This window comes from Heterodontus francisci, chromosome 3 (assembly GCF_036365525.1).
Source record: "Heterodontus francisci isolate sHetFra1 chromosome 3, sHetFra1.hap1, whole genome shotgun sequence".
Taxonomy (NCBI): domain Eukaryota; kingdom Metazoa; phylum Chordata; class Chondrichthyes; order Heterodontiformes; family Heterodontidae; genus Heterodontus; species Heterodontus francisci.
Window position 1 is genome coordinate 119,701,260 of NC_090373.1, and position 72,089 is coordinate 119,773,348.

At 44.6% G+C, this 72,089-nt stretch overlaps 2 protein-coding genes across 2 annotated transcripts in view; both read left to right on the forward strand.

Moving 5' to 3' along the window:
* The first annotated feature begins 15,504 nt into the window (after positions 1-15,504).
* On the forward strand, positions 15,505-45,849 carry LOC137367136 (calcium and integrin-binding family member 4-like). Its single transcript, XM_068028575.1, has 5 exons — positions 15,505-15,518; positions 22,081-22,177; positions 24,584-24,731; positions 43,728-43,834; positions 45,799-45,849. The coding sequence occupies exons 1-5, from the start codon at positions 15,505-15,507 to the stop codon at positions 45,847-45,849; spliced, it is 417 nt and encodes a 138-aa protein (XP_067884676.1).
* A 23,284-nt stretch (positions 45,850-69,133) lies between these two features.
* gja10b (gap junction protein alpha 10 b) overlaps positions 69,134-72,089 on the forward strand; it is a 6,248-nt gene continuing 3,292 nt past the window's right edge. Inside the window, exon 1 of the mRNA XM_068018624.1 lies at positions 69,134-70,055. Within this exon, the coding sequence (XP_067874725.1) occupies positions 69,134-70,055 (922 nt within the window). The remainder of the gene's footprint in view (positions 70,056-72,089) is intronic.

The following is a 72,089-nucleotide window of genomic DNA, read 5'->3' on the forward strand; positions in this document are numbered from 1 at the left end:
GGAGATGGGTGGGCTGGGGAGGAGAATGGAGGGATGGAGATGGGTGGGCTGGGGAGGGGAGGGGAGGGATGGAGATGGGTGGGCTGGGGAGGAGAATGGAGGGATGGAGATGGGTGGGCTGGGGAGGAGAGGGGAGGGGAGGGATGGAGATGTGTGGGCTGTGGAGCAGAGGGGAGGGGAGGGATGGAGATGGGTGAGCTGGGGAGGGGAGGGGAGGGATGGAGATGGGTGGGCTGGGTAGGAGAGGGGAGGGATGGAGATGGGTGGGCTGGGGAGGGGAGGGATGGAGATGGGTGGGCTGGGTAGGAGAGGGGAGGGATGGAGATGGGTGGGCTGGGGAGGGGGGGGATGGAGATGGGTGGGCTGGGGAGGAGAGGGAAGGGCTGGGGAGCGGACAGATGGAGATGGGTGGGCTGGGGACGAGAGGGGTGGGATTGAGATGGGAGGGCTGGGGAGGAGAGGGGAGGTCTGGGGAGGACGGGAGGGATTGAGATGGGAGGGCTGGGGGAGAGGGGAGGGATTGAGTTGGGTGGTCTGGGGAGGAGAGGGGAGGGATTGAGATGGGTGGGCTGGGGAGGAGAAGGGTGGGCTGGGGAGGGGAGAGATGGAGATGGGTGAGCTGGGGAAGGGAGGGATGGAGATGGGTGGGCTGGGGAGGGGAGGGATGGAGATGGGTGGGCTAGGGAGGAGAGAGGTGGGCTGGTGAGGGCTGGAGATGGGTGGGCTGGGGAGGAGAGGGGAAGGATGGAGATGGGTGGGCTGAGGAGGAGAGGGGTGGGCTGGGGAGGGGAGGGATGGAGATGGGTGGGCTGGGGAGGAGAGGGGAGGGATGGAGATGGGTAGGCTGAGGAGGAGAGGGGTGGGCTGGGGAGGGGAGGGATGGAGATGGGTGGGCTGAGGAGGAGAGGGGTGGGTTGGGGAGGGGAGGGATGGAGATGGGTGGGCTGAGGAGGAGAGGGGTCGGCTGGGGAGGGGAGGGATGGAGATGGGTGGGCTGAGGAGGAGAGGGGTGGGTTGGGGAGGGGAGGGATGGAGATGGGTGGGCTGGCGAGGGGAGGGATGTGGAAGGGTCAGTTAGGGCTGGAAGTGGGGTGTGAGAGGGGGATGTGGTGTTAAAGGGTGGAGGTTAGGGGAGGGATGGGTTGAGTTTGGGTGGAGGTGAGGATAGAGGAGATAAGGGGTTGGGGAGGAGGGCCAGGGTGGGAAGTGGAAGGTTGGATAGGGCTGGAGGTTGGGTGTGGGAGCAGGGTGTTGGAGGTGTCAGGGTGGGGGTCGGTTTTACGAGTGGGTGGGTTCTGGATGGGTGGGATGCTGTGTTGGGTGAGTGGAGGGGCGGGCGAGAGGTGGGGTGGGATGTTAATGGGTTGGTCGGGTAGGTATGGGGTCTGGAGTGTTTAATGCTGACCTGTACAGATGGTGGGCAATGAGACACTTGCCAGCTCATAAACCCGCTGAGGTAGGTGAAGAGCCGCTTGGCTGGATGTAATAGATGTTTTATCAGTACATTAACAGCAAGGGGATAACTAAGGAAAGGGTAGGGTCTATCAGAGATGTACAAGGGAACTTATGTATGGATGCAGAAGATGTGGGCAGGGTTCATAATGAGTTTTTATGTCTCTGTCTTCACAAAGGAGACGGTTGATGCAGACATTGTAGTTAAAGAGGAAGAGTGTGAAATATTAGATATGATAAGCATAATGAAAGAGGAAGTACTAGAGGATCTGACATCCTTGGAAGTGGATAAATCGCCAGGACCGGATGGATTGCATCCCAGGTTGTTAAAGGAAGCCAGGGAGGAAATAACGGATGCACTGAGGATCATCTTCAAATCCTCCATAGATACAGGAGAGGTACCAGATGATTGGAGGTCTGCGAACGTTGTACTATTGTTTAAAAAGGATGCGAGGGATAGGCCAAATAATTGTAGGCCAGTCAGTCTGATCGATTGTGGTTAAATTGTTAGAATCAGTTCTGAGGGACAGCATAAACTGCCACTTAGAAAGGCACAGATTAATCAGGGATAGTCAGCATGGATTTGTGAGGGGAAGGTCGTGTCTTACTAACTTGCTTGAGTTTTTTGAGGAAGTGACAAGGAGGATTGATGAGGGTAGTGCAGTGAGTGTGGTCCACATGGATTTTAGTAAGGTGTTTGACAAGGTCCTGCTTGGCAGACTGGTCAGTAAAATGAAAGCCCATGGCATATAGGGGAATGTGGCAGGTTGGATCCAGAATTGGCTCAGGGACAGGAAACAAAGGGTAGTCGTCGATGGATGTTTTTACGAATGGAAATCTGTTTCTAGTGACGTTCCACAGGGCTTCGTGTTGGGTCCCTTGCTGTTTGTGGTATATATTAATGATTTGGACTTAAATGTGGGAGGCATGATTGGGAAATTTGCTGATGACACAAAAATTGGCTGCATAGTTAATAGTGAAGAGGATAGCTGTAGACTCCAGAATTATATCAATCGTTGTTTGAGTGGGCAGGAAAGCAGCAAATGGAATTCAACCCAGAGAAATGTGAGGTAATGCATTTGGGGAGGGCAAATAAAGCGAGGGAATACACAATAAAAGGGAGGGTATTGAGAGGGGTAGAAGAAGCGAGAGACCTTGGAGTGCATGTCTGCAGGTCCCTGAAGGTGGCAGGACAGGTAGCTACAGTGGTGAAGAAGGCATATGGAATGCTTTAATAATAATAATATAATATATCCGAAGAAGGGTCACTGACCCGAAACGTTAACTCTGCTTCTCTTTCCACAGCTGCTGCCAGACCTGCTGAGTGGTTCCAGCATTTCTTGTTTTTATTTCAGATTTCCAGCATCTGCAGTATTTTGCTTTTATAATATGGAATGCTTTCCTTTATTGGCTGAGGTATAGAATACAAAAGCAGGGATGTGATGCTGGAACTGTATAAAACGTTGGTTAGGCCACAGCTGGAGTACTGAGTCTACAGTTCTGATCACTACATTACAGAAAGGACATAATTGCTCTGGAGAGAGTACAGAAGATATTTACAAGAATGTTGCCAGGGCTTGAAAGTTGCAGCTGTGAGGAAAGATTAGATAGGCGAGAGTTGTTTTCGCTGGAACTGTGGAGGCTGAGGGGTGATTTAATTGAGGTGTACAAAATTATGAGGGGCCTAGATAGAGTGAACAGAAAGGACCTGTTTCCCCTGGCGGGGGAGGTCAGTTACCAGGGACGGATTTAACGTGATTGATAGAAGGATTAGAGGGGACATGAGGAAAAACCTTTTCACCCAGAGGGTGGTGGGTGTCTGGAATTCGCTGCCAGGAATGGTGATGGAGGCAGAAACCCTCAATTCTTTTAAAAGGTACCTGGATATGTACCTGAAGTGCTGTAACCTGCAAGGCTATGGATCAGATGCTGGAAGGTGGGATTAGATTGGGTGTCTAGATTTTTCGGCTGCCATGTACACCATGGGCTGAATGGTCTCCTTCCGTGCCATAATTGTTCCATGGTTCTAATTGTGAAAGCCTGAGCTCTGCTTACACTTTAATTGTTAACTTTGTGACTCACCTATAAAAAAAAACCTGCCATTGTACTTCAAGACTGATAATGCAGCTACTTATCTTCTTCTGGGGGAAGGCCACCCTGTCTTGCACAGAGGGCCACATCACCCTTCCATGGGAAAGCTGTCAACAGCCCTTGGCAAGAGCTTTCAGACCTGAAGAAAATAGTGAAAGTAAGATGACCTTATCCCAAGTAAATGGCCAACTGTGCAACTTGCTATGTGTTTCTCACACACTGTTACATATTGACAGCTGTTTCATGCCAAGCACTCAGGCAACCTTGAGTTCTTACTGCAGCCCATCACTGAACTGTTGTCAGACAGACTTTCACACAAAGAAGTCAACACAATCTAGCAGTATCATGCATGTTCTTGTACTTGCACACATCATGGGTTGGAACTTTCACTTGTATGTCACTCTATGTGCTCCAAACACTTTCAGCACCTTAACATTTCAGAGTTGAATTTCTGCAGGGTTTCACCTAATTATCTGCTTTGGCAGAAAATATATTAAGATTACATAGAGTATACAGCATATAAACAGGCCATTTGGTCCAACTGGTCTATGCCAGCATTATTGCTCCACATAAGCCTCGTCCCTCCTCTCATCATCCAACAGCATATCCTTCTATTGTTTTCTCCCTCGTGTTTATCCAACTTCCCCTTGAATGCAACCATGCATTCTTCCTGAGTGAACCTGGGCAGCGAGTGTCTGCAGGATATTTCGCCATGGTGGGCATCAGAGGGGAGCCTGGCTGTCTTCTCATCTGAACTTTACAGCTGGAAAAACTGCCATACACTAGCTATAAACAAATGACTAATACTCCAGTGCCTCTAAATTTGGTAGCTTTATCATTGCATGGCCTCATCCCTCCCTACCTCTCTAACCCTACAACTCCCTGCATCTTAACTCACCATTTCTTTGACTGTGGCTCAATGCATCACCCCCTCCCTTCACCCCACCATTGGCAGCTGTCAAGGTCCCACGCACTGAAATTCACACCCTAACCTATACTACTCATCCCTCCTACTTTAAGACTCTCCTTAAAAGCCACCTGTTCAACCAAGGTTCTGGTCTCTCTTCCTACTCTCCCTTTCTATTCATTTCTTCTCCTCATATGTAAAAGGTGCTATATAAATGCAAGGTTTTATTACATACAATGTACAGCACAGAAGCAGACCATTTATGCTTCACACAAGCCTCTCCCACCCCTCTATCAGCATAACCTATTTCATTTTCCTTTTGTACTTAACTAGCTTCTCTTTAAATACACTTATGCTATTTCCCTCAACCGCTCTGCGAGTTCCATTCTAACCACTGTCTGGGTAAAAAAGTTTCTCCTGAATTCCCCATTGGATTTATTAGTGACTCTCTGCTATCTATGATCCCTAGTTTTGGACTCTCCACAAGTGGAAACATCTCTACATCTACCGATCATCTATCACCTCTATCAGGTCACCTCTCAACCATCTCTTTTCTAGAGAAAAGACCTCCAGCCTGTTCATTCTTTCCTGATGGGTATAACCTATTGCTGCTGTGCCACCACTTCAATTGTAGATTTGACAGCCGTGACTGGAAAGGCATATTTTCACAGTCTAAGTCTACGTACTGCAAAAGGCCATTGCTGATAGACTATCGAAACTCTGTGATGAGAGTTTCATCCAAACCATCTTCATGACAAGTCAGAAGAGTTTCCACCAATGGAACAACCTCAGGTAAAGTGACAATAGGTAAGCAAAGAACAGAGAAGCTCCTCCATCGTTCTGGTGGTAACCATAGAAACATGGAAATACATGGCAACCCCAGAGAAATGGAGTAAACGGTATTTAAAATGTTTCTGTGGAATTTAATGAGATCTTCTGAAGTTTCAGCGCATGATTAGAAGAACCTTTATGGAAATTCAACTCCTTCATCTCTACTTGCAGGACAAGGTAGTAAATAACAGAAGGTAGCAGTCAGAACTGGAGAAGAGCCATGTAACATAAAATTCTTTAGTGCTTTTGAGAAGACTACCTCAGAAATACTTGAAATTTGAAGCATTAGGTGAGTTGCATCTCAACAGAACTGGGACCAATGTCATCATGGGGTGGTTCACTAGGGTGATTGGGGAGGGTTTAAACTGAATTGGCAGGGGTTGGGCACCAGCATATAGAAGTAAAGAGAAATAAGGTGCATAAATTGAGAGTGTTGAAAGTACTAGAGAAGGATGTAGTACAAAATTAGATAGGAGCAGACTAAGAAGGACTATGAGGAATACAAAGGCAGGGTTAGAATGCATTTATGTGCACACACAAATTTTGGTGAATAAGGTTGGTAAGGTACAAACACAGATAGTCTTGTGGGAATATGATGTAGTAGCATTAACGGAAACATGGCTTAAAAATGGTGAGGACTGGGTATTTAATATTCAAGGATACAAAGCATTCAGAAAAGATAGGGAAGGAAAAAAGGGAGGAGGGGTGGCAGTACTGATTAGGGAAGACATTGCCGTGTTGGAAAGAGAGGATGTTCTTGAGGGAGCAAAGACAGAATCCATTTGGTTAGATTGAGAAGCAAGAAAGGTATGATCACACTACTGGGGTATTCTATAGGCCTCCAAATAGTGGCAGCGAGGAGCAAACTTGCAGGGAAATCAGAGATGTGCAAGAACTATAGATTTGTGAGACTGGGAGATTTTGATTACCTAAATATCAATTGGGATAATGTTAGAATAAAGGGAAAGGTGGTGGAGTAATTTCTGAAATGTGTTCAGGAGACCTTACTTGACCAGTATGTTCTTGGTCCAGTCAGGAAAGAGGCATTGTTGGATCTGGTGCAGGGGAATGAGGTGGGCCAAGTGTCTGTGTGGGTAAGAGTGTTTATTGTATCATCAGGTTTAGATTAGTAATGGAGAAGAGCAAGGAACAATCCAAAGTAGAACTTCTAAATTGGAAGAGGGCTAACTTCAATGGGATGAGAGGGGATCTAGCCAGGGTAAAATGGAATGAAAGACTGACAGGAAAAATTGTTGAGGAACAATAGGTGATCTTTAAGAAAGAGATGTTTCAGTTACAAGCTAGGTGCATTTCAACAAAGGCAAAAGGTAGGAGAACCAAAGCCAGGGCTCCTTAAATGACGAGGGAGATAGAGAATATGATGAAACAAAAAAAGAGGGTGCATGATACATGTCAGGTGAATTCTTCAAGCAAGAACCAGGCCAAATAAAAAAAGTTTAGAGGGGGCAGAAGTCCAACATCTTTACATCAGATCTGGAATTTCCAAGGAGCGGGAAGCATGGTGGGAGGGCAGCGCACCTCTACCCTTCAAATAGGTAATTGAGGCAATTAATTTGCCAATTAAAAGCGATTTTACGCTATTTTTTAATGTTTCTGCAAGTACACAGGGTCTATGGGCCGTCAGAGCCCCAGCAGGTATATGAAGGCGGTAAACAAGCGGAAGAGGAGGGCTGGCTTCACTCAGCGGCCATCCAGTGACCTAGCGTGCCTTGGAAGAGAGGGTAAAGCAGCACATGCATTGGATATCGTTGCCAGGAATGGGGGCTAAGGTGCCTGCACAGCAGGTGGGAGCCACCAGAGTGCCAGCTGGGAACTGGCACATGTGCTTCAAACAGGGAAAAAGAGGGGTGATGTGAGGTGGGTGGAGGAGAAGCCTGGGTAATAGGCCTTGTCAACTCAGAGTGCCTATCTGCCATAGGCATCGCGCACTCAGGAGGTAGATCCTCTGGTGAGGAGGAGCAGGACAGAGAGAGAGAGCTGCAGCCACGGACAGCGGGACAGCAGCAACCTTGGAGTGGGGAAGAAAGAGAATGGTGCAGAAGAGGCCGCAAGCAGCCTCCTGCATGCGTATGGAAGTACCCTGTAGGGATGGTCTACAGTTAGAGGATGAGCTACCTTCAGATATCCGAGCGGCAGTGTCACCTACAGATTTGTGTGCTGTGATGGTAGATGAGCTGAGCCCCAATGGTGGTAGTGGCCACCTAATGCTGAAGGTCACCATGGCGCCAACTTTTTACACCTCCAGTTCATCCCAAGGACCTCATCTATGAGATCTAGTGTGCGGCACATCAGTGCCTCAAGGTGATGGCCGATGCCCTCCTTAAGAGGGCCAGCTAATACATCCATTTTCGCACTGATATGGACAGTCAAGCTGAGAGAAACATTGATTTGGGGCCATTGCAGGATTTTCCCAGGTGCAGGGTGTGATCGACTGCATGCATGTAGCCATCAAGGCTTCCACAGGACAGCCAGCAGCCTTCATCAACAGGAAGGGATTCCACTCGCTAAATGTAACTGGTTTACGACCATTGCAAATGGCTCCTGCAGATGTGTGCACATTTCTGGAAAGCAGCCATGCTGCCTACCTACTAAGGCAGTCCCAGGTGCTGGACCTGTTCACACACTCCGCACGTTTTCGAGGATGGATTCTGGGAGACAAGGACTACCCACTAAAGAGATGGCTACTTACGCCTGTGAAGATCCCAAGTACGGATGCAGAGGAGAGGTACAAAGCAAGCCACAGGGCAACCCAAGCGACCATCGAGCAGGCCATTAGTCTACTGGAAATGTGCTTCAGGTGCCTGGATCGATACAGTGGCGCCTTTCAATTTGTCCCAGCAAGGGTCTCGCGTATTGTGGTGGTCTGCTGTGGACTACACAACCTGGCGCTATAGAGGGGAGAGTGGAGCACATTGCTTCCTCAGACAATGAGGATGTGGAGGAAGCTGTTGACCAGGCGATGCATCATGAAGGACCCCAGGGACCACAGGAAAGGCATCATGAGACAGGCACAAGGGAGACTTGGGATGTGCTAATTCAGGAACATTTCAAATGACCGTTGCTACCTGGTCCCTCCATTCCATAAAGTGTTATGTATATGCTGCATTGTTGCTGTCTCCTTCATTTGCCATGCCATTGCCCTGCACCCAGTGATAGCTCAATCTCTGACATGGGAAAAGCGAGGATCACAGGCTGTATGGCCCCTCCCAACCAGCCCTTGGGATGAGCCAGGGTACTCCTGAAGTCCCAGAGGGACACCAGTAATAGAAAGGAGATATCAGCAGAATGCAGTACACCTTTAATGCAAATAAAGATTTACTGTTTCAGTCTGCTTTTAATGATACTGAAACCTGTGAACCCCAAGTGCAGCAAGTGGCTTTTCTTAAATCTCTTGCATGTGCTGCTATGAAGTACTCCCCCTGAGGTGGAGGCAGGCTGCTGACCTTGCTTCTCCATGGCTTGGGATGATCTTGGTGCCGTCCTCTGGCTGCCTGAGGCTTGGAGGACCCCAGCATGCCTCTGCACAGGTGCAGGAGCCTCCTCTGTCATTTTGTTACTTGAGGTGCTGGTGTCACTGGCAAAGGGGCTTAGGAGCCACTGTCCACATCAGGAGCACCCTGAGAGGAGCCCCCAGATGTGGAAGGCAGCCGATTCTCCTCCCTCACTTGTACCTCCCTGCTGATCTGAATAGTACGAGGACTTAGCGGCAAAGCTAGGCGCCTCGTCCACCTCTCGCCCAGCCATTGATGCTGAAGCCTCACAGACTCGGCGATGGTATGCAGGTCTGCGTGTTTGCTGGATCTGGATGTCCATGACTGTCACCACTAGCTCGATGGAGGAAGCCATATGCACAGAGGAGACAGAAATGGCAGCACTCATGACCTGGATGGACCCCTCCACAGTCCAAACCAAGGTGTGCATACCGTATGAAAGCTCTGCCAGATCTTCACACACCTCACACAGTATCTCCAGCATGTGCTGCCTTACTGACAACTCCAGAGGTGCGTCATCAGTCTGGGGCTCAGCATCACCGGACCCCCCAACACTCCTCTGAGTGACAGTGGCCTCAGCTATCACAGCCTCCATCAGCTGCTCAGGTGTGTCTGTGGTGTTCTCACCAGATTTTGACCCTGAATCTAAATGCAAATCGGCACCCACCGATGTGGGAGTGTCTGAGCTGGTGAAGGGTGTGGAGGAGTGATGTGACGGTGTGTGTCCTCTGAGGATCCCTCCTTGTCCTCAGATGAGTTGCTGTTCCCCAGTCATGGCAGCACTCTGCTCTTGTTAATGATCTGTTTAAGAGAGAAGATAGATTAAAGGCTTCTGCATTTCCCATCATTTTCTTACAACTACTACAAGTGTGGAGATCCATGTGTCCAGTGGAGGACATTGGATCACCATGCCTCGTGGTAACCAAGGCTACGCACTCTCTTGTGAACGCACTCCTGTCTCACCATCCGTGATGAGGTGACCAGTATGTCTGCCTGTCTTTTCTAAAGGCTTATCCTCCATTGATGTTAGGATGGCCAGGAAGGGAACTTCGCCATTGGTTCAGGCCCTTTCCTTAGTGTTCTGAGCTCTCTTTTCCTGCAGGCACAAAGATGAACAATGTTAGTCACCCAGCAAAGACGAGAACAATGCCTAAGCTAGAGGCAGCCTAGCTGTCCATGATGGGGGCACACGAATGCCTCCTGCATGCGACCACTCTGGAGCAGCCTTGTCACAGCCACCACTGACATATAATTGCCTGTTGCTGGGTGTAGCCATGCCTCTGCAATATGTTGCCGCCTGACCCCGTTGCCACCGAATGGGTGGGCTTCCCTTTCCACCAGCGTCACCATCAGACATTGCCACTTGTAAACCCCTAAGGGAAGCAAGGTGTGGGGTACTCACCTTGGCTGAACGAATAAGGTCATTCATCCCCTTGTGGCACAGCAGCCAGATTCTATGGATGACCTCAAGGCTGCTAACCTCCTCTGTGACCTCTGTCCTGGCTTGCTTGGTCATGTGGCCCAGTCTTCTCCTCCCATATCTGGATAAGAGGACCTCCCACCTTTCCCGAGCAGCCTGAAGAAGATTCTGCAGGGAAGCATTACTGAACCGTTGGGCAACCCAGGATCTTCCTACCACCATGCCTTCAGACATGTTTCCTTCCTCAGACCTTCACTGGGTTGCTGTTGATGGGAGTAGGGCCCTCCAAGGAAGCATGCTCGATTGAGGGCAGCAGGCTTACTCCAGGCACCAGTGACTAGGAGGGCTGTAGGGTTTTCAAAGGCACCATCGGCTATGAGGGCCACAGGGTGTTCACAGGCGCCAAGAACTAGGAGGGCTCCAGAGTGTTCAAAGGCACTGGCGACCAGGAGGACTGCAGGGTGTTCACAGGAAACATAGGAGCAAAAGTAGGCCATTTAACCCCTCAAGTCTGTTCTGCTGTTCAATGAGATCATTGCTGATCTGTGACCTGACTATATACCCGTCTTTGCCCCATATCTCTTAATACCTTTGGCTAATAAAAATCTATTAATCTCAGTTTTCAAATTAACAATTGATCTAGCATTCATTTTTGTGAACGAGAGTTCCAAACTTCTACTACCCTTTGCATGAAGAAATGTTTCCTAATTTCACTCCACACACTATACTCCCTTGTTTTAACCAGCCAAAATAGTTTCTCTCAATCTACCCTATCTGTTCCCTTAATATCTTGAAATGTTCAATCAAATCACACCTTAACCTCCTAAACACTAGTTTATGTAATCTCTCCTCTTCATTTAAACCTTGGAGTTCAAGCTTCATTCTGGTAAATCTGTGCTGCACTCCCTCCAAGGCTAATATATCCTTCCTAAAGAATGTTGCGCAGAACTGCTCACATTACTCCTGGTGTGTTTTAATCAGGGCTTCATATAGCTAAAGCATAACTTCTACTCCCTTGCATTCCAATCCTCTAGATATAAAGGCCAGCATTCTATTAGCCTTTTTGATTATTTTCTGGACCTATTCATGACATTTTAATGATCAATATGCATGGACCGTGCTACGACTGGGTGAGGAAGGGTCCCCTGTGGCCCCTTGCCTGGTTTGGACGTAACAGGGTTTAACTTTTAAAACACAGTGTTTTAGCTTAACACCTCAGTGAGTCCTTACTCACTGCTCTCTACTTGTAATTGTAAGTGAATCAACCAACCAGGTTTTCTTAGGTTTAAACAAGAAAGATGTAAGTTTATAAGTCTTAACATTCTAACTCAGTTAAAGTTACTAAAAATATGCAGCGTGACCACACTAGCATGCATATGCGATAAACACGCACATAGATACAGAGGAGGAGAAAGAATAAGGTTGGGGGGGGGGGGGGCGGTGGTGTGGTTGGAGTAGTAAATGGAATTCAGTTACTGTCTTTAGTTTGAATGTAGAGACCTTAATTGGAGTTAAGTCTTGCAGTTCTTGCTGGAGTCCAGTGCACACTTTCAAACTTGTTTCACTGGTACCAGAAGGGTGAAGAGGTCCTCTGTCTTGAAGCTAACACTGCATCTGTGGGTCCCTGGGACTTTTGAGAGAGAGAGACAGGCAGAGAGTGGTGCTTTCTTCTTAAAGTTCAATTGCAGTCTGCCCCAAACCTTTCTGTGAGGCACAATTCAAACAGCTTCCAGGTTGATCAGCAGGTTAGTCATGTGACCAGCTCTTTGTTTGAAACAGCATCATCTGCGAGGTTTTTTTTATTTTCTCCAGTCACACTCAGTAGTGGGGGGGGGGGGGGGAGGTGATGGAGTGCTGGTTGTTATACAGACATTGGCTCTCAATGTCTTTTGATCATCACTATTGACAAAACCCATCTGGCTATTGAATCAGGGAGCACTCCCATTGGCTGTCTATGCAACTGTCTCTCAGAATGCAAATGTGCAGCCATGTTTTCAACCATTCAGTTCTGTGGTCTTTTTAAACAAGTTATGTTCAATGTCCAGTAAAAGTTCAAATAGTGTTCCATATGACGAAATTAATACGTTTCCATTGTGTTTCTCGTCACAACCGCTCAGGATAATAAAAGGAGGGGAGAGGTTATTGGGGACCAAAAAAGGGATCTATGCATAGAGGCAGGGGGCATGGCTCAGGTACTAAATCAGTACTTTGCACCTGCCTTTACCATCAATAAGATGCTGCCGAAGTTATAGTGGAGGAGGAGGTAGTTGAGATACTGACATATTGAAAATTGATAAGGAGGAGGTATTAGAAAGGTTGGCTGTGCTTAAAGACGATAAGTCACCAGAACTGGATAGGATACATCCGAGGATGCTGAGGGAGTAAGGCTGGAAACTGCATAGTACTGACCAATCCGCCTTAGATGCGGGGGCGGTGGCAGAGGACTGAAGAATTGCAAATGCTGCACTCTTGTTCAAAAAAGGGTGTAAGGATAAATCCAGCAACTACAGGCCAGTCAGTCTGGTGTTGGTAAGGCTTTTAGAATTGATAATCCAGTACAAAATTAACAGTCACTTGGACAAGTGTGGATTAAATGAGGAAAACCAGCACAGATTTTTTAAAGGCAAATTGTGTTTAACTAACTTGATTGAGTTTTTTGAAGAGGTAACAGAGAGGTTTGATGAGGGTAATGTGGTTGATGTGGTGTATACGGACTTGTGAAAGTCTGTTTGATAAAGTGAAACATAATAGGCTTGCCAGCAAAGTTGAAGCTCATAGTCTGTAGGAAGATAGACAGTGGGGTCAGTACTAGGACCACTGTTTTTCTTCATATATATTAATGACCTAGACTTGGGTGTACAGGGTACAATTTCGAAATTTGCAGATGACACAAAACTTGGAAGTATTGTGAACTGTGAGGAGGATAGTGATAGACATAGGCAGGCTGGTGGAATGGGCGGATACATTGCAGATGAAATTTGATGCAGAGAAGTGTAAAGTGATACATTTTGGAAGGAAGAATGAAGAGAGACAATATAAAATAAAGGGTAACATTCTAAAGGGGGTGCAGGAACAGAGAGACCTGGAGGTATTATGTGCACAAATCATTGAAGGTTGCAGGGCAGGCTGAGAAAGTGGTTAAGAAAGTAAATGGGATCCTGGGCTTTATAAATAGAGGTATAGAGTACAATGGTAAGGAAGTTATGATGAACCTTTATAGAACAGTGGTTTGGCCTCATCTGGAGTTATGTCCAATTCTGGGTACCTCACTTTAGGAAGGATTTGAAGGCATTAGAGAAGATGCAGAAAAGATTTACAAGAATGGTTCCTGAGATGAGGAGCTTCAATTACGTGGATAGATTGGAGAAGCTGGGGTTGTTTTCCTATGAGAAGAGAATGTTGAAAGGAGATTCGGTAAAGGTGTTTAAAATCATGAGCTGTCCATACATAGATAGAGAGAAATTGTTCCCATTGGTGGAAAGGTCGAGAACCAGAGGGCACTGATTTAAGGTGATTGGCAAAAGACTGATGGCGACATGAGGAAAAACATTTTCATGCAGTGAGTGGTTAGGATCTAGAATGCACGGCCTGTGTATGTGGTGGAGGCAGATTCAAACATGACTTTCAAAATAGATTTTGGATAAGCACCTGAAGAGAAAAAATCTGCAGGGCTATAGGGAAAGGGCAAGGGAGTAGGACTAGCTAGGTTGCTCTTGCAGAGAGCCAGCAAGGATATGATGGGCCGAATGGCCTCCTGTGCTGGAACCATTCTGTGATTCTAAGTCCCTTTGGGCTTCCACTGTTTCTAGCTTTTCATCATTTAAAAAAAAACTCTAATCTATCCTTTTTCGGTCCAAAGTAGATGGCCTCGCACTTGCTTATAATGAAATCCATTTGGCACAGTTTTGCCCATTCACTTAACCTATTAATCTCTCTGTAACTTTATGCTTCTCTCTACACTGCTTACAATGCTGTCTATCTTTGTGTCAATGGAAATCTTGAATATGTGGCTCTCTATTCTCTCATCTAATTTTAAATTTCTTCTCACAGACATTACATTTCAAAAGTCTCTTGTGTGTTACAGTTTGTGTGCTAGGAGGTGGGACGACTGAATGAATCCCTTCCCACACATGGAGCAGGTGAACTGCTTCTCCCCGGTATGAACTTGCATGTGTGTCAACAGGGTGAATGGATTAGTGAATCCCTTCGCACAAGTGGAGCAGGTGAACGGCCTCGCCCCAGTGTGAATATGTTTGTGTTGCAGCAGCTTGAGAATCTAACTTAGATTCCTCTATATATCTCCAATGCTCTCTCTATCCCTCTGTGGAATTACTTTGCTTCTGTTTGGTGTTCTGCATGGTGTTGCATCTACACACAGTCCAAATGTCTTACCTGAAAGCAATGCTGCTTACTCCATTTTCCTGCATTACAACAGTGATTACACTTCAAAAAGTACGTCATTGGCTGTATAGCACTTTGAGACATCGGTGGTCATGAAAGGTGCTATATTAATGCAAGTTTTTCATCTTATTTTTCATCCAAAAAGCTCCTCAGTCTTGTTGGGAACTCATGGTTTGATGGATTGCTGGAGCAAACACTTGATCCAGCATTGCCCAATACATGATAATATGGTCCTGGCTTAGTGCCTTAGGGACCAGTGCTCCTGAGGAGCTGGACATACCTGCTCCTGTATCTGTATCTGAATGACCCTATAATGCAAGATCAACTTATTTATGGAATTTGATGATGAGTTATGTGCGACTGGGATTGAAATACTGGACACCACCAGCTGGTGAAAGGCTGCAAGCTGCATATGGAGCACCATCATTTTCCCTGGCAGTGATCTCCACTACAGAATTGGTCTTTGGAAGCCTGCAAAAAGTTGGTGGTATGAAGTATGGGTGATTTCATATTAAGGAGAGGAATACACAGGAGTAATATATTCTTCCCACCTGGTCTATGCGCTGCACTCATATTATGGTGAAGCTATCTAATTTAAACAACTTCTGGGTCCTTAATGAGGCCTTCACACATTTAGCCAGATCCTAGCTTGCTATGCCATTTCATTAGGCATGATAGATAAGTCACAACAGGCATGGAGAAGGGCTGATGCCTCCATACCACATAATACAGGATCCACTGCCTTTTGTTTATTAATGCAACAGAAAACTTTGTATTATTGGCTCCAGAATATTCTCCAAACCTCTGATAATTGATAATGCCTTGAAGGAAAATGCTGTGTTTTAATCATTGTTTTTATATTTCTGCAGGCACTAACATTTTTGACAACAATGGAAATTCAAAAGTAAGAATGTTTATTTATAATGCTGCTTTATATTTTTTGTTGCATATGCATATTTTTCTTTGCTGTACTTTTTATGATTCCATACCAGCAAGGAAAAATGATTAAAGTATCATTCCAGATGATGAGCTAGCACTAGCACAGGTACAATGGTACAGTGTCAACTTCTCTGATTTGAACTCATGAACCATACATAAATTAAATAGCTATCGCTTCAGCCATTTATCAATTCATTAGTGGCCTACAATGATTGTACGTTGTAAATTTTGTAATCTGTAAAACAATTTTATGTTGCTGCGTCTTTGGATTTATGAACTAGATTTGCATGTAAACCAAGAAACTTCCTTGAAGGTCACCTGCATTGCTTTTTCGTCAACTGTAGCCCTGTCATGATGTTATAGCCACATTAAAAAGAAAAACTCCTGAAGCTGTGTTGCTTAATCTATTTTCTGATTTTCCATCCATTTGATGTAGGAATTCTACAAAAGATTATAGAAAAATATGGCAAAATTAAAAGAGCCTTGAAGTAATATGGAAGGAATTAATAAAAACTTTAAAAGTATTAATAAATTAAACAAAGGTAAATAACAAAAATGAGAATCCAGGGTACTAAAATAAAATCATTTTACAAAAATTGGGATATCGAGAAAAGATCGATTAAATGGAGTAGAAATTGGAGTATAAATTAATTCAAAGGCAACTTTAAAAATAAAGCAAACTATGTGAATGGAATAGTACATTAAAAAGGCAGGATTACAAAAATGGACAAAAACAGAAAATAAACAGAACAAGGACCTGGAACTTCCACCATAACAAATACCACTTACTTCCACCTCCATAACATTGCATGCCTTTACCCCTACTTCAGCCCATCTTTTATTGAAATCTTTATACATTTTCCTTTGGCAACTCCAGACTTCATTACTCTAACACTCTTCTAACCATTCGACTCTGTAAACTTAATTCAAAACTCTGCTGCCCATACCCAGCAGCATGGGCAAGGGAAATTCCTGCTGATTACCACCTACCGCTGCCTCGTCAGCTGAGGAATCAGTACTCCTCCATGTTGAACAGCACTTGGAGGAAGCACTGAGGGTGGCAAGGGTGCAGAATGTACTCTGGGTGGGGGATTTCAATGTCCATCACCAAGAATGGCTCAAAAGCATCACTACTGACCAAGCTGGCTGAGCCCTAAAGGACAGAGCTGGTAGACTGGGTCTCCAGCAGATGGTGAGGGAACCAACAAGAGGAAAAAGCATACTTGACCTCATCCTCACCAATCTGCCTGCCGTAGTTGCATCTCTCCATGACAGTATTGATAGGAGTGACCACCGCACAGACCTTGTGGAGATGATGTCCTGTCTTCACATTGAGAATACCCTCCATCGTGTTGTGTGGCACTACCACCCCGCTAAATGGGGTAGATTTCGAACAGATCTAGCAATGCCGAACTGGGCATCCATGAGGTGCTGTGGGCCATCATCAGCAGCAGCATAATTGTACTCAATCACAATCTGTAACCTCATGGCCCGGCATATCCCCCACTCTATCATTACCATCAAGCCGGGGGATCAACCCTGGTTCAATGAAGAGTGCAGGAAGGCATGCCAGGAGCAGCACCAGGCATACCTCAAAATGAGGTGTCAACCTGGTGAAGCTACAATCCAGGACTACTTGCATGCCAAACAGCATAAGCAGCATGCGATAGACAGAGCTATGCGATCCCACAACCAATGGATCAGATCTAAGCTCTGAAGTCTTGCCACATTCACACAGTGAATGCTGGAGGACAATTAAAAAACAAACTGGAGGAGGTGGCTCCACAAATATCTCCATCCTCAATGATGGGCATCCCAGCACATCAGTGCAAAAGATAAGGTTGAAGCATTTGCAACAATTTTCAGCCAGAAGTGTCGAGTGGATTATCCATCTCGGCTTCATCCTGAAGTTCCCAGCATCACAGATACCAGTCTTCAGCATCACAGTTGCCAGTCTTCAATCAATTCAATTCACTCTGTGCGATATCAAGAAACAACTGAAGGCACTGGATACTGCAAAGGAAAGAAGTTCCAGGATTTTGACCCAGCGACAGTGAGGAAACGGTGATATAGTTCCAAGTCAGGATGGTGTGTGGCCTGGAGGGGAACTTGCAGGTGGTGGTGTTCCCACGTATCTGCTGCCCTTGTCTTTTTAGGTGGTAGAGGCCGCAGGTTTGGAAGGTGCTGCTTGAGTAGCCTTGGTGCATTGCTGCAGTGCATCTTATAGATGGTACACACTGCTGCCACAGTGCTTCGGTGGTGGAGGGAGTGAATGTTTGTAGATAGGGTGCCAATCAAGCGGGCTGCTTTGTCCTGGATGGTGTCGAGCTTCTTGAGTGTTGTTGGAGCTGCACCCATCCAGGCAAGTGGAGAGTATTCCATCACACTCCTGACTTGTGCCTTGTAGATGGTGGACAGGCTTTGGGGAGTCAGGAGGTGAGTTACTCACCACAGGAATCCTAGCCTTTGGCCTGCTTGTGTAGCCATGGTATTTAAATGGCTACTCCAGTTCAGTTTCTGGTCAATGGTAGCCCCTAGGATGTTGATAGTGGGGGATTCAGCAATGGTAATGCCATTGAATGTCAAGGGGAGATGGTTAAATTCTCTCTTGTTTGAGGTGGTCATTGCCTGGCACTTGTGTGACGCGAATGTTACTTGCTACTTATCAGCCAAAGCCTGGATATTGTCCAGGTCTTGCTGCATTTCTACACGGTCTGCTTCAGTATCTGAAGAGTTGCGAATGGTGCGGAATATTGTGCAATCATCAGCAAACATCCCCACTTCTGACCTTATGATTGAAGGAATGTCATTGATGAAGCAGCTGAAGATGGTTGGGCCCAGGACACTACCCTGAGGAACTCCTGCAGTGATGTCCTGGAGCTCAGATGATTGACCTCCAACAACCACAACCATCTTCGTTTGGGCTAGGTATGACTCCAACCAGCGGAGGGTTTTCCCCCTGATTCCCATTGACCTCAGTTTTGCTAGGGCTCCTTGATGCCATACTCGGTCAGATGCTGCCTTGATGTCAAGGGCAGTCACTCTCACCTCACCTCTTGTGTGAACCTTGAGGACTGTGAGGCCCTGGAAGGAGACAACTCATCGGTGGAGAAGCAGGAGGTAAGAGAGGAGGAGGTGGAGGAGGATAACACTGAACAGAGAGGTGCCCCTGCTGCATGATGAGTTGGCCTCCTCCTGCCATCCTTTAGGAAGGGGATTTCCCTACTTTCCCTCATGGCCTCCAGCATTAGATCCAGGTCAGCATCGATGAAGCCCCTAGTGCCAGGCCTCCAATTCCCCTATGACATCTCGCTTCCCTCTGATGCTGTGGAAGGCAGCTCTCTCTCTCTCTTAGATTGAATGGCCTTCTCCTGCTCCTATTTCTTATGTTCTAAGCAGCCTCAGTGATGACTACAGTAGGAATCTGCATGAACCCCAAACTTGATCTGACCCACTGCCATTTTCAATCCCTCTGGCTCTAAGTGGAAGTCTCCATGCCAGTTAAGGACTTACCCATTTGAGAATTGCAATCTGAATCAGTTTCCCACAGGAGGTGGGTTTCTGACCCAAAACCAGACCCGGTTTCTTGTTCCCACCTACATAATAAAAATCCAGTCCCTTATCTTTCTTGGCATATTGGCCTCCAGTCCTATGCCAGGTCTTAACTGAGCCGGGAAGTGGAAATTCCTGGTAAAGAGAATCTCTGTGGAATTTGCCTTGTAAGGAGAAATCTTTAGTTCTGTTGTTTATGTGGCCAACCAGAAAATCTCAAAAACAGCAGGGACCCTGCCTGCAATTTTCCAATGCATTCCGGCAGAGTTACGGCAGTGAAAGCCCCAAAGAAATTTGGAGCCATTAAACTCCACAGTTTACCATACTATAAAGAATTTTAAAATAAATTAGAACATTTTTCTTTTAATAGAAATAGACAAGTATTTCCAAATTTTAAGATTGGTTTCATATATTTCTCTTTTATGCTTTGCTTTCTTTATTGACTTGCTGTTCATCACAGCTACTTTAATGTCTCTGCAAACCCTGCAAACTATAACCCATATTTCCTTATCTCAGCAAATCCTCTTCCAAACTGTTTCTTGGTTTGTTTGTTATTGCCTGTCAATATATGTCATATGTGCTTCACACAAACCTGCTTTTCTATTCTCCATTGTTCTTACTTTATTTCACCAGGCCAAGCATTCTCTGCCCCCTAGTGGTTCAAATTTCACATTGGTTAATTGGGTTACCATAGCAGGAATCAGCCTAAAGTATAACATGAGTAATTAAACCAAAGTCTGTAGCACAGATTATTCTATGTTAACCCTGTACAAGGTGAGTTTTGTAACCATACTGTGAAACAGGAGATACATGTTTTCGTGTATATACCTTTCCCCTCAATCTGGCCTGTGTTGTATAATTGATTATTAGATTAGATTAGATTAGAGATACAGCACTGAAACAGGCCCTTCGGCCCACCGAGTCTGTGCCGAACATCAACCACCCATTTTATACTAATCCTACACTAATCCCATATTCCCAACAAACATCCCCACCTATCCCTATATTTCCCTACCACCTACCTATACTCGTGACAATTTATAATGGCCAATTTACCTATCAACCTGCAAGTCTTTTGGCTTGTGGGAGGAAACCGGAGCACCCGGAGAAAACCCACGCAGACACAGGGAGAACTTGCAAACTCCACACAGGCAGTACCTGGAATCGAACCCGGGTCCCTGGAGCTGTGAGGCTGCGGTGCTAACCACTGCGCCACTGTGCCGCCCAAGTGGACGACACATAATAGGAAGAAGAGGTTTTAAGGTAAACAAGCCACAGATTACATCATGCACAGAACTTGGAGCTGAAGTTCCTGGCACCTGGCTGATAAATTACCAGCATCGGTGGGAGGAGGCCCTTAAGTGGCCACATAAGGGTCTCAATTGGCCTGGGACGGGCAGGCCATTTTCAACCTCCCCCACTGCTGGTAAAATGGCAGCGAGGGCGGGTAGATAACGTGAATTGTATCCCCTGCCTCCCACTCGATGTAAGTCTCCCTGCCCCGCCTCCAGCCCGCTCCCGAGGTGGTGGGGTGGCAATAAAATTCCGGCCCACTTTGATCTGCACTTCCCTGGTGTCAACCTCCACCTTAGCATGGGAGCAGCTTATGAGGCTGTAGTTTGCACCTCTGATGAGGAACAAAAGGAGCAGGAACAGGAAAAACACCAGCAGCAGCACCAGCTGCCTTCTCCTCAGCTACATGCCACTCCACAGGCAGAGAGTTTGGACACAAACATCCTACTCAATTGAGTCAACAGCCCCAACACAGGGTTTACCAGCAGAAGATGATCTTTCTCAACATCTGTGAGTACCTGTGCCTCAGGAGGCTCAGGCTTTCACGGCAAGTCATTGCTAACATTTGCAGCCTCCTGGAACAAAACCTGCTTCCCAGTGGATCAGGTGGGCACACATTGCCAGTGGATGTCAAGGTGGCTATCACTGGAGAGCACCCTTTCCTACCCCACCCCCCCCCCCCCCCCCCCCACACCACCCCAGCTCTCCTCAGGTTCTCTGCCTCTCCCTGGAGTTCTGTGCTCTCTACTGCAAGTAGAGAAATAAAGTTGTGACAGTCAGAAATGGATTGTGTGGAAAGGAGGAAAGGATAACATTTGTGGAGAGTGACTGTGAGGCATGGGTGTGAGATGGCACAAAGTTGAGGGTGAGTGTTGGCTGTTCAGATGTGATGTAAGGATATGCCTGGAGAGAGGTATGAGTGGAGCTGCAAAGTGTGTTAGTCTGATGAGTGTTGTGCAAGAGAATGCTGGGAACTTCAGAGTATGGGGCTTGGTACCTGAAAGTGTTATGCCACTCACCTTTCCTGCCCTCCAAGGTCCTTGAACCTCTTGGGCACTGTTTCCATTTTCGAGGCACCATACTCCTGCTGTTGACTTCCTCGGCCACTTCCAAACACATCTGCTTGGTTTAAGAGGCTGGCCTCTTCCTCCCATCCTTGGCTAAGATTACCTCACTTCAGTCCCGCAGCAGGACCTGCGGGTAGGAGTACAAGACCTGGGGAGGTGGGCTGGGGGACAGCCTTCCCAGGTCTCCTTTCCATTCCTGTGATTGCTGACACCACAGGAATCAATGTACAGTTCAGCCATTCTGAACCTTGCCATGGTCCCTTTAACTAGAAATCCTTCCTTTTACAGATTTGAGGCATTATTTCACTCACCCTCTCTGACTGGTCGGGAAACCTGGAAGCAGGATGCTAATGGCTGAGTTGCAAAGCTCACTGATAGAACAGGGAGTTTCCTGGCCTGCTACCAGCCTCCCCTCTGGGTGTGGGTCAGTAAAGATAAAATTTTTCCCAGTTTCTCCCTCAATTTCATGATGTCCCAAAGTGCTTTTGTGGTGTAGTTACTGTTTTATTGTAGGGAAATGTCTCATGGGGAGAAAATTGGGAGTAAAAATATCTGAGATTATATTCTCTTACTCCAGTTAACAAATTTATCATAAAAATGTATTTTATGTTTCAGTGTTCACCAGAAATTTCTTAATTTGGCTAGCGAAGTAACTGACAACAAAGAGCTATATCTCACATCAGAACAGGTCCGCAATATTCCAGCAATAAAGGTGCTTGTGGAAGGATCTGTATAGTGTCTAACATTGTGATGCCTATCTTGTAATTCAAGCTGTCTATCATTTTGTATGTAATATGGAGGATGGCTGAACCAGATAATGTCAGATATGGGTGATACTGTAATGACAATAATGATGGCAATGCATTTACATATTTTATGTTGAGTTGTATGATTTACAGTGGTGCTTATAAGAAGATCCTGGTACCTGCTGCCCACTTAGGTGAGATCAGTTGGTCAGTTATTGACTACTATTTGGGGAGAAGTTAAGCAGGGTGCCTTTTGCATTGGGTTGGCTCCATATCTGCTGATGGAAATGCAGAATAAAGTGAACCCTCTGTGATAGATTTTAACCTGGGTCATGAATCAGTGTGAAGGTGTGGGCAGGTGACTAGCTCCCAATATCTTTTCACCATGCGACCCAGGCCACTTTAACTCCTGGGCCCCATTTTAGTATGATTGACTGGCTTCCCTCCTGATTGCTTTGAGAATCAGGATGCTCACTCTTACGATGTGCACAATTGATGCCATGACTTAAAATGGGATGTACCTCTTAAAGCAAGGTTGCATCCTCTGCTTGGGCTTTTCTTTAAACATCTTGTGGACACATTTTGCTTAGTTGAAGGGCTGTCCTCAACTTTTCTGATGCTTTCAGTGCCACCAGTATCATCCCCAGAACCTTGATTCAATGCAGGAAGAGGTTCAATGACCTCAAAAAAAAGCAGCAAGAATGCGTGCAACTCTTTACCGCTCCAACTTCTCAACAGCACCTCTCAACACTCCTGTCACCTCCTACCCCATCACTCTCAGCAGCTTCTCCCCTCCATCACATCTTTCAGCGTACAATCACAAGGCAAACTGCAACACCTATCTTTATTATTCCAATCAAACTCACTTCTTCCTTTCCTCTGTTTACACCACACACAAACAGCATTCTCTTCTCACATACTACCACTTGCCAACCCCTCTCATCAGCTTCTCACCACATTCCACAAATTTAGCTTTACATTCATCACCTCCTCATTCTTGTTTCATCTTGCTTTCATCTTTCACCTTTCTCACTATACACTATATGCATAAGCCTAGCATATGACCACTTACCTTTCGTACAGCTAATCACCAGCTCTCACTCTCTCTGCAGAACAGGATCACACATATAGGAAGGAGAAAAACAAGGCTGCGGAGGAGTTGGCAACATTATTGTCTTCATTCAAGCAGAGCAGATTGTTCTGCAGATTAGTGACCCAGGCAGAGCCAGCAGCATTGGGGAAGGCGAGGCTCTTGGCTTACCTCAGCAGAATACTTTCAACGATCATCACCGCGTATACAGCAAATATCAGAATTTCAAGCTCTATTCTCAAGACTGTCACCTACAAATGTCAAGCTTCTATCTGCCACCCTAACTAGTGTTTCTTTTGTCTTCTGGTTCTTATCAGCAAGAACTTTCTACAGAAGGTACCTTAGAGGAGGACAGTCCTGCTGAGGATTCACTTCACACACTGTCAAAACCAGATCAGATACTGACACTCCATGTAGGTTAAATTGTGAGATAGAAAGGTCTGCACATGATGAAATTAACCCAGCACTAGTGAGCAGCAGCAGGCTCTGGTAGCAGGGACATTCTAGGAGACAGCTTGCCAGAGGATGAGGCCTCCTCCCAGTTCTGCAAAGAAGGACATATATGTGGAGTACAGGTGCCCATCCGTGAAAAGAGAACTGCTGGCATCACACAAGGAGTTATATAATGCATTTGATACCCTGTCAAGGGGTTTCAGCACTATGGCTGAGTATGGAGAGTCTGCATCTAATCTGTCTGTTCTCAGCTCGCATGGCATTGGCAGTCTGCAGTCTATCTTCCGTGAGTGTGGCCACCCACAGGAGTCTGCAGCTAGTCCCTCACAAAAGGGTTCTGTGTGGGTGATGTGGATAGACTAGTAGAAGTGATGAGCCCAGCCCCATGTGACTCAGTGGTGCAAAGGGAATGGTGTAGTTTGACAGGTCTGCTCCTTCACCGCCCCCTCGACTAATACCCACTTCCAGAAAGTCAGCTGTGCCAGATTGCCCTCCCAGCAACCAAGATATCAGCATTATAAGAATGGCTTGCATGCTAATAGTTGAGTGCTTCCTCATGCAAAAAGTAAATAAATGACCTAACAAAGAGTAGCCAAGTGCACTGAAATTGAAAAGACTGATTGTTAATAATTGCAAATTCATTTACCACAACCCACCTAGTAGAAAAAGTCAAAATTTGCTTAACTATCATTAAAATGAAAGAATATGTAGAGAGTTTGGCACTCCTGGAAGAAGAAAATATAAGTGTTAGCAATCTCATTAGTCGAGCAATATTTTAGTATTTATCCTTTGTTCATTGTTGATTTCTGTCCTTTGTGATCTCAAACAGTTGAATCCATTTGGAGACCAAATCTGTAAGGTGTTTAGTAGGAATGAAGAGGGATTATTTTCATTTGATGACTTCCTGGAAATGATGTCAGTCTTCAGTGAAAATGCATCGCTTTCTGTAAAAACAGACTATGCATTTCAAATTTATGGTACGTTTTTCACTGTTAAAAATGCATTTTTGTTTAAAATTAAGTATGGACAATAATGGCCATAAAAGTTCAACCTTTTTTTAAAAAATAAGTTAATAGTTTAGAGGAAATCACTACAATTTATATTATGATTGAGGACGAAGGTTTGTCGAACTTAATTCATGGTGGATTTAAATACATCTCAAAATTTATATATCCTTAGAACTCCGGCTGGGTGCCCAATAGGTAAAGCCTGCCAGATATGTGCTGCATATGTAAAAGAAGGAATCCACTGAATTTTCTGGCCCAGGTTAATTATACGGCCCAAACACTGTCTTGGCATAAGTGCAAAGATCATGCTGGGAGTGGAATTAGGAACATATTAATTGCCTCTGACTGCCAGGAATTGTGAGGGTGCACTTGGGGCCCCACAGACCCTCTGGCGTGAGTGCCACTGACAGCTTTTTTGATCCAATCCTCAATTTAGATGCCCCATGGGTGCACAGACAAAAGTGAGGTGAGACAGTTTTTGCTACCACACAGAGTGATCTGGGAACAGAATGTTTCGTGAACCAAGTGCTAAGTCGAGAAATTGATGCAAGTGGGATCTGTCTAATAAGTATTTCTTAAACTGTAATTTAGATTAACAGTTAGAATCTGATTCAGAACTTTAAAACTGCAAAAGAAACTGCAGGCTGGTTGAGATACCTAGTTAACAGAAACTGCCTGCTATTGGCAATTAACAGTCAATCAACTGAAAGTGATTGCCTGAATAAGTGTTAATTACTTAGCAGTTGTAACTTGGGTGTCTCTAAATAAGTAGACAGTAGACAGTGTTTGCTGCTGCACAGAGTGATCTGAGAACAGAGTGCTTTGTGAACTGAATGCTAAGTCGGAAATTTGGTGCAACTGGGAACTCGGTGCAGAGGAGGAAGGAGGTGTGCTCCTTTTTATTTTTGTTTTACCTCTAGTGACTGGTGAGTTTTTTTCTTTTATCTCCAAGCTAAGAGATTATAACTTGCCATTACTTTACTAAATTAGTAACCCATTAACTAATCAAATAAATAAATAAAGCTGAATAAAATAAAGACATGGCAGGGCAGGTGGTGTGCCGTAACTGCAACATCTGGGAGTTTTTGGAAAGCATTGCATTCCTGTACAACCATATCTGAGAAACTTCCGCTGAGAGTTGCTGGACTGGAGTCTGAGTTGCAGACATTATTGAGTATCAGGAACGAGGAGAGTTATGTGGACACTTTGTTCCAGGAGACAGTCATGCCCCTTAGGTTAAGTAGAACTTTAGAGCTGGTCAATGGTCAAGGATAGGAGAATGGTGACTATGAGTCAGACAAGTGTGGGGATCCAGCATGTAGTGATGTAGGAGCCTCAGCCCATGACTTTGACCAACAGGTACGAGGTACTTGATACCTGTGTGGATGAGAACAAGGATTGCAGGATGATGAGCAAACTGACCATGGCACCAGAGTACAGGATGCCATTCAAGTGGGGGAAGTGAAAAGGAACTAATAGAGGATAGTATAGTCAGGGGATAGATACTGTTTTCTGCAGCCGTGACCTGGATTCCCGAAGGTTGTGTTGGCTGCCTGGTGCCAGAGTTAAGCATATCCCCTTGCAGCTGGAGATGAACTTGGAGTGGGAGGAGGAGGATTCACGTAGGAACCAATGACTTAGGTCAAACTAGGAATGATGTTCTGTTGAGAGAGTTTGATGAGTTAGGGTCCAAATTAAAACACAGTACCTCAAAGATAATAATCTCTGGATTGTTACCTGAGCCATGCACCAATTGGCATAGGATCAACCAGATTAGACAATTAAACGCATGTGAGAGGAAGAGGTTTTGATTCATGGTGCACTAGCACCAATACTCAGGGAAAGAGGGAGCTATTCTGTTGGCTGGGATCAGTGTCCTAACAAATTGAATAATTAGGACTGTGGATAGGGCTTTAAACTAAAAGGAGGGGTGGGAGGGTTCAGGTGAAGGTTGATTTGCAAATCTAAAGAAAAAAGTCGAGACAATAGAATGGTTTAGCAATTTGGATAAAGACAAGCAGAGTTGGGCATGTAGGGGCAGAGAGATAATAGTGCATCAATAAATAAAGTCTATGCAAAGAATAGTAGTAAAAAATAGAATTAAAGTCTCTTTATCTAAAGGCGTGAAGCATTTGTAATAAGATAGATGAACTAGTAGCATAAATAGAAATAAATGGTTCAGATCTAATCGCCATTACAGAGACATGGTTACAAGGTGACCAAGGTTGGGAAATAAATATTTTGAAAAGACAGAGAAAACAGTCGCCCTGATAGTAAAGGATGAAATAAGGACAGTAGTGAAAAAAGATCGTGGCTCAGAAGATCAGGACGCAGAATCATTATGGGTGGAGATTAGGAATAGCAAAGGCTTAGAAAATGCTGGTGAGAATAATTTATAGGCCCCCTAACAGTAGTTATACCATTGGACAGAGCACTAAGCAAGACATAATTAGAGTTTGAAACAAAGGAAATGGAACAATTATGGGGACTTTAATCTTCATATGGACTAGACCAGGGTTGTCCAACATACAGCCTGCGGGTCAGGATCCGGTCCGTCATATTGTTTCCATCCGGCCTGCGGATGTAAACTGTACTGGGCCGTTCATCATCCTCGCCGGGGGACCAGGACTGGAGATGGGAAATTTCCCTTTGCCTTCTTCTTGCAGACTGGCATTTCTTTAAAAAAAAATCGCAAGTCATTTTCACAGCTGACAGCTGCTGACATCGAGAACAGTTTTTGAAAAAAGTCAGAACCCACCGGAAAACCCCAAAGCTGCCCGAAGTTGGGAAACCGCTGTTCCCGATGTCAGCAGCTGTCAGCTATGACAGTGACTTGTGATTTTTTTTTTAAAAACTGACCAACCATCTGCTGAGCATTCCCACTCTCTGCAACTGTCAGAGAGACAGTGAGAGAGGGGGGACAGATAGGGGGAGACACAGAGATTGAGAGGGGGATCAACACAGAGAGGGGGGAACAACAGAGAGAGGGGATACACAGAGTGAAGGGGACACAGGGAAAGAGAGAGACAAAGAAAGAGAGAATGATTAAGATCACTCCTGACAGATGTATCCAAATACTCCACATTGCTACAACAAGTGTGTGGGCAAACATTGACTACTTGAATAAGCACAAAAATACCAGGTATCTCACTAAATCAGTGTCCAACATAGTGCTGAGAAAGTAAGTCAATAAATTAGTCTTTTCATTTAAAGCTTCTTCATAAAAATGTACATTTGTTGTTGTTTTGATCAATAGTAAGATACATTTTTAATGCCTTTGTATTTCGGAAATTGTCTCATCGGCCTCCTATTTCAGACAAAAATTGTACTGTGCCCCCCACCTCCCCACACAAAAAGGTTGGACAACCCTGGACTAGACCAATCAAATTGGCAAAGAGGGTCTGGACGATGAATTTGTAGAATGCTTTCATGACTGTATTTCTTCAGGAAACTATGTGGAACCAACTAGGGTTAAAGCTATTTTAGATATAGTATTGCGCAATGAGGCAGGATTAATTAGTAATTTCATACCAAAAGATCCATTGGGAAAAAGTGATCATAATACAAATGAATTCCATATTAAGTTTGAAAGTGAGATACTGCAGTTTTAAAGAAGAACTTAAATAAAGCTAATTACATAGGTATGATGGGAGAGCTGGCTAAGGTTGATTGGGTAAATAGAATAAAATGTATGGCAATAAATAGTGGGAAATATTTAAAGGAACAATTGAAAATGTTAAGCAAAAATACATTCCATTAAAAAACAAAAACTCAGCAAGAAAGATCCTTCCCTAGTTTACGAGGGACTTTAAGTATAGCATTAGATTAAAGGAAGAGGCTGATAATGTTGCAAAGAATAGTAGTAAGTCTGAGGATTAGGAGTGTTTTATAAACCAGCAAGGGCAACCAAAATTTTGATAAAAATGGCAAAACTAGAATATGAGAGTAAAATAGCCAGAAATATATAAACAGATTGTAAGAGCTTTTGCAAGTATATAAAAAGGAGAATAGCTAAAGTAAACCTTGGTCCCTTTGAGGCAATGACAGGAGAAACTATCATGAGGAATAAGGAAATGGCAGAGACATTAAACAAATATTTTGTGTCTGTCTTCAAATTAGAAGACATTACATTCCAGAAGTAGAGGGTAACCAAGGGGCTAATAAGAGTGAAGAAATTAAGGTAATTAATATCAGAAAAGAAAAAGTATTGGAAAAATTTAAGGTACTAAAATCCAACAAATCCCCAGGATCTGATGGCCTACATCCTAGGGTTCTAAGAGGTAGCTGCAGAGATAATGGATGCGCTGGTTATATTTTCCAAAATTCCCTAAATTCTAGAATGGTCCCAGTGCATTGGAAGTTAGCAAATGTAACACCACTATTTAACAAAGGAGAGAGAGAGAAAATGGTGAACTACAGGCCAGTTAGCCTTATATTAGTCGTTAGGAAAATGCTGAAATCTATTATTAAGGAAGTCTTAACAATGTACTTAAAAAATCATAGTATGATCAAAGTCAGCAAAGGGAAATCGTGTTGAACAAATTTATTAGAGTTTTTGAGGATGTAACTCAAAATCATGGTGCGTCTGGACAGAGTAGATAGAGAACCTGTTCTCACTCATGAAAGGATCACTCGAGAACAAGAGGGCACAGAGGTTTAGTATTTGGTAAGAGAAGCAAAAGTGACATGAGGAAAAACTTTTTCACGCGGCAAGTGGTTAGGCTCTGGAATGCACTGCCTTACAGTGTGGTGGAGGCAGGTTCAATTAAAGCATTCAGAAGGGAATTAGACTGTATATGAAAAGGAAGACTGTGCAGGGTTATGGGGAGAAGGTTGGGGAATGGAACTGAGTGAATTGCTGTTTCGGAGAGCTGGTGCAAACATGATGGGCTGAATGGCCTCCTTCTGCACTGTAATAATCTGTAACTAGTAGGGTAGATAAAAGGGAACCAGTAGAATTAGTAGACTTGGATTTCTACAAGGCATTCAATAAGGTGACACAAAAAAGGTTAATATGCAAGATAAGGGGCCATGGAGTTGGGGGTAATATATCAGCATGGATAGAGGATTGGTTAACGGACAGGAAGCAAAGAGTAGGGATAAACGGGGCATTTTCAAGTTCGCAGGCTGTGACCAGTAGAGTGCCGCAAGGATCAGTGCTGGGGCCTAAGCTATTTATAACATATTAATGTCTTAGACAATAAGACTAAGATAAATGTATCTAAGTTTGCTGATGATACAAAGCTATGTGGGAATGTAAGCTTTGAGGAAGACACAAAGAGGCTGCAAAGAGATATGGACAGTTAAGTGAGTGGGCAACAAGGTGGCATATGAAGTATAATGTGGGGAAGTGTGAGGTTATTCACTTTGGTAGTAAAAATAGAAAAGCAGAATTATTTTTAAAAGGCATGAAACTTGTAAATGTTTGATCTTCAGAGGGACTTGTGTGCGCTCGTACAAGGAACACAAAGTTAGCATGCAGGTCCAGCAAGCAATTAGAAAGGCAAATTTCATGTTGGCCTTTATTGCAAGGGGATTGGAATGCAAGAATAAGGAAGCCTTGCTACAATTGTACAGGGCTTTGGTGAGACCACACCTGGAGTACGGTGCTCAGTTTTGGTCTCCATATCTAAGGAAGGATATCTTTGCCTTGGAGATGGTACAGCAAAATTTCACTAGATTGGTTCCTAGGTTGAGAGGCTGAGTAAATTGGACCTATAGGGCAGAATTTTATTTGGGTGCCGTGCTGCGCGGCGGCGACCTTTCAACTCAGCGGGGTGCCCGCATTTAGTGGCCGCCGCAGAGCCCCCACGATATTACGTGTGGGGGCTCATTAGAATCATGGTGCTGAGCCACCCTCCCCATATTACGTGGGGAGAAGCGGGACATTCGGCGCAGTGAGAGAGTTTTTGGCAGTTGTGCAGCAGGTGCTGGGGCCCTATTTTAAGCTCCCCAGCACCTGCTTCCTGACAGCTGTCAATGAATACTTGCCTGACTGCTGAAGAGTGGGGCTGCTGTCAATTAGCAGCAAAGCAGAAAGTGCTGCAGAAATCCAGCAGGTCAGGCAGCATCTGTGGAGAGAGAAGCAGACTTAACTTGACCAAGTTCACAGACCTGAAAGTTAATTCTGTTTCTCACTCCACACATGGTTCCTGACCTGCTGAGTGACCCTCGCACTTTCTGCTTTGCTGCTACATATTTACCCTCCTGTGTCCCAGTGTTCTGTGAAGTTGCGATCTTCTTCTCCCACTCAAGTGTTACGTTCCTTCTTGTAGGCATGCCGCACCTGGGTGAATAATCTTAAATTTGCACATTCCAGGACATGGGACTTAAATAGACCATAAATGGTATTACAGAGAACGCAAATGGGAATGCATGGGTGTCACATCACTGTAAATAAATCTTTCACTAAAGGCTGCGTTTGCTGACAACACAACCACTAGGTGGCACTGCACTGGCAAATGCACATGTCATAGAGATACAGTACTGAAACAGGCCCTTCGGCCCACCGAGTCTGTACCGACCATCAACCACCCATTTATACTAATCCTACATTAATCCCATATTCCCTACCACATTCCCACCTTCCCTCAATTCTCCTACCACCTACCTACACTAAGGGCAATTTTTACAATGGCCAATTTACCTAACAACTTGCAAGTCTTCGGCTGTGGGAGGAAACTCACGCAGTCACAGGGAGAACTTGCAAACTCTGCACAGACAGTATACAGAATTGAACCCGGGTCGCTGGAGATGTGAGGCTGCAGTGCTAACCACTGCATCATTGTGCCGCCTGTTCCACTAAGACGTCACAGTCTGTGACGTTCAGGCAGCTGCCAGGACAAAAGATGGCGCTGCTTAAATAATCACACAAAGGCAACATAACCCATGACAGCACACAATGGCTGGAGAAAGCGAGCGGGTGAAGCAAGGAGCGAGCGGCTGGGTGGAGAGCGCGGGGAGGGGGGGTGGGTGGAGAGAGCGGGCGGCACGGGGTGGGGGGGTGATAGAGAGCGGGCTGGGGGGGAGAGTGTGGGCGGGAGGGGGCGAGGAGGAGAGCGCAGCCGCCACCACCAAGTTCTTTGGCCGCGCTCTCCCCGCTTCCCCGCATTACGCAATGATGTCATCTGCACATGTGCCAACCAGTCCTGGCAATACAGAATGCTGCGCACGCGCAGAGAGCCAAAGCCCGTTTGCACATGTGCGCAGCTTGGCGCAGTCTGATGACGTCAGCGGCCGGCTGCATTGTTAAGAATCACTTTGTTCACTCAATGTTCCTCACCAACGTTTAGTTTAGAGATACAGCACTGAAACAGGCCCTTCGGCCCACTGAGTCTGTGCCGACCATCAACCACCCATTTATACTAATCCTACACTAATTCCATATTCCTACCACATCCCCACCTGTCCCTATATTTTCCCTACCACCTACCTATACTAGGGGCAATTTATAATGGCCAATTAACCTATCAACCAGCAAGTCTTTGACATGTGGGAGGAAACCGGAGCACCCAACGGAGACGTTGTGTGTCCTTTTCTCTGTGCGAATGATGTGTGCCAGTATGTAGCGCCGATGTCACATCCCTTTGCACCGTTGGCCCTTCAGGAGAGCCTGTGTATGCAATAACATCATTGCCATGCCACCATTACTCATGAGCGTCTCTACAGATGCAGTGACATGGACATTGGCTCAGTCAGATGCTGCCTGTAATGGTTTACACTGGGATGATGCAGATGTGGACTGGTGCACAGCAGGTGAGCACAGGTGATGTGAGCATGCAGAACGCATGTCGGTTCCTATGGAGCAGACAGCCTTTGTCTGATACGCCACGTCCGTACATGCCTAGCTCACTGCTAGCCCTGCGTGCAGAGCCTGGGTGCCATCTGCCCTCCCATGCGTCTTTCATGTAGGTGCTCAGCATCCTCATAGTCCGAGGAGGAATCCTGTTGACGTCTCTCCTCATCATGCAGAGCAGCAAAGAAAGGAGCTGGCCTTTTTGGCCCATAGTACAGGGTATCACCCTATCCATACAGGCATTGGAGGTGCTCTTTCAGCATGCTGATCCCCTGCTCAGTGGTGGCTCATGTAGTTCAGTGGCTGGCATTGTACCTCTCCTCTGCAACAGTGGTGGGGTCTCTCACTGGTGTCGGGAGCCATATCTGCAAAGGATAGCCCTTATCTCCAAGAAGCCACCCCTCCATCTGAGCCAGTTCAGTGAACAGCGGTGGCAGCCAGGACTGGAGCAAGACCCAGGTGTCATGGCAGCTGCCTAAGAAGCGGTCACACTTTCACAGCAAGCATCTGCGGTGATCACATACCAGCTTGGGGAACGAGCCCGGCCAGGTGGTCGAAGTTTCAGTAGGGGAGCATTTCGGGAGCAGTGACCATAATTCCATAAGTTTTAAGGTACTTGTGGATAAGGATAAGAGTAGTCCTCGGGTGAAGGTGCTAAATTGGGGGAAGGCTAATTATAACAATATTAGGCAGGAACTGAAGAATTTAGATTGGGGGCGGCTGTTTGAGGGTAAATCAACATCTGACATGTGGGAGTCTTTCAAATGTCAGCTGATTAGAATCCAGGACCAGCATCTTCCTGTGAGGAAGAAAGACAAGTTTGGCAAGTTTCGGGAAGCTTGGGTAACACAGGATATTGTAAGCCTAGTCAAAAAGAAAAAGGAAGCATTTGTAAGGGCTGGAAGGCTAGGAACAGACGAAGCACTTGAGGAATATAAAGACAGTAGGAAGGAACTTAAGCAAGGAGTTAGGAGGGCTAAAAGGGGTCATGAAAAGTCATTGGCAAACAGGATTAAGGAAAATCCCAAGGCTTTTTATACATATATAAAGAGTAAGAGGGTAACTAGGGAAAGGGTTGGCCCACTCAAGGACAGAGATGGGAATCTATGTGTGGAGCCAGAGGAAATGGGCGAGGTGCTAAATGAGTACTTTGCATCAGTATTCACCAAAGAGAAGGACTTGGTGGATGATGAGCCTAGGGAAGGGAGTGCAGATAGTCTCAGTCATCTCATTATCAAAAAGGAGGTGTTGGGTGTCTTGCAAAGCATTAAGGTAGATAAGTCCCCAGGGCCTGATGGGATCTACCCTAGAATACTGAGGGAGGCAAGGGAGGAAATTGCTGGGGCCTTGACAGAAATATTTGCATCCTCATTGGCTACAGGTGAGGTCCCAGAAGACTGGAGAATAGCCAATGTTGTTCCTTTGTTTAAGAAGGGTGGCAAGGATAATCCAGGAAATTATAGGCCGGTGAGCCTTACATCAGTGGTAGGGAAACTATTAGAGAGGATTATTCAGGACAGGATTTACTCCCATTTGGAAACAAAACAAACTTATTAGCGAGAGACAGCATGGTTTTGTGAAGGGGAAGTCGTGTCTTACTAATTTGATTGAGTTTTTTGAGGAAGTGACGAAGATGATTGATGAAGGAAGGGCAGTGGATGTTATCTATATGGACTTTAGTAAAGCCTTTGACAAGGTCCCGCATGGCAGACTGGTACAAAAGGTGAAGTCACACGGGTTCAGAGGTGAGCTGGCAAGATGGATACAGAACTGGCTCAGTCATAGAAGACAGAGGGTATCAGTGGATGGGTGTTTTTCTGAATGGAGGGATGTGACTAGTGGTGTTCCGCAGGGATCAGTGCTGGGACCTTTGCTCTTTGTAGTATATATAAATGATTTGGAGGAAAATGTAGCTGGTCTGATTAGTAAGTTTGCGGACGACACAAAGGTTGGTGGAGTTGCGGATAGTGATGAGGATTGTCAGAGGATACAGCAGGATATAGATCGGTTGGAGACTTGGGCGGAGAAATGGCAGATGGAGTTTAATCCGGACAAATGTGAGGTAATGCATTTTGGAAGGTCTAAGGCAGGTGGGAGGTATACAGTAAATGGCAGAACCCTTAGGAGTATTGATAGGCAGAGAGATCTGGGTGTACAGGTCCACAAGTCACTGAAAGTGGCAACGCAGGTGGATAAGGTAGTCAAGAAGGCATACGGCATGCTTGCCTTCATCGGTCGGGGCATAGAGTATAAAAATTGGCAAGTCATGTTGCAGCTGTGCAGAACCTTAGTTAGGCCACACTTAGAATATTGCGTGCAATTCTGGTCGCCACACTACCAGAAGGACGTGGAGGCTTTGGAGAGGGTACAGAGGAGGTTTACCAGGATGTTGCCTGGTCTGGAGGGCATTAGCTATGAAGAGAGGTTGGAAAAACTCAGATTGTTTTCACTGGAAGGACGGAGGTGGAGGGGTGACATGATAGAGGCTTACAAAGTCATGAGCGGCTTGGACAGAGTGGATAGTCAGAAGCTTTTTCCCAGGGTGGAAGAGTCAGTTACTAGGGGACATAGGTTTAAGGTGCAAGGGGCAAAGTTTAGAGGGGATGTGCGAGGCAAGTTTTTTTACACAGAGGGTGGTGAGTGCCTGGAACTTGCTGCCGGGGAGGTGGTGGAAGCAGATACGATAGCGATGTTTAAGAGACATCTTGACAAATACATGAATAGGAAGGGAATAGAGGGATATGGGCCCCTGAAGTGCAGAAGGTGTTAGTTTAGGTAGACATCAAGATCGGCGCAGGCTTGGAGGGCCAAATGGCCTGTTCCTGTGCTGTACTGTTCTTTGTTCTTTGTTCTTCAGCTAGATTGAGAGGGCTCCTTTAATTTGCAGGCTTGCGAGAAGCCTGATAGTCACATGAGTGCAGTCTATGAACATTACAACCTACAGTTCTCTGGAAATGGTGCCAGAACCAATGGCCCTCTGGGCCTGGCTGTGAAAGTCCGTCCTGAAGCGGACATACTCACTGGCCCTCCGGTGCAGGGCATCGGTGACCTCCCTGTTGCAGCGGTGCACTGCTGACTGTGTGACCCCACAAAGGTCTCTAGTGAGCCCCTAAAAAGCTGCAGAGGCATCAGGCTTGTGAACCGCTGCCACTATGAGGAACAAGGCATATGATGTCCACCGGAGCCCATGTGCTGCTGGCCATCCTTGACCAGGGCACAGAGACGTGTCACCACCCTCTGTACATGCGCAATTGCCTCTTACACTGGTGCTCTGACATCTGATGGCATGTCATGTGGGGCCTAAAGATGCACAGAAAACGTAATGGCAAGCTCCCCTTGGGAGCTGCTGCTCATGACGGGAGGCCTCTACGTGGATCGCACCTGCCTGTTGTATTGCCTCTGGCGCATACAGATCCTCACGAGCAGAGGATCTCACAATGTAGGATGAGCCATACCTATTTCCATGTAATAAATAAAGTTGAACCCTTCATGTATTCGAAGATTCCTAACAGAGCACAGATTGGTGTTGACAGGCTGCTTTCCTGGATCAACTATGTGGCGTGCCATGGCATTGTCTATCTTGGCCAATACTCAGAGTGGCACAGCATGACCACATCAAGATCCTACCAGCTGAATCAATTGCCCCAACCATCCATATAACTTTAATGCTCCTGTCCTTTTTGGCACCTTCCCCACACACAGGGTGCCTAGTGTGCCATTGCTCTCTCACAAACATGAACAAACACAGAGCGTACACTGTTAACGGAGGGATGGTACACAGTACTTCCCTTGATGCCAGCAGAGCTTTCCCTCCAGTAATCCCAGACCCCTTCCCTTTAAGAATACAGTGAGACCCTTGTGTATCCCCCCTCCCTCCTCCCTTTAAGAATGCAGAGAGACCCCTGTGTATCCCTCCCCCTTCCAGTATGCAGAATGAGAGCCCTGCAATGCCCCTACCTCCTCCCTTTAAGAATGCAGAGTGAGACCCCTGTGTATCCCCCCCTCACCCTCCTCCCTTCCATTATGCAGAGTGAGACCCCTGTGTATCCCCCCACTCCTCCTTTCCAGTTGCAGAGTGAGAGCCCTGCAATGCCCCCTCCCTACTCCCTTTAGGAATGTAGAGTGAGACCCCTGAAAAGAAACTTACCTTCTGCCTCTGTGGACCCGCCGGCTTTTCCAATCGTGAACGGGACGGCACGTGACGGCCACCCGTTCATTGAAAAATCAGGAAGTGTCAATGGAGAGACGGTGGGCTGCATAATCGGCAAAGGTAAGTATCGTTTACTATATGCTAATTGTGGTGTCGCCACCATGCAGCAGGGGGGGCCACACCGAGGTCTCCCCGCCGCCGGTAATTTGCAGCAGCCCTTCTCGACATCGCGGGTCAAGGTGGGCCTCTCTCCGCAGAATTTTACCGGCCCCTGCACCACGACCCGCTATGTCGAGGGGCTGGTAAAATTCAGCCCATACTCTCTGGAGTTTAGGAGAGGAGAGATCGCATTGAAACTTAAAAGATTCTGAAGGGGTTTGACAGAGTAAACACTAAGAGGTTGTTTGCCCTGGCTGAGGAATCTAGAACACGGTGGCACAGTCTCAGGATAAGGGGCCAATGATTTAGGACTGAGATAAGGAGACATTTCTTCACTCAAAGAGTTTTGAATCTTTGGAATTCTCTACTCTAGAGAGTTGTGGATGTTCCATCATTGAATATATGTAAGGCTGAGATAGACAGAGTTTTGGTCATTCAGGGCATCAAGCAATATGAGGAGCAGGTGGGAAAATGGAGTTGAGGCAGAAGAACAGCCACGATCTTATTGTTCCTATTTCTTATGTTCTTACGAGCCTTTTTCTGCCTCATTAGAATGTTTAAGCTAGGACTATGTCAATTGCAGATGCAGAACCATTATGCCAATTTATAAATCCTGCAGAAATCTCAGGACAGCTCTGTAGGTCTTCACCCCATTTTCCCTCTGCAGTGTCTGTGAACTGAGTGTTTTTCAGGCACAAAGAGTAAAATCTACCCTTATAGCTATTTCTCCAGGATTGCTGCTGATCTTCCTCTGACATTTTTGACAGAGACCCTTTTTTCTGCCCAGTGTTTAAGTAACAGTAGTGAGACCCATGGATCGTAACAGAGAACCCTTATTCTGTATACCTGCTATTGCAATGCATCATATGCTGCCATAAATATTGAATGGATAGCCAACCTTTGGCAATCTAAAAATGTTTGTGATTTGACTCTACTTAATTCAAAATTAACACCTCAAAAAACCCACTCTATTGGTTGTAGAATCTTGCCCCTTGTGGAATCCTTGGACCCAAACTGTTTGACTTATGCTGATGACTTTTCCATTGAACAATGATTTGTGTTACCCCTTATACGCTGCTTCTAGCAGCACAAAATATAAACTAAAAATTCAACTGACCAAAAATGTATTTTTGTCACAGACCTTTCCTGAGTTACAGAGAAACATTGCAGCTTAGTAGTTCAATTCTTTAGTGTATTCTACTATAATTCTGGATGAAACATGTGCTCACTTGTATTTCTCTTCTGTCATGTTCAAGGGTTTCTCAGTACCCAAGGCGCAGAGGTTAACCTTACTCTCGCAACAACTTTCTACCCAGCCTTTGGAAAGGAAGATTGGGGATAAGGATAGAGGGATCAATGAGGTATTTTTTGAGGAAGGTATTTTTAAAAGGGAGGTGAACAGTACTTGAAGAGAGGAACTCATATGCAATGTTGGCTAGCATGGGGGCCAGGAAGGATAGTTAGGTGGTCAGCAGTTTAGTGGAAGTTGGTTCAAGGAGCAGGAAATGAGTCTCATAGATGAGATGAACCAGCATAAGGGGAGATGAGAGAGAAACTGGAGAGAGACGATTGTTCAGGGGTAGGGCAGGCACCTGAGGATAAACTTAGCTCAGTGGTAAAGAGGAAAGGGGTTGCAGCAGAGGTAACTGCATGGATAACCTCAATCTTAGTGACCGAGATGACCATGAGCTCCTTGTACTTATTGGAGTGGGATGGGGCCAGGAAAAAGAAGGGGTATTTAAGGAGGTGGTTTGGAGTAGCAGAATGAAGCCATGAGTTATCTTTGTTCTTCAAAATGATCCCGGAGTCGTAGGTGATTTTGGTAGCAGAGAGTGAGATCTCATAGTATTTGATGTGGTTCGGCCATATCTATTAATAGATGACTAAACCATTTGTGCACTATAGATGCTCTAGATTACATCCCTTGGAACTGAGGGAATGAGGGTTGAGCCATACCAGGGGAAATTACCAGGATAGGAGAAGATAAGATTTTTATTGAGGACAAGGACATCAGAGTTGGAGGAGAAAAAGTGTTGAACAGATCAACAGTTGCAGCAGTATTATAGCAAATGGAGAACCAAAAGGAATGCAGTTGATAGCTTAAAAGTGCAATTGTAAGTGACTTGGGGAACAGCTTTTCCAGAGGCGGACATGTAAATAATTGGTGTGAAATATTAGATATGATAAGCATAATGAGAGAGGAAGTACTGGAGGGCCTGACATCCTTGAAAGTGGATAAATCACCAGGGTTGGATGGATTGTATTCCAGGCTGTTAAAGGAAGCCAGGGAGGAAATAGCAGATGCTCTGAAGATCATCTTCAAATCCTCACAAGATACAGGTGAGGTACCAGAGGATTGGAGGTCTGCGAACGTTGTTCCATTGTTCAAAAAGGGTGCAAGGGATAATTATAGGCCTATCAGTCTGACCTTGGTAGTGGGCAAATTATTAGAATTAATTCTGAGAGATAGAATAAACTGTCACTTAGAAAGGCACATATTAATCAGGGATAGCATGGATTTGTTAAGGGAAGGTTGTGTCTTCCTAAATTAATTGATTTTTTTGAGGAAATAACGAGGAGGATTGATGAGGATAGTGCAGTGGATGTTGTCTATATCGATTTTAATAAGGCATTTGACAAGGTCCCACATGGCAGACTGGTCAGAAAAGTAAAAGCCCATGGGATACAGGAGAATGTGGCGAGTTGGATCCAAAATTGGCTCAGTGATAGGAAACAAAGGGTAATGGTCGATGGATGTATTTGTGACTGGAAGGCGTTCCACATGGTTCAGTGTTGGGTCCCTTGCTGTTCGTGGTATATATTAATGATTTGGACCTAAATGTGGGAGGCATGATTGGGAAATTTGCAGATGACACAAAAATTTGCCATGTAGTTGATAGTGAAGAGGATAGCTGAAGACTCCAGAATGATATCAATGGTTTGATTGAATGGGCAGAAAAGCAGCAAATAGAATTCAATCCAGACAAGTGTGAGGTAATAGAGTTGGGGAGGGCAAACAAAGCAAGGTAATACACAATAAACGGGAGGATACTGAGAGGGGTGGTGGAAGTGAGAGACCTTGGAGTGCATGTCCACAGAACCCTGAAGGTGGCAGGACAGGTAGATAAAGTGGTGAAGAAGGATATGGCCTGCTTTCCTTTATTGGCTGAGGTATAGAATACAAAATCAGGGATGTAGTGCTGGAACTGTATAAAAAGCTGATTAGGCCACAGCTGGAGTATTGCATACAGTTCTGGTCACCACATTACAGGAAGGACATAATTGCTGTGGAGAGAGTACAGAGGAGATTTGCAAGAATGTTGCCAGGGCTTGAAAATTGCAGCTATGAGGAAAGATTGGATAGGCTAGTTTGTTTTCCTTATAACAGAGGAGGCTGAGGGGTGATTTAATTGAGGTATACAAAATTATGAGGGGCATAAAGTAGACAGGAAGGACCTGTTTCCCCTAGTGGGGAGGTCAATTACCAGGGGGCACAGCTTTAAGGTGATTGGTAGAAGGATTAGAGGGAACATGAGGAAAAACTTTTTCACCCAGAGAGTGGTGGGTGTCTGGAATTCACTGCCTGGATCGGTGGTGGAGGCAGAAACCCTCAATTCATTTAAAAGGTACCTGGACCTGCACCTGAAGTGCTGTAACCTGCAAGGCTACGGACCAGGTGCTGGAAGGTGGGATTAGATTGAGCGGCTAGTTTTTTCAGCTGGCGAAGACACGATGAGCTGAATGGCCTCCTTCTGTACCGTAACTTTTCTATGGTTTAACGGATATTGCTGTATGTACCTACATTCATACTTTCATGGAAGTATGCATCTGAACCCCAAAGAACCCTTTGTTCATCTGCATCCTTTCCATTAAGTGTGTATTTCCATCCTTGTTTTTTCTCCAACAGTCTGCCATCCCAATAGCCTGCTTTTATATTTCTGATTATATTTAGCCCTCCACATTGTTTACCAAACCATTTGTGTTCACAACATCTAAGTCCAAATCATCTATATACACTGAAAATAAAAGTGGATCCAGCACTGACCTCAACATACATCACTTCCAGTTTGTCTTCTGTCTGAGCAATATCTACTTTCTTTCCAAGCTTCAACAGTTCCCCTCATAACTAATGCCCAAATTTTGCTAACAAGCCTTTTGTGAGATATCTTAATGAATGCCTTCTGAAAATCCAAATGAAAGTCTAAGTGCTAGTAGATTTAAAAATTCAAAAAAAAGCCCAGAAAAATACTCAAAACATGCATCTTCAATATATGTGAGCTTTTAAAAGCTCTTCTTCCTGAAAGTCTTTCACATTAGTTTTTTATGGGTTTGCTGGTGACTTGGTATCTAACACTACTAAAGTACACTTTTAAATAGCTTGGTAGAACTTTCACCTTCACCTGCTATGGATGGAAGCTTCCAATGCCCACTCTCAGCCAAAAATGAAACAAAGCCAAGATTAGATGGTAACCATGCTGCAATCCTTGCTGATCCATTCCCTGTCTGCTCTCAGAAATATGGTGTATCCTACAAATAGATCAATCCTGAGGGATCCATTAAATAATTTTAGAGCCTCTAATGAGGTTTATATTCCCTAGCAGCACAGTCTCAAAAAATAAACTCACAAATTTCTTTGCCACAGCATGCTGTGCTTGATCTGTGGACTCACTTTCGCAACCTCCTATCAATGTTAGTGGTACTTAAAATCAGTGCTTATAGTGTCCATAATCTTGCTTATTTAAAGTTGAATCTCAGTTGTTCTGCTGATTTTCTAAGAAACCATTATACAAATTAGCTCATTATTTCCAGAAATATGCTATTATACTAATTATAATTGACAGCCCGCAGAATTTTAAAGAAAAAAGAGAAAGACTTGCATTTATGTAGCACCTTTCAACACGTCCAAAAGCTCTTTAAAGCCATTGAGTCACTGGTGTAATGTCGGAAATGTGGCTGTATTTTTGTGATAATGGTTGAAGGACACTGGGGAGATTTCTCCTATTTTTCTTCGAACAGTAGCATTGCATTTTTATGTCCATCTGAGAAACCAGAAGGTATATGGCGTTAGCTCGCAGATCAGCTGTGATCTCATGTCAGCTATCATTCAGTTGGTAGCACTCTTGCCTCTGAGTCACAAGGCTTTGGATTCAAGAGCCATTCCAGAGCTTGAGCACAAAAATCAAGGCTGACACTCCAGTGCAGTACTGAGGGAGCGCTGTACTGTCGAATGTGCCATCTTTCGGATGAAAGGTTCAGGAGAGGCTCCACCTGCTTGCTCAGGTGGATGTAAAAGATCCCATTGCGCTATTTTGAAGAAGAGGAGGGAAGTTATCCCTCGTGTCCTGGCCAATATTTATCCCTCAATCTACATCACAAAAACAGATTATCTGGTCATTATTACATTGCTGTTTGTGGGATTTTGCTGTGTGTACACTGGCTGCAATGTTTCCTGTATTACAACAATGACTACACTTCAAAAAGTAATTCATTGGCCATAAACGCTTTGAGACCTCCGGTGGTGCTATATAAATGCAAGTCTTTCTTTGCATTAAATGGCTGAACAGGCTCAAGGGCTAAATGACCTACACCTGCTCCATGTTCCTAGGTAGCTTCGATTTCACCGCTCATCCAAAGATGACACCTCTAATAGTGTAAGATTTCGAACCTCACTTATAATTTGTTCTTGGACCAGACAATAAGAATTCAGACGAGGAGACACCTAATGTAGTAATATGGGGATGATTTATTACGGCTAAAAGCAATATTTATCAAATCCAAGGCAGTTGATATCCTAGTCCAGATGGCCTTTACTCTCCACTGGCTCTAGTGGCACATTCAGCTCCTGACTCCTCTTCTCTTGTCTCTCCCGTCATCATCTTCAAATCTGTACACCGAACCTCTCCAAGTCCGTTCTTTTATTCTTTGTAACCAGTGGCTCCTCCTGTGCATTGATTGGTTGGTTCATACATATCACTGTTTTGATTGGTCCTGCCATTTCATTTTTCAGTACTTCCGTTTGTATATTAATCCTGATCACATGCACAAAACAATGTGTACAAACAATCCATTACAACCTTGAGGTCCATTTCATACATTTCCAGTGAGACTCATCCTGCTTTTCTGTTACATTTTGATCACAACTTGTTACATAGTTTTCAATATCTGTTCTTTCCCTTTATTAGTCTGTATCACAAAGTAATTCTGGATGACTCAAACTGTATAGGCAGCATTTTTTTCCAGTAAGATACACAGCTAAAGTTAACTCTTCATTTACCAAAAGGTTATACAAAACATATATATTACATATATATATAAATGAAAATGCATAAAATTCATAATACAAAAAAAGCCAATAAAAATGACAGAATCCACATTTCTTACAGTAGTGCAGTGCTCCCTCAATACTTCATTGGAGTATCAGCCTAGATTTTGAGCTTAAGTCTCAGGAGTGGGTCTTGAACCCATAATATTCTGACACAAAGCTGAGGCACAGCTAACACCTAATATTTTCACTATAGTTTTGTGAAGTTTCCTGTATTGTGATAATTAGGAAACAGGTAAAAGAACATAAATGTCCATGGAGGTATAGATAGTAGAGCAAAGGGAGTGGTGTTACTGGTGTACTTTTTTTTTGTACGTCAGTTTGATAGCAAATGATATGTAGAGTGTGGCAATGCTATTCGCAGAAGGTATCAAAACATCAGCTAGATTTACCTGTTAAGATTTCTTAATTGCAGATGAGTCTATTCCAGTACTCTAATTTTGCAGATGTATTTCTTGTAAAGCCTAACTGATATATATTTATTTGCTGTGTTTTTTTAGCAGACCATATTATAATAATTTTCCTTGTTTATGCACATAGATTTAAATGGAAATAACTACATTGATCAAGAAGACATACGGGCCATCATACTTCGCTTAACTAATAGGATGATGGATGAAATAAATATATTAGCATTGACTCACTATGTGAGTAACTGTATAATTTCCATTTGTAGTAATTTACTGCAATAATACAATGTTCAAGTGATTCAAACCCTGCATAGCTGAGGCATGTTTTTAGGAGGTGCAGACCTGCCTGGCATCTGCACACTCCTCTTGACCTTATAGGCTGGTGTCCAGAGGAAAGACGAAAGCCTATACGTCTGGGGCCTATTCGGTTGCAGGAGTTGCTGGAAGGTGCTAACTTGAGGGAAGCACCAACCGCCTAATGGGACTCCACGCCAGATTTTTTGGGATTTACTCCCTTAGCCATTAACTCTTGATGTTGTTGTTAATGTTGAAGGCACTGACCGACAGGGCCCAGATCAGCACAAAAGTAGGTGTGATCTTGCCCTCCAAGAGTGTGAAGGGAGCAGCTACAGGTCACTGCTTTCCACCTCCAGGTTGCCACCTCCATCCCCAAACCCTTCAGCTACTACAACCTCTGGTGGTCAATCTGACATGACTGTAGGTCGCTTAGGAGTGAATTCAGTGCAGGCAAGTGATTTTTCTGGCCAGTAACAGGCTGAAGTGAAATAAAAACAGTATCTTCGCTTCACTCATTCAAACAAAACCCACCAAAATAGTACAATTTTAGGTTTCATAAAATTTCATACATTCCTTTTGCTAGCTCCAATCCCAGAGATTTCCAGAGGAGTCTTTCTGTCCTGTTTATAGATAGATGTTATGTACCCTGACCAACCCAAACCATCAAATTGGCAGTATGGCTCTTTTCACTCAGTTAAAGATTGGCCTCCCCTACATTTTTGGCATCTCCCCTTGTTTCACTTGTCTCATCTTTCTTTTAAATTTTCACAAACTACTGTCCCTTGAAGCTTCAACCCAAGTTTCTCTTTGAGTTATCCACTCTTATGTTTCAGCCTCTGCAACAAGCAATTTTTCATCACATTTCCTCTTGCCATGAGTTCTCTTCTATTAATTCACCAATCTCTAGTCCTCCCTAAACCTTTTCCTCTGTATCTTTCTTACCCATATTCACAGCCACCACCACAACCTCAACATCTCCTGTGGTCTCTTCATTCATATAGTCTCAATCACCAACAAGACCATCGCTGACCATTTCTTTGTAATTTTCACCACTGATATATCACATTTTGACTTCCTTCTCCCCCAAGTCACTTTCAACTGTAGTATCAAACTATTTAGCCTTTGGTCCTCCATTCGCCAATATCTCTGCAGCTGTTGATCTGCTCAACTGATCCCTCAGCTCCACTTTCAATACCCTTGTCTCCCATCCCTGTAATTCCTCCTGGTACAGCCTTGAGGAAAGTGAAATAGATCTTCCCCAGTTGTGCAAACAGGAAATCAGCACCCATTTTACACCACGCCCTTACAGACATGAATGAGGGGCTTATTGCTTATTTGGGAATTCCTCAGGAAACATGTGTCTGAGGAGTGAAGCAGGTGCCAGACTGCTCTGCTCAGCTTCACTTGGCTTGGAGGTAGCCTAGAAACTGACCGACAATGAAAAGGTGAATTTTAGTAACTTAAAAAAAAATTCATGTGGAACCAGGAGGAGCAGGGTCCTCACAACTTCACAGTACTGTCACCGCTGGCTACAACTGGTGCCCATGCACCATTCTTCCCCTTTCCCCACTTCTAGGCACTAAACTGTAGCCATTGCCAATGAGACAAGTGGCCCAAAATTAATTCATGCACTAGGCGTGCTGCTTGTGGAGGTATGACAGGCACCAGCAGCTTGCCCAGATTAGATGAGTCCCGAACCTTAATTTCAGGCCAGCCTCTGGCCTCCTGTTTTGGGCGCACATTCTAGCCTCATTGCCTGAAACTGTGACTAATGAATTGCTACCTCAAAGATTTCAAAAAGAATTATAACTTTGCACGATACAAATGTCCAACAGTTTATATCACCCTGCTGTTACCCTGATGCTTATCTTGAGTCTAGTGCTCTTAATATGTGCATTTTTAAGGATGCAGCATTAGAACTGGAAGGCTACTGTGCCTCAGTCAAGAGGCCTTGAGATTCTCATGCTCCATAACCTCTAGGATCTCAGTTATGGTGCCAGGCAGTTCCAATTCAGCATCTAGGGCAGTTGGCATATTTGGCTTTCTGTCACAAGGATGTGCATTGATGGAGAATCCAAACATGCTGTTTTTTCTTGAGAGATGTCAACATGGTCCTTTCCCATTATATGACTGCTCCCGTTATTGAGCTTCTGTTCAGCGCTCTCACTGATCTGTGGAAGAGTAGAATTCATTTGGTCTCCCACCCTATCCAAGTCAGAGGAACTGGTTAAGTCCATGGCCCCAGTATAAGCATTTCTCAGTGATGCTATTATTGTGCTCCAGACTCCTGCAGGAAGCTTTCAGTTGCAATATGTACTGAGGTAACCACATGCTCCATGATTGCATCCAGTGTCAGTAGCATACACCAAAACCCCACATAGGTTGGTGTTGACATGTAGCAGAGGTTTTCTGGCAGACAGTCCAACACACTGAGCATCTTTTTTTTTAAAGACTGAGCCCCTAAAGACTACATCTTTGTCTTCTTCAGTAGAGCTAGGATACTGGCTTGCCCTCCTTAAGGAGCATCTTTCCACTTGCACTTTCTCCTGCTCGCTTATGCCCAGTGAATCGCCCAGTACAGACCCCTCTAAATCCTAACGGTCGAGTGCTGATATTTTTTTTTTTATTCATTCATGGGATGTGAGCGACGCCTGCCAGGCCAGCATTTATTGCCCATCCCTAATTGCCCTTGAGAAGGTAGTGCTGAGCTGCCTTCTTGAACCGCTGCAGTCCATGTGAGGTAGGTACACCCACAGTGCTGTTAGGAAGGGAGTTCCAGGATTTTGACCCAGCGACAGCGAAGGAACGGCGATATAGTTCCAAGTCAGGGTGGTGTGTGACTTGGAGGGGAACTTGCAGGTGGTGGTGTTCCCATGCATTTGCTGCCCTTGTCCTTCTAGTTGGTAGAGGTCACGGGTTTGGAAGGTGCTGTCGAAGGAGCCTTGGTGCATTGCTGCAGTGCATCTTGTAGATGGTACACGCTGCTGCCACTGTGCGTCGGTGGTGCAGGGAGTGAATGTTTGTAGATGGGATGCCAATCAAGCGGGCTGCTTTGTCCTGGATGGTGTCGAGCTTCTTGAGTGTTGTTGGAGCTGCACCCATCCAGGAAAGTGGAGAGTATTCCATCACACTCCTGACTTGTGCCTTGTAGATGGTGGACAGGCTTTGGGAGTCAGGAGGTGAGTTACTCGCCTCAGGATTCCAAGCTTCTGACCTGCTCTTGTAGCCACGGTATTTATATGGCTACTCCAGTTCAGTTTCTGGTCAATGGAAGCCTCTAAGATGTTGATAGTGGGGGATTCAGCGATGGTAATGCTGTTGAATGTCAAGGGGAGAAGGTTAGATTCTCTCTTCTTGGAGATGGTCATTGCCTGGCACTTGTCTGGCGCGAATGTTACTTGCCACTTATCAGCCCAAGCCTGGATATTGTCCAGGTCTTGCTGCATTTCTACATGGACTGCTTCAGTATCTGAGGAGTCACGAATGGTGCTGAACATTGTGCAATCATCAGCGAACATCCCCACTTCTGACCTGATGATTGAAGGAAGGTCATTGATGAAGCAGCTGAAGATGGTTGGGCCCAGGACACTACCCTGAGGAACTCCTGCAGTGATGTCCTGGAGCTGAGATGATTGACCTCCAACAACCACAGCCATCTTCCTTTGGGCTAGGTATGACTCTAGCCAGCGGAGGGTTTTCCCCCTGATTCCCATTGACCTCAGTTTTGCTAGGGCTCCTTGATGCCATACCCAGTCAAATGCTGCCTTGATGTCAAGGGCAGTCACTCTCGCCTCACCTCTTGAGTTCAGCTCTTTTTTACATGTTTGAACCAAGGCTGTAATGAGGTCAGGAGCTGAGTGGCCCTGGCGGAACTCAAACTGAGCGTCACTGAGCAGGTTATTGCAAAGCAAGTGTCGCTTGATGGCACTGTTGATGACACCTTCCATCACTTTACTGATGATTGAGAGTAGGCTGATGGGGCAGTAATTGGCCGGGTTGGACTTGTCCTGCTTTTTGTGTACAGGACATACCTGGGCAGTGTTCCACATTGCAGGGTAGATGCCGGTGTTGTAGCTGTACTGGAAAAGCTTGGATAGGGGCGCGGCAAGTTCTGGAGCACAGGTCTTCAGTACTATTGCCGGAATATTGTCAGGGCTCATAGCTTTTGCAGTATCCAGTGCCTTCAGTCGTTTCTTGATATCACGTGGAGTGAATCGAATTGGCTGAAGTCTGGCATCTGTGATGCTTGGGACTTCAGGAGGAGGCCGAGATGGATCATCAACCCGGCACTTCTGGCTGAAGGTTGTTGCAAATGCTTCAGCCTTATCTTTCGCACTGATGTGCTGGGCTCCCCCATCATTGAGGATGGGGATATTTGTGGAGCCACCTCCTCCAGTTAGTTGCTAGCTCTGCTGGACAGATGCTGCCAGATCTGCTGAGTGGTTCCAGCATTTCTTGTTTTTATTTCAGATTTCCAGCATCTGCAGTATTTTGCTTTTATCCTCCAGTTAGTTGTTTAATTGTCCACCACCATTCACGGCTGGATTTGGTAGGACTGCAGAGCTTAGATCTGATCCGTTGGTTATGGGATCGCTTAGCTCTGTCTATCGTATGCTGCTTATGCAGTTTGGCATGCAGATAGTCCTCGGTTGTAGCTTCACCAGGTTGACACCTCATTTTGAGGTATGCCTGATGCTGCTCCTGGCATGCCCTCCTGCACTCTTCATTGAACCAGGGTTGGTCTCCTGGCTTGATGGTAATGTTAGAGTGGGGGATATGCCGGGCCATGAGGTTACAGATTGTGGTTGAGAACAATTCTGCTGCTGCTGATGGCCCACATTGCCTCATGGATGTCCAGTTTTGCATTGCTAGATCTGTTCGAAATCTATCCCATTTAGTACGGTGATAGTGTCACACAACATGACGGACAGTATCCTCAATGTGAAGGCAGCACTCCGTCTCCACAAGGACTGTGCGGTGGTCACTCCTACCAATACTGTCATGGACAGAAGCATGTGCGTCAGGCAGATTGGTGAGGACGAGGTCAAGTATGTTTTTCCCTCGTGTTGGTTCCCCCACCACCTGCCGCAGACCCAGTCTAGCAGCTATGTCCTTTAGGACTTGGCCAGCTCGGTCAGTAGTGGTGCTACCGAGCCACTCTTGGTGATGGACATTGAAGTCTCCCACCCAGAGTACATTTTGTGCCCTTGCCACCCTCAGTGCTTCCTCCAAGTGGTGTTCAACATGGTGGAGTACTGAGTCATCAGCTGAGGGAGGGCGGTAGGTGGTAATCAGTAGGAGGTTACTTGCCCATGTTTGCCCTGATGCCATGAGACTTCATGGGGTCCGGAGTTGATGTTGAGGACTCCTAGGGCAACTCCCTATTGTATACCACTGTCCCGCCACCTCTGGTGGGTCTGTCCTGCCGGTGGGATAGGACATACCCGGGGATGGTGATGGCAGTGTCTGGGACATTGTCTGTAAGGTATGATTCCGTGAGTATGACTGTCAGGCTGTTGCTTGACTAGTCTGTGGGACAGCTCTCCCAACTTTGGCACGAGCCTCCAGATGTTAGTAAGGAGGACTTTGCAGGGTCGACAGGGCTGGGTTTGCCGTTGTCGTTTCCAGTGTCTAGGTCGATGCCGGGCGGTTCATCCGGTTTCATTCCTTTTTATTGACTTCGTCGCGATTAGGTACAACTGAGTGGCTTGCTAGGCCATTTCAGAGGGCATGTAAGAGTTAACCACGTTGCTGTGGGTCTGGAGTCACATGTAGGCCAGACCAGGTAAGGACAGCAGATTTCCTTCCCTAAAGGACATTAGTGAACCAGATGAGTTTTTACAACAATTGACAATGGTTTCATGGCCATCATTAGACTAGCTTTTTAATTCCAGATTTATTAATTAAATTCAAATTCCACCTTCTACTGTGGTGGGATTCGAACCCATGTCCCCAGAGAGACACCCTGGGTCTCTGGGTTACTCATCTCTGTGCTGGAACTTCTTCAAAGGGTAAGAGCAAGTGATGGTGCATCTTTCAGAAAGTTTTCTCCCTCAGTCTATGCTCCTGAAAGGCCCAAGATGTCTGATAAACCTAGAAAAATGTTCAACAGGGTTAGCATAGTTCTTTTTAGGCAGTCCCTTGGGAACGAGAATGACTTTCTTCCACTCCAGGGTTGTGAGTCCTTAGGTGACTGAATAGTCCTATTCTGAATTGGCACACTCTGCCACAGGTGGGGTAGGTGATGCATGATGAGGTGAGTGGATTGGACGCTCGAATTTCCGAACGCTTATTCCAGTGTTTGGACTTGGTCCCTGCCTGGGCATGTCAATGTTGTTTGAACTGGCTGGCACCTTCGCGGATGCTTCTTCTCCATTTTGCGTGGTCTCTGACAAGAGATTCCCACGAATCAGTGGAGATGTCACATTTTTTCAGGGAAGCTTTAAGGACATCCTTGTAGCGTTTCCTCTGCCCTCCTGGTAACCTCTTGCCGTGATGGACCTCAGAGTAGAAAGCTTGTTTTGGGAGTCTTGTGCCTGGCCTGCAGACGATGTAGCCCACCCAACGTAACTGACCAGTGTCTCAATAATGGGGATGTGGGCCTGAAAGAGGACACTGATATTGGAGTGCCTGTCCTGCCACTGAATTTGCAGGATCTTGCGGAGGCAGCGCTGGTGATGTCTCTCCAGGGCTTTGATATGCCTGCTGTACAGTGTCCATGTTTCCGACGCATAATGGAGGGCAGGCAACACTGCGGCCCTGTAGACCCTGAGCTTGATGCAAGATTTGAGGTCTTCATCATCAAGCAGTCTTTTCCTCAGACAACCGAAGGCTGCCCTGGCACACTGCAGGTGATGCTGAGTTTCATCCTCAATGTCTGCCCTTGCTAAGAGGAAGCTCCCAAGGTATGAGAAATGATCCACATTGTCCAGTGGTTCGCCATCAATCTTGATACTCGGGGTGGGGGTGGGGGGTGGCGAGGCGGGCGTTGCGGGGGAGAGGGGGGCGGGGCGGGCGGTGGGCGGGGGGGGTGGGTGGTGACGGTGTTGCGCTGCGGGAGCTGGCTGGTAGAGGACCTTTGTCTTGCGGATGTTTAGCTTAAGGCCCATTCTTTCATATGCCTCTGTGAATGTATCAATTGGGGTTTGAAACTCACCCTGAGTGTGCGCATATGCAAGCGTCGTCATGGTACTGGAACTCGATGAACCTTGGTTCTGGACTGGAGGTAATGTAGGTTAAATAGTTTCCCACTCAACCTGTTGAGTAGATCTACTCTGGCAGGGAGCTTCATGGAAATGAGGTGGAGTGTTGCGGCGAGGAAGATGGAAAAGAGCGTTGGTTCGATGACAGAACCTTGCTTGACCCCAGTTTGCAGTCTGATTGGGTCAATGGCAGCTACATTGGCAAGGATTACAGCTTGCATGTCGTCGTGCAGTAGGCAGAGGATGGTGATGAATTTCTTCGGGCAGCCAAATTTGAGGAGGATGTTCCATAATCCCTCCTGATTGATAGAGTCGAAGGCCATTGTGAGGTTAAAGAAGGCCATGTATAAAGGTTGCTGCTGCTCCCTACATTTTGCTTGGAGTTGTCTCGCTGTGAAGATCATGTCCACTGTGCCTCTTGATGGACGGAATCCATATTGCGATTGGGGATGGGGAGGAGGCGGTTGAGATATTCAAAATCATTAGGGGTCTGGACTGAGTAGATGGAGAGAAACTGTTCCCACTCGTGAAAGGATCGAGAATGAGAGGGCACAGATTTAAAGTATTTGGTAAGAGAAGCAAAAGTGACATGAGGAAAAACTTTTTCACGCAGCAAGTGGTTAAGGTCTGGAATGCGCTGCCTGAGAATGTAGTGGAGGCAGGTTCAATCGAAGCATTCAAAAGGGAATTAGACTGTTTAATGAAAAGGAAGAATATGCAGGGTTATGGGGAGAAGGCAGGGGAATGGAACTGAGCGAATTGCTCTTCCGGAGAGCCAGTGCAGGCATGATGGGCCGAAGGGCCTCTGCACTGTAACGATTCTATGATTCTGTCATTCTATGACTCTTGTGATGACCTTCCCTGTGGCGGACAACAGGGATAGCCCTCTATAGTTACCACAGTCGGACTTGTCACCTTTTTTGAAGATGGTCACAATTATGGCGATCCTCTGGAGGTAAGCAATAGCAGATGAGTGACCGTTCCTTGCACTACCAGGTTGGCATGCTGAGAGTGTGAGACAGCTACGTATCCTGCTGTTTGTGACCATTACCCGATATCTGCAATCTTGCATGCCCTTTCTCTGACAAGAATGTTGATGATGGACTCCTCTGTTGGTATTAGGATGTGTATAAAGGCAGAGCCTCCTCCGATCCTGGTGCACTCCCTTCTATTGCGTGTGCACTTCTGCAATAATGGAAGTGGGTTAGTCTGTGTGCTGTTGAAGAGTTCTGTAGATGTTTGAGGGGGCTCAGCATAATGTGTATGATGAGTAAGGAGCATTATGTGTGGCCAATGGGGGCACATAGTTGTAAAAGCAATAACAAGTCTTGACTATATCAGTACAATCAGCAGGAAGTATAATGGCATGTCCCATTGTGATCTGGGAAATGGGTGAGAGGAGAATTGATAGCTCTGGGGTTCAAATAAGGTAATTCAATGCTGTGCAGAGAAGAGAAATGTGAAAAAGAGGTTTCTTCTGGCAATCTTACTGAGGTCGTTAAATTTCTTCCCTCACTGCTGGTGGCATTTATCTGCTCTGACAACTCTCTCTATTGCTACTGAGTAATTTGTTTATGTAACTATCACCATCGGAAGGGTAAAAGACATTCTTCTGCTACTCACTTGCTCTATGAACACCCACACAGTTATGTCAGAAAATCTAGGAGCCCTGGATGAAGTTATGCTGCATGCTGTCAGAAAATCATTTTCCACTAATTACCATTGAAAAGTGCAGCACTTCTTTAAAGGCTGAAAGCTGCCTTGAGTAGCTGCCACCCTGCTGGACCTCCTGCCCTCCTAATTTATGAGCTGCCTATAAAAAGTATGCTTAGTGCTCAAATGAGGCATGTTACTGAAACAAAATACTGTGGATGCTGGAAATCTGAAATAAAAACAGAAACTGCCAGAAATACTGAACAAGTCAGGCAGCATCTAAAGAGAGGAAACTGAGCTAACGTTTCAGGTCTGTGACCTTTCATCAGAACTGGGAAAAGTTAGAAATGTAATAGGTATTAAGCAGGTGAAAGGGGGAGGGTGGAGAGAGATTAAATGACAAAAGAGTTCATGGTACTAAGCCAAAGGGAGTGGTAATGAGACATGTAAAGAATCAGAAAATGTCTCTGGATGAGGTGTGAATGGCAGGATAATGAATAGCTGCCATCTGAAGGCAATGAAAAGGGAAAAGAAACGAGAGAAAGAAAAGCAAACCAACAAAGAAAAAGGAAATAAAATAGGAGCAGAGGTTATGATGTAAAATTGAACTCTGTTGATTCCAGAAGGCTAAGAAGTGCCCAATAGGAAGATAAGGTGCTGTTCCTCAAGCTTGTATTGAACTTGGTTGGAACACTGCAGGAGGCCGAGGACAAAAAGGTCAGAGTGGGAGCAAAGTGCAGAATTAAAATGACAGGCAATTGGAAGGTCTGGATTATGCTTGCGGACTGAATGGAGGTGTTCCGCAAAGTGGTCATCAAGTCTATATTTGGTCTCACAATGTAGAGGAGACCATATCATAAGCAGGAAATACAGTATATTAAATTGAAAGAAGCACAAGTAAATCACTGTTACACCTGGAAGGAGTGTTTGGAGCCTTGGACAGTGAAAAGGGAGGAGGTAAGAAGGAAAGGTGTTGCATCTTCTGCGCTTGCATGGAAAGGTGCCGTAGGCAGAGAAGAAGGTTTTCGGGGTGATTGAGAAATGGCCCAGGGTGTCGTGGAGGGAATGGTCTCTTCAGAATTCTGAAAGGAGAGAGGAAGAGAAGATGTGTTTGGTGGTGGCATCATGCTGGAGGTGGTGAAAATGGCGAGGATGATCAGTTGAATACCGAGGCTGGTGAGTGGAAGCTGCAGACAAGGAGATCTTTATCGTGGTTCCAAGAAGGTGGGGAAGGAGAGAGAGCATAAGTGCGTAAAATGGAATGGACTCCGTAAACCATAGTGTGAGGGGTGTCAGCCTCAGCTGAGGAAAAGGGAAGACATATTGGAAGCTCTAGTATGGAAGGTTACATCATCAGAACAGATGTGACAAAGGCGGAGAAATTGCGAGAATGGAATTAATGTCCTGACAGGAAGCAGTTTGTGAGGACATGCATTCAAGACCTGATACTGGTTGCAATCAAATGAGGCCTGATCAGAAAAATAGCTTGTGTTTCCGACTGACTGCATCTGACAGGCAGATCAGACGCACTGCCGACCAATCTATGCTACACAGAAATATCTACCCTTATCCTGTGGAACACCAGGCTGAATTTTCAGGCCTCCTGCTTAATGGAATCAGGATGGTAGCATCAGGAATATGGTGGGTCATTATCTAATGCCATATTGCCCTCTCACTATACCAATGGCAATTAGTATAGCTAATTCAGGTGCTAGGCGCATTTAACATGCTAATAGGCAAGCTATGACATACATAGGACTCTGCCATTTTTGGTTTTAACCTTGATTGGTATCGTTTGGCAGTCTGCCAAAAAGGATCCTAAAGATAGGTTCCTCCAGGTTCCACAAAACCTGCATGATCCACTGTCGCTTCACTTCTCTCCCCCATCATCTGAGATTGGGGCCCCTCCTTCTTAACTACCCTCTTGCCATTCTGCCAAAATTGTGATGGACTGGTCCCACTTGGATGCCACAGGACTCTCAAACTACAGCTGCAGCCTACTGGCAAAATGCACCAGTCCTCATGCTGCAACTCCCAGACAACTGACTAGTGCATTTTGCCAGGCAGCTGCCTGAAGTCCACTTAGGGGGAGAATCCACCCCATACTTACTGCCTTTATCATTTGTGGTGAACACTTCTGAAAATATAAAATAACAACAGAAGATGCTGGAAATACTCAGCAGGTCTGGCAGCATTTGTGGAAAGAGAGACAGAGTTAACGTTTCAGGTCTGTGACCTTTCATCAGAACTGGCAAAGGTTAGAAATGTAATAGGCTTTGCACAAGTGAAAAGGGGGAGGGGGAAGAAGAACTAAAGAGGACCGAGGGCAGGAGAGATTAAATGACAAAGATGTTACGGAACAAAGGCAAAGGGAGTGCTAATAGTTGTATTAAAAGTCAAAGCATTAGTCCAGAGAGACTGTTAATGGTAGAATAATGAACAGCTCTGTCCAAAAGCAAAAACCTGAAAAACAAGTTTAAGATAATCCATGGTTAAAAAAAATTAAAAAGGGCAGTCATGCTCTGAAATTGTTGAACTCAATGTTGAGTCAACAAGGAGAAAGAGTGCCTAATCAGAAGATGAGATGCTTTTTTTTATTCAATCATGGGATGTGGGCGTCACTAGTTAGGCCAGCATTTATTGCCCATCCCTAATTGCCCTTGAGAAGGTGGTGGTGAGCTGCCATCCTGAACCGCTGGAGTCCATATAGGGTAGGTTCACCAACAGTGCTGTTCAGGAGGGAGTTCTAGGATTTTGACCCAGCGACAGTGAAGGAGCGGCGATATAGTTCCAAGTCAGGATGGTGTGTGGCTTAGAGGGGAACTTGCTGGTGGTGGTGTTCCCAAGCATCAGCTGCCCTTGTCCTTCTAGGTGGTAGCGGTCGTGGGTTTGGAAGGTGCTGTCTCAGGAGCCTTGGTGTGTTTCTCCAGTGCATCTTGAAGATGGTACACACTGCTGCCACTGTGTATCGCTAGTGGAGGAAGTGAATGTTGTGGATGGGGTGCCAATCAAGCGAGCTGCTTTGTCCTGGATGGTGTTGAGCTTCTTGAGTGTTGTTGGAGCTGTAACCATCCAGGCAACTGGAGAATATTCCACCATACTCCTGACTTGCACCTTGTAGATGGTGGACAGGCTTTGGGGAGTCAGGACGTGAGTTACTTGCTGCAGGATTCCTAGCCTCTGGCCTGCTCTTGTACTCATTATTTATATGGCTACTCCAGTTCAGTTTCAGGTCAATGATAACCCTCCAGGATGTTGATAGCGTGGGATTCAGGGATTGCAATGCCACTGAATGTCAAGGGGAGATGGTTAGATTCTCTCTTGTTGGAGATGGCCATTGCCTGGCACTTGTGTGGCGCGAATGTTACTTGCTACTTATCAGCCCAAGCCTAGCTATTGTCCAGGTCTTGCTGCATTTCTACACGGACTGCTTCAGTATCTGAGAAATTGCGAATGGTGCTGAATATTGTGCAATCATCAGTGAACATCCCCACTTCTGACGTTATGATTGAAGGAAGGTCATTGATGAAGCAGCTGAAGATGGTTGGACTTAGGATACTACCCTGAGGATCTCCTGCAGTGATGTCCTGGAGCTGAGACGATTGACCTCCAACAACCACAACCACCTTCCTTTGCGTTAGGTACGATTCCAACCAGCGGAGAGTTTTCCCCTTGATTCCCATTGACTCCAGCTTTGCTAGGGCACCTTGATGTCATACACGATCAAATGCAGCATTGATGTCAAGGGCAGTCACTCTCACCTCACCTCTTGAGTTCAGCTCTTTTGTCCATGTTTGAACTAAGGCTGTAATGAGGTCAGGAGCTGAGTGGCCTTGGCAGAACCCAAACTGAGCATCACTGAGCTAAACAAGTGCCGCATGACAGCACTGTTGACGACACCTTCCATTACTTTACTTTGATTGAGAGTAGACTGAAGGGGCGGTATTTGGCTAGGTTGGACTTGTATACAAAAAGCAGGACATACCTGAGCAATTTTCCACATTGCTGGGTAGATGCCAATGTTGTAGCTGTACTGGAACAGCTTGGCTAGGTGCACAGCAAGTTCTGGAGCACAGAACTATTGCCGGAATGTTGTCAGGGCCCATAGCCTTTGCAGTATCCAGTGCCTTCAGTCGTTGCTTGATATCACGTGGAGTGAATTGAATTGGCTGAAGACTGGCATCTGTGATGCTAAGGACTTCAGGAGGAGACCGAGGTGGATCATCCGCTCGGCACTTCTGGCTGACGATTATTGCAAATGCTTCAGCCTTGTCTTTTGCACTGATGTGCTGGGCTCCCCCATTATTGAGGATGGGAATATTTGTGAAGCCACCTTCTCCAGTTAGTTGTTTAATTGTCCACCCTCATTCATGACTGAGTGTGGCAGGACTGCAGAGCTTAGGTCTGATCTGTTGGTTATGGGATTGCTTAGCTCTGTCTATCGCATGCTGCTTATGCTGTTTGGCACGCAAGTAGTCCTCGGTTGTAGCTTCACCAGAATGACACCTGATTTTGAGGTATGCCTGGTGCTGCTCCTGGAATGCCCTTCTGTACTCTTCATTGAACCAGAGTTGGTCCCCCAGCTTGATGGTAATGGTAGAGTGGGGGATATGCCGGGTCATGAGGTTACAGATTGTGGTTGAGTACAATTCTGCTGTTGCTGATGGCCCACAGCGCCTCATGGGTGCCCAGTTTTGCATTGCTTGATCTGTTCAAAATCTATTCCATTTAGTACGGTGGTGGTGTCAAACAACACGATGGAGGGTATCCTCAATGTGAAGATGGGACTTTGTTTCCACAAGGACTGTGAAGTGGTCACTCCTACCAATATTGTCATGGACAGATGCATCTGTGGCAGGCAGATTGGTGACAACGAGGTGAAGTATATTTTTCTCTCTTGTTGGTTCCCTCACCACCTGCCGCAGACCCAGTCTAGCAGCTATGTCCTTTAGGACTTGGCCAGCTCGGTCAGTAGTGGTGCTACCAAGTCACTCGGTGATGGACGTGGATGTCTACCACCCAGAGTACATTCTGTACCCTTGCCACCCTCAGTGCTTCCTCCAAGTGCTGTTCCCCATGGAGTACTGATTCATCAGCTGAGGCGGGGGCAGTAGGTGGTAATCAGCAGGAGGTTTCCTTGCCCATGTTTGACCTGATGCCATGAGACGTCATGAGGTCTGGAGCCGATGTTGAGGACTCCCAGGGCAACTATCTCCCAACCACTGTGCCACCACCTCAGCAAGGTCTTTCCTGCCGGTGGGACAGGACATACCTGAGGATGCTGATGGTGGTGTCTGGGACATTGTAAGATATGATTCGGTGAGTATGACTGTGTCAGGCTGTTGCTTAACTAGTCTGTGGCACAAGCCACCAGATGTTGGTAAGGAGGACTTTGCAGAGTCGACAGGGCTGTGTTTGCTGTCGTAATTTCCGGTGCCTAGGTCAATGCCAGGTGGTCCATCTGGTTCAATTCCTTATTGACTTTGTAGCGGTTAGATACAACTGAGTGGCTTGCTCGGCCATTTCAGAGAGCATTAAGAGTCAACCACATTGCTGTGCGTCTGGTGTCACATGTAGGCCAGACCAGATAAGGACAGCAGATTCCTTCCCTCGACAATGGCCTTCATTCGACTAGCTTCTAATTCCAGATTTATTAATTTAATTCAAATTCTATCTTCTATTTTGGGATGCGAACCCATGACCCCAGAGCAATACTCTGGGTTTCTGGGTTACTAGTCCAGTGACAATACCACTACGCCACCTCAAGTTTGCATTGAGGTTTATTGGAACACTGCAGCAGCCCAAGGACAGAAATGTTGGCATGGGAGCAGGGCGGTGAATTAAAATGGCAAGCAACAAGAACCTCAGGGTCGTGCTTGCAGACTGAGTGGAAGTATTCCGCAAAGTGGTCACCCAATCTGCATTTGGTCTCCTCCATGTAGAGCTGACCACATTGTAAGCATCGAATACAGTATACTAAATTGAAAGAAGTACACGTAAATCACTATTTCACCTGGATGGAGTGTTTGGGGCCTTTACTGATAAGGAGAGAGGAGGTAAAAGGGTAAGTATTACACCTCCTGTGATTGCATGGGGAAGTGCCGTGGGAAGGGGTCGAGGTGTAGTGGACCAGGGTGTCATGGAGGGAACGATTCCTTTGGAATGCTGACAGCAGAGGGGAGGGTAAGATGTGTTTGGTGGTGGCGGAAATGACAGAGGAGGATCCTTTGGATGTGAAGGCTGGTGGGGTAGGAAGTGAGGACAAGGGGAACCCTGTTCCGGTCCTGGGAGGGAGGGGAAGAGGTGAAGAAAGTGCGGGAAATGAGTCAGCCAGAAGTTGAAAAGTTGAGGAAGGGAAGGGAAGTGTCTGAGATGAACCATGCGAAGGTGAGAGAAGGGTGAAAATTGGAAGCAAAGTTGATGACATTTTCCAGTTTGGGCAGGAGCAGGAAACAGCACCGATGCATTCATCAATATACCAGAAAAAGAGTTGAGGGAGGGTCCTGAATAGGACTGGAACAAGGAATATTTGAAATACTGCACAAAAAGACAGGCATAACTGGGACCTAAAATCAGGAGGTGAGTGGAGTTAAGGAGAAGTTGTTCATTGTGAGAACAAGTTCAGCCAGGTGGAGGAATGTGGTGGTGGATTGGGACTGGTTGAGCCTCTGTTCAAGCAAGTAGCAGAGAACCCTCAGACTGTCCTGGTAGGGGATGGAGGTATGGACAGAACGGATGTCCATTGTGAAGAGGAGGCAGTTAGGGCCAGCAAACTGGAAATTGTCGAAATGATGTGGGGCATCAGAAGAGTCATGGATGTAGGTGGAAGAGACTGGACCAGGGGAGAAAAGTCAAGATAGGAAGAAATAAGTTCCATGGGGCAGGAACAGGCTGAAATAATGGGTCTACTGGGACAGTCCTGTTTGTGGAGTTTGGGAAGGAGGTAAAAGCAGGCTCTCTGGGGTTGCGGGACAATGAGGTGGGTCGCGGTAGAGGTAAGACCCTGCTTCCTGTAAGGACTCAATTCCATTCCCCCAGTTTCTCAATCTATGATGCATTTGTTCTGACGATGCTACCTTCCACAACAATGCTTCTGATATGTCGTCCTTTCTCCTCAACTGAGGATTCCCCCCCCTCCCCCACCAACTGTGGTTGACAGGCCCCTCAACCGTGTCCAACCATTTCCCACACTTCTGCTCTCACCCCTTCCCCTCCCTCCCAGAACCACAACAGGGTTTCCCTTGTCCTCACTTTCCACCCACCAGCCTTCACATCCAAAGAATCATCTCTACCATTTCTGCCACTTCGAGCGTGATACCACCACCAAACACATCTTCCCCTCCCCTCTGTCATTTCTGTCCTTGGCCTGCTGCAGTGTTCCAGTGAGCCTCAACACAAGCTCAAGGAACAGTACCTCATCTTCCGATTAGGCACTCTACAGCCTTCTAGACTCAACATTGACTTCAACAATTTCAGAGCATTGCTACCTTTTTTTTATCTTATTTTATTTTTTAACCATGGATTATCTTAAACTTTCAGGTTTTTGTTTTTGGATAGAGCTGTTCATTATTCTGCCACTAACGCTCTCTCTGGATTAATGCAGCTGTTCGCACTCGCTTTGCTTTTGTTCTTTGACATCTTTGTCATTTAATCTCTCCTGCCCTCTGTTCTATCACACACCTTCCCTTTAGTTCTTCTACCCCTCTCCCCCTTTTCACTTGTTCAAAGCCTATTACATTTCTAACTTTGTCAGTTCTGATAAAAGGTCGCAGACCTGAAATGTTAATTCTGTTTCTCACTCCACATATGCTGCCAGACCTGCTGAGTATTTCCAGCACTTTGTTTTTATTTCAGATTTCCAGCATTTGCAGTATATAGCTTTTACTTTTGAAAGTATAATGTTGAAAATTCAAGATAAATATACACCCTCAAAAAAAATCTAATGTTAATTATTAATTACATAAACAGTCCCCAAGATGGATCAATAAAGTGATTAAAATATGGATAAGAAATTAGGAACTCTACAAGGCAAAAGAGGGGCAGAAATGCATTAATGAGGTTATGTATTGCAATATGAGCATTTGGGTACTAGAGGGATGAACTTTGTCATGAAAATATCAATGCTGTAACACCAGTTAATAACTTGGAATATAATTAGATTCTAATGATCAAAATGTTAGATCTAATGCTTTGCCAAATTGAAAATAGGTTCAATGATTAAAAAATGAATGTGAGTTCTAGTTTATCTTATAATTTTTCAAGAAACAAATGAATAAATTGTAACTGCCATTCATTCACTGTCTAAATTATTAGGATCTCCAATTAACTTTTTTATATTTTACCTATCTGCCAAGTTTTAAGAATAATGACATTGTGTGTGCAAGCTAAATAATTCAGAAAGTTGTAAAATGTAACTGTATTTTTCATTTTGATCCCTAACAGATCTTAGATGAAGGAGATTTAAATAATGATGGCATGTTGTCATTTGCAGAATTTGAAAACATAATCGATAGAGCACCTGACTTTCAAAAGTAAGTCATATGGAAAATAAGCTTATTTTCAAGGAAACAAAATCTTTGGCTTACCAAATAGAATATATATTATTTTCATACTTTTTAAAGAACCAGTAAATGAGCATTTATTATTTTCCCTGTAACACTGCCACAGTGTCCCCGTTAGCAGGCTGAATGCATATTTCTGACCACAGCATTTTCTGAAACTGATTCACCCTAAATTTGAAAACAAATTGTCTTAAAGTTACCTAGACAATTTGCTCACCCTACTTGCCAACCATTAAAAATCCTACTAAAAGAGGCTGGTGGAGTTGATGAGTATACAAGGCTAATAGAAGTGATGGCAACAAATGACTGAAGGCATTGGATATAGCAAAGATTATGGGCCCGGACAACATTCCAGCTATAGTATTCTGTGCTCCAGAACTAGCTGATACTCTAGCCGAGCTGTTCTGGAACAGCTACGACACTGGTATCTACCAGACAATGTGGAAAATTGCCCAGGTATGTCCTATCTATAAAAACAGGACAAATCCAATTTGGCCAATTACCGCCCCATCCGTCTACTCTTGATCATCAGCAAAGTGATGGAAGGTGTCATTGACGGTGCTATCAAGTGGAATTTATTCAGCAATAACCTGCCCCACCAATGCTCAGTTTGGGTTCCAGAAGGGCCACTCGGTTTCAGACCTCATTACAGTCATGTCCAAACATGGGCAAAAGAGCTGAATTCAACAGGTGAGAGTGACTACCCTTAATATCAAGATAGTATTTGATCAAGTCAGCATCTAGAAGCCCTAGCAAAATTGAAGTCAATGGGAATCGGGGGAAAACTTTCCACTGGTTAGAGCCATACTTAGCACAAAGGATGATGATTGTGGTTGTTGTCTTAGCCCCAGGACATTGCTGCAAGAGTTCCTCAGGGTAGTCTCCTAGGCCCAACCATCTTCAGTTGCTTCATCAATGACCTTCCCTCCATCATTAGGTCAGAAGAGGGGATGTTCACTAATGATTGCAGTGCTCAGTACCATTCACAATTCCTGTGATACTGAAGCAGTCCATGGCCTTCTACAGCAAGACCTGGACAACATTCAGGCTTGGCCTGATAAGTGGCAAGTGAGATTCATGCCATACCAGTGCCATGCAATGACCATCTTCAACAAGAGAGAATCTGACCACCTTCCCTTGACATTCAGTGGCATTGCCAAATGCCCTATCATCAACATCCTAGGGGTTACCATTGACCAGAAACTTAACTGGACCAGACATATAAATACTGTGGCTACGAAAGAAAGTCAGAGGCTGAGAATTCTGTGGCGAGTAACTCACCACCTGACTCCCCAAAGCCTATCCGCTATCTACAAAGCACAAGTTACGAATGTGATGGAACACTCTCCACTTGCCTGGATGAGTACAGCTCCCAACAACTCAAGAAGCTCAACAACATCCAGGACAAAGCAGTCCACTTGATTGCCACGCCATCCACCACTTTAAACATTCACCCACTCCACCACCAGCGCACCATAGCTGCAGTGTGTACCGTGTACAAAATGTACTGCCACAACTCATCAAGGTTGTTTTGATAGCACTTCCCAAACCCATGACCTCTACCACCTAGAAGGACAAGGACAGCAGGTGCGTGGAAACACCACCACCTCCAAGTCCCCCTTAAGTCACACGCCATTCAACTTGGAAATATATCACAATTCCCTCATCGTTGCTGCATCAAACTCCTAGAACTCCCTACTTAACAGCACTGTAGAAGTACCTTCACCATACAGACTGCAGTGGTTCAAGCAGGTGGCTCACCACGATCTTCTCAAGGGCAACAAGGAATGTTCAATTAATGCTGCCCTTGTCAGCAATGTCCACTTGAACGAATAACTAAAAATCTTCAATTGATCTTTTTCCCTGTTAACATACATTTATCATTTTTGTCACTATTTATGTACAGTATAAGATATCCCTTGCTGTAATGTTGTAATGTCCTGTGTCATAAGGAATTATCAGGTCCCCGTGAGAGGAATTTGACAAAAAATGAGTTTCTGGTGTGTTTCTCTTCTGTTTCTAATAATACTATCTTTTTTTTTTAGATCCTTTACAATACGTTTCTGAGTGAACAAAACAGACTGGATGAGAGTTCAAAAAGTAACAAGTGAAGAAATGCAAAGCATTCAAGCATCTTATTTAATATTGACCACTACTGAATTATAAATTGTGAATCAGCAAGTTCTTTAAATGATATTAAGTCACGTATTCCACAGCTTTTTAATTTAATGTTATACATTTTCCTGTGAGTACAATTCATATTTGTATATTTTTGATGACATTTACATGTGCCATTATTTTTTTCATTCGCAGAGATGATGGGCGTTTTTCATCTTCTCAGAATTGTTCCACATGAACTAATGAATATGATACATCCGTTGCTAGTGTGTATAATTTGCGTAATTCCCATTGTCATCAAAGAAAGGCACAAGTGGTTGGAAATTTAGACTTAAAAATGACATGAAGCAGATAATTAGACCATGTAACAGTCAACCGAGCAGCTCAATATTTTTTCTGCATTTCCACTAATCCAGTAGCTTAATCAATTGCAAATTTCTTATTATCTCATCCTAATGGCCAAAAATAAGAAGAGCTGCTGTTTTTAGTGTTACCAACAGACGTGTATATACTACTAATGCTTCAGTCAAATCTATTTTGTTTTTCAGAATAGTTAAAAAAAACGGTGGTTTGTTAATTTTATATTTGAGAATATCAATAAAGGCAATGTTTGTCTTGTTTCCCTAATGAATTATAAATTGAAAGCAGATGAATGCAAGTGCTGCCAAATCCAACACCTATCGCCATGAAGGCAATACAAGTTTTTCTAGAAATGCATGGGATAGATTTTCCTGTTTCTGCACTTGGGCATGTTGGATTGGTAGGTTGCAGTGCATTGGGAAAATTAGGTGGAAGGATTGCACACCCAAAAGGAAGTCTGTCTGATTTTCTGTCTATTTATTTATCTCTAAGCACTTTTATTTATTGTTTATATTCTTCATTATTTGCTTTCCTTTCACTGTTGAACTTTCAGCATCACAAAAAAGCAAACCAAGCAGTGGGGTTCATTTTTAGGGGGATAGAATTGAAAAGCAAAGAGGTTAAACTCGTATCAAACCTTGGTTAGACCCCATGGAGTACTGTGCACAGTTCTGGTCTCTATATTATAAAAAGGACACAGACATTGGATAAAAAGCAAAAAAAGATTCACAAGGATGATTCCAGAACTGAGGATATACGTATCAGGAAAGGCTGAACAAGCTAGGGTCTTTTCTGTAGGAAAGGAAAAGCTGAGGGGTGACCTGATAAGAGGTCTTTAAAATTCTGTAAAGGTTTAGTGGGTAGACATGGAGAAAATGTTATATGAAAAGGAAGAATGTGCAGGGTTATGGGAAGAAGGCGGGGGAACGGAACTGAGTGAATTGCTCTTTTGGAGAGCTGGTGCAGACACGATGGGCTGAATGGCCTCCTTCTGCACTGTGACAATTCTGTGATTCTGATAATGTTTCTACTTGTGGGAAAATAGTCACCTATTAATCCAATAGGGAATTCAGGAACAACTTCTTTACCGAAAGAATGGTAAGATTGTGGAGCTCACCACCACAAGGAGTGGTTGAGGCAAATAGCATAGATGCATTTAAGTGGAAGCTAGATAAGCAGGTGAGGGAGAAAGGAATAGTAGGACTTGCTGATAAGGTTAGATGAAGAACAGTGGGAGGTAGCTTTTGTGGAGCATAAACACCAGCATAGTCCAGCTGGACCGAATGACCTGTTTCTGTGCTGTAGACTCTTAAGTAAACGCAAGAGAGCAGAAATTTAAACTGCTTCCAGTCTTTTGTTGATGCTATTCTATTACTGACTGCTTGATGTACAAGAGCATTTTGGAATCAGATTTCTCACCATTTAAGCCATGTGGTGCAGTGACATATCTACCCACATGAGAAGGTTGGTAAGCAGTGACTACTTATGCCACTTTATGAATGTCAATGCTGCATAGCTGCATTTCTGTTTTATGGCCAGAATGTATTTGCAGTGCTGAGATTGCACTTATCCCATTATCTGAAATGGCTGCATCTCAAATTTTACACCTCACTTCCGACAATATTTGTTTTTAGTCACTGGATGTGTTGGGAGAGCAGATCAGAAGATTCCTGATGGGTCTGCCTATGGGTTTAACACATTAAAAGTCTACCCAGGTGGCCATGTTTACTGAAATAAAAACAAGAAATGCTGGAAATACTCAGCAGGTCTGGCAGCATCTGTGGAGAGAGAAGCAGAGTTAAAGTTTCAGTTCAGTGACCCTTCTTCAGAACTAGCACATATTAGAAATGTGAAAGGTTTTAAGCAAATAAAGTGGGGGTGGGGCAAGACATAACAAAGGAGAAGGTGTAGATAGGACAAGGTCACAGAGAATAACCAACCAGAAGGTCATGGAGCAAAGGCAAACAATATGTTAATGGTGTGTTGAAAGACAAAGCATTAGTACAGATAGGGTATTAACAGACTGAAAACTGAACAGCCACAAGTACCTACATGAAAAAAAACAGTGGGTAAGCAAATTGAACAAACTAAGATAAAATAAAATAAACACACAAAAAATAAAAAATAACTAAAAATAAAAGTTAAACGGGGGGCCAGTCATGCTCTGAAATTATTGAACTCAATGTTCAGTCGGCCAGGCTGTAGTTTGCCTAATCGGTAAATGAGATGCTGTTCCTCGAGCTTGCCTTGATGTTCACTGGAACACTGCAGCAAGCCCAGGACATGTTCCATGTTCACTGGAAGCTTTTTGCAACTGATGAGCTCCACAGGCTATTGACAGTACAAACAACATAAATTTCACAATTGTCATTTGAAAAAAATACTGGTTACTGGCTATTAGTTTGGACAGGCTGTCTGATACTTATTAGTTGTGTTCTTATTTTAGGGAAAGGTGCTTGAATTAGACTTCTGCTACCTCTTACAGGTCTGAATTTACCTCCCTACTTAGGAAATACGCATCTGTTTCCAAGGTTCTGCGGTTTTTTATTTGGAGTTAGTCCATTGAAATGCTTGTGCAGGGACACTTTGCACAATACATTTCCTTAAGAAGATGCAAAGCAACTGAATAGCAACAAAGTTTACTGGTTACTTCTCGAGTGCAATTTAAAGGGGAAATCAGTTTAAGAACAGACATACAGATTTTGTTGTAATTTGCTTTTAATTAGGTCGAAGAACTAGTAAAAGGATCAAAACATGATTTGTGTAGCTACGTTACAATTAGACTTCATAATCAGTCACAATTAAGATTGAATAATAATTATTGGAAATGTTCGTTAAAGTCATGACTGCAGAAGTAGTTACTGAATTAAGCGGTTAACGCTGTAATTGGACAAGAAATATTATGCGTGTTACTATAATATAGGCAGTAGAAATAATAAACTATCAGTGTTCTCAAAAATAGAACACTCGAGCAGTTGACTATGAAATCGGACATGACCGATTGATCTGCGTCCTAGAGTTTGCAAAACATAATCGATTCTTGCTGGTCGTGTTACAGTTCACAAAAAAGAGAAATATTTTAAAGTGTAAAAAAAATCACATCTTAAAATTTGATTCACGCATTCTTCTGAAGCAAAGTACATGCCGTTCATAATTTGTAAAAGACATACCATATTTTATCTGAATAGGTGCAAGGTTTCAAACAGGTAACCTGCCTGTTTGTGCAGTGAGTGTAATGAGTGGGGACATATTAACAGCGCTAATGAATAGCTTATCAGCCTGAGGGACTCTCCCAGTATTGTTGCCATCGCCTCCAGTAATTATAGGTTCAGTCTGAATTCTAGACATTGTAGAATCAATTTCTGATCGATTATTTAAAAAAAGTAATTTGTGATTTAGATTGTTAAAGTTTGGATCATGACAAAATTCCACGAAGCTATGATCGGAGTGCGTTGAACAGCAAGTATTTGAAAGAAAGCTTTACATTTATATAATGTCTTTCACAACCTCAGATTGTTCCAAAGCACTTCTTCACAGACAATGAAGTACTTTTGAAGTGTAGTCACTGTTGTAAGAAATACGAGGCCAATTTGCACACAGCAAGCTCTCACAACTAGCAATGTGATAACGGCCAGATTTTTTTTGCGATGTTGATTGAGGGATACGTTTTGGTCAGGACATCTGGAATAACTCCCTGCAATTCTTCAAAACATTGTCATAGGATCTTTTAAGGATAAATGGGGCCTTGGTTTAATGTCTCATCCGAAAGAGAAAGATGGCACTTCCAGCAGTGCAGCACTCCCTCAGTATTGAACTGGAGTGTCAGCCTAGATTTTTGTGCTCAAATCCTGCATTTCTGTTTATTCTTCTTCTGCTGTTCAAGACAAATCAACTCCAAAACTAAAGAAAGATGTCTGTTGAGACCAAATATTTATTTTGCAACTTTTAGCACCGCAGCCTCACAGCTCCAGCGACCCGGGTTCAATTCTGGGTACTGCCTGTGTGGAGTTTGCAAGTTCTCCCTGTGTCTGTGTGGGTTTCCTCCGGGTGCTCCGGTTTCCTCCCACATGCCAAAGACTTGCAGGTTGATAGGTTAATTGGCCATTATAAATTGCCCCTAGTATAGGTAGGAGGGAGGGAAATATAGGGACAGGTGGGGATGTGGTAGGGACATGGGATTAGTGTAGGATTAGTATAAATGGGTGGTTGATGGTCGGCACAGACTCGGTGGGCTGAAGGACCTGTTTCAGTGCTGTATCTCTAAACTAAACTAAACCCTATGATTTTTACAATAAATAATAATAGCAACGAAGAGCACTTAGTTTAGGGTCATAGCATGATATTACATGTATTTTAATGTGATGGTCTTTGAATTGATTTTTAACTAAATGTTGAAAATCATCAGGTAGATTGTTCATGGTACTATTGAGGTTAATGCAGATGGATAATTCGATTTAAATTTCAGGAAAGTTGATCGATACTAAGGTCAATAGGACATCAAGGCCTTGGAGAGGTTGGAGAGATTTACTGGACTGATGCTAAATATGAGGGACTGCAGTTGTGAAGAGAAGCTGGAGTTATTCTCCTCAGAGCAGAAAAAGTTAAGAGGAGATTTGATAGACATGTGCAAAATCATGAATGGTTTTGATAGGGCAAGTAAGAGGAACTTTTCTTTTCCAATAGCAAGTAGTCTCAGTAACCACAGGAGACAGATTTAAGGCAATTGGCAAAAGAACCAGAGAGGACCTGAGGAAACATTTTATTCACAGCGAGTTGTTGTGATCTTGAATACACGGCCTGAAATGATAATGGAAGCAGATTCAATACGAACATTCAAAAAAGAATTTGATAATATTATCTGTAGTATATATACTGGAAGACATGTAAAAAGCTATGGGGAAAGGACAGGAGACTGGGATTAATTGGATAGTTTACCAGTAAAGATAGAATGGGCCGATTGGCTTCCTTGAGCGCTGTATCATTCCGTGATTCAATGATAATCCATGACAAAAACGGAAGTAGAGAGCGAATTTTGGAAGCAGTTCATTGAAATACTTCAGACTTTCCAATTGTTCAGTGGATAACCGCTGACAGAATATGTGCGAGAAATAACTGTGGAAGGGGTGACACATATTGTGCAGCAGTATTGATATCTGATAATAATAAGCAACCTATTTTAGTACTAGCGGCAGCCTAAAGGATCGATAGGCAAATAAACGCGGAGAGGGAGTAATAAGAGCGAGAGAACATTGAGCACTATGAGGTCAGAGAAGTGGATAGATACGGTCCAGTCGTGAAAAGGTTGACAGATTCATTGTTTTCAGAGGGGAAATGAGGTTGTGAAGATGGGTGATTGGAATTTGCTAGGAAGCATTTTGGAAGAGGTGCACGTTCACTCAACCATCATGGGGAAGATCTGGTTGACAATCCTGTTCATTTTCAGGATGTTGGTTCTTGGGGTGGCTGCTGAAGATGTTTGGGATGATGAACAAGTTGAATTCATCTGCAACACAGAGCAACCAGGCTGCAGGAACGTTTGCTACGATAAGGCTTTCCCCATTTCTCTCATAAGGTACTGGGTCCTACAAATTATTTTCGTCTCTTCGCCGTCCTTGGTTTACATGGGTCACGCACTCTATCGGCTAAGAGCACTCGAGAAAGAAAGGCAGCGGAAGAAAGTCCACCTCCGAACCGAACTGGAAGACATTGAGCCGGCGATGGAGGAGCACAAAAGGTTGGAAAAAGAACTGAGAAAGTTGGAAGAGCAGCGCAAGGTAAATAAGGCACCTCTCCGGGGTTCACTGTTACGCACTTACGTCCTCCAGATACTGACCAGATTAGTGATGGAAATTGGTTTCATGGTGGGTCAATATCTCCTGTACGGATTTCGACTTGATCCTCTCTACAAGTGCCTACGATCACCCTGCCCCAATACTGTGGATTGTTTCGTTTCCAGGCCCACAGAAAAGACTATTTTCATCGTCTTCATGCTCAGCATAGCTGCTTTCTCCTTGTTTTTGAATATACTTGAAATCATTCACTTAGGAATCAGAAAAATCAAACAGGGACTTTACCAGGAGTCAGAGCTGAGCATCTACAAATCGAAGAAGAGCTCAGTTGTGCAGCAAGTTTGCATTATGACCAACTCCTCACCTCACAAACTTGTCCCTATGGCGCTTCGTAGTTATAAGCTTTTACCAGAACAGCAGGGATATCCAGGAAACCTTCCTATCTTGCTGACTTCGACGACGCTTAGCATGATTAAAGGTGAGGCCTGTATTATTTAGTTTAGTTTTAGTTTAGTTTAGAGATCCAGCACTGAAACAGGCCCTTCGGCCCACCGAGTCTGTGCCGACCATCAACCACCCATTTATACTAATCCTACACTAATCCCATATTCCTACCACATCCCCACCTGTCCCTATATATTTCCCTACCAACTACCTACAGTAGGGGCAATTTATAATGGCCAATTAACCTGTCAACCTGCAAGTCTTTGGCATGTGGGAGGAAACCGGAGCACCCGGAGGAAACCCACGCAGACACAGGGAGAACTTGCAAACTCCGCACAGGCAGTACCCAGAATCGAACCCGGGTCCCTGGAGCTGTGAGGCTGCGGTGCTAACCACTGCCCCATAGAACATAGAAACACCGATTTATTTTTGTTTCTGCTGCATGAGATATGAAGATCTAAAGAATGTCTTTACACATTAATATTATAATATCAGATATTTGGTTTGAGTCTCCACATCATTCAACTGGTGAAGCAGTAACCTTTAAACAAATTGTGTAGATTTTTATCACACCTTTTTAGATTTAACATATTTTAAACACTTGTTTTAAAAATGTCTGTAATCATTAATGCTTAAATTTTGTTTTGTGCTGATTTAATTGATCTCAGCCAGGACAGTAGTAGACATAATTAGCCTCAGCATCCATAGATTAGAGGAGTGTTGTCCAATAGAAATCACTGACAAGTCACAAGCATAGGCTACACTGTTTAGCTACATGCACTCGGTTTAGTAGAAAACATATTACACACAATACAGGCAACTGTACTACCTGTGTACATTTACTTAGCAAACATAGAACAACATTCAGTGCAAAACTTTCCAATCTTTCTCTTTCACCATAGCTACATATTCAGGCATGAATTGATCAGACAATTATGCCTATTACTCATGTTTTATTTACTAATGAAATTGCAATTCACCGCATCTGGATTCCTAATTCACCACATGTGGTTAGTAGCTAATGTATTGGACAAAACTAGGTTGGAGAATGGAAAGTTGATTATTATACGGAGACTCCTGCTAATAGTGCACATGTTTGGATGTTGATTGCGGTCAGGTCTCACCATATTTGAGTAGCCCACTTACATTCATGGATTAAGCTTGCACATGAAGAGTGTCCATCCAGCAAGGAGTCTGCACTTTCAGGAGAGGAAGAGGGAGGTGTGAAAATTAGCAGAAAACAATGATGGAATGGAAAAAAACAGAGTATGGGGATGCTGTTAACAAGTACTGTACTTACACTGCATACAGCGGTGAGCAAATTTTAGTGTCAACATATTATGATTTCTTTTTTTAGCAATGCTAGATGCAAAGTGTGAAAATATTCATTCTTGAAATCCTAATAAAGATCATATCTTAATATGCATTATAAAAACAGACATTTTTTTTGTTTCCTAATACAATCATTTATTTTTCAAGATGAACTCCAGCTTAATAGAATATCTACTTCCGTAACAGTTTTCCAATCACGTGATGAACCAACTTCATTTATTGATCTTCTCTTACTGAAATTGCATTGTAACCACATGATACAGCATTTCAGAACAAATTATAAACTAAAAGAAATGTATTCAAAAATGAATGGAAAAAGGATGACAATATAAAAACAAGTCTAAACTTATATATTGTGCATGTGGAAATCATAACAAGCATGGAAAGTTGCCTTGTTACATTGGAGCCTGGACTGACTTAAGCCATTTAAATAAAGCAGCAAATTCAACCTATTTGCTTGATAAATCATCAAATGAACGGTTGATTCGAATTAACCCACTTCAAATTAAGAGGAGTACACATTATAGCAAAAAAAAAAGATTGAGGTCTTGTCATCTCTATACTTACAACCATCAATCTTTTCAGTATTAACAGCATCAAATAAAATTGGATTGATCTGTTTATTAGCAGCATCAGTACTTTTGCCTACAGGTTTGCATGAACTTTGACCAAATATATTGTGACAGTTAAACAGATCAACTAGCATGTAAGCATTATAGAGTCATTACATTGCTTC

Excerpts from the sequence above, each read along its gene's own strand:
- LOC137367136 (XM_068028575.1), top strand. Across the intron at positions 24,732-43,727 it reads CTATGCATTTCAAATTTATG|ATTTAAATGGAAATAACTAC; the intron begins GTACGTTTTTCA and ends TTATGCACATAG. Across the intron at positions 43,835-45,798 it reads TATTAGCATTGACTCACTAT|GATGCAGCATTAGAACTGGA; the intron begins GTGAGTAACTGT and ends TGCATTTTTAAG.